The sequence below is a fragment of the Megascapheus bottae genome, chromosome X (assembly GCF_031878675.1).
Source record: "Megascapheus bottae isolate mThoBot1 chromosome X, mThoBot2.hap1, whole genome shotgun sequence".
Lineage (NCBI taxonomy): Eukaryota > Metazoa > Chordata > Mammalia > Rodentia > Geomyidae > Megascapheus > Megascapheus bottae.
The window spans coordinates 92,134,417-92,206,505 of record NC_143547.1 but is presented as its reverse complement, the minus strand read 5'-3'; the positions used below and the strand labels follow the sequence as shown (position 1 = coordinate 92,206,505).

Sequence of the window (72,089 nt, the reverse complement as noted above, 5' to 3'; positions counted from 1 at the left end):
ACCAGATATCCAGAAGTTCAGCTGTGGCTCAAGTGGTAGAGCACTAGCCATGAGCAAAATAGCTCAGGGACATTACCTAGGCCCTGAGTTCAAGCCATAGGACCAACTGCAAAGCCAGTCACATAGGAGTCGTAAGTCGATTCCAAATTTAAGGCTGGCTCTGGGTAAAAAGCATGAGCTCTTATCCCCAAAAATAACTAAAGTAAAAAGGGGATAGGAGCATGGCTCAAGTGATAAGGGTTTGAAAGTAAGACCAAGATCAAAACCCAGTACAACAATAACAACATACCTGAAATGGTTTTACGATAAGGAACCATTTTTGGTATTAAAAACTTAGTTACATGTGACCTAGCTTGAAATTCCTGAAACATGTTTTATTTCTTTAAAAAGTACTTTATATTTAAAAAGGGACAACTATTATTAATTTTGAAAGTCTTACCTGTTTGATTTGATAAAGACAGCAAGCAGATGTATGAGTAGGAAGTATATACAACTGGAATTAAAAACAGAAAAGTCAAACCAATCATCTTTTATCTCTCTCCTTTCTTCCACTGCCTCTTCTCCCTCTCTTACTTCCTTTCTTGTGTGTGCTAGTACTGGGTGTGGACTCAGGGTCTCCAAGTTTTATTTAGCTGTTGATATTTAAGCTTGGAGCTCTACCACTTGAGTATTTTACAACTCCATTTTTGGCTTTCTATTGATTCATTGGAGCTAAAAGACTCATGGAATTTGGCTTCAAACCTCGTTCCTCAAATCTAAGTCACTTCAGTAGCTAGAGTTAATAGTTATGAGCCATCAGTGCCAAGGCTAATGAATAATTTCTAAATACTAAATTAATTTCAAATTATGTAAAATGTTTACTGAGTGCCTCATGTATGTGACTGACAATTATCAGTTAAGGTCAAGGTTTAACCACAAATTCATCTGGAGACCGGAGATGTAGGTCAGAAATGACCATGGTCACGTCTGTGGTATTACAATAACTCAGGGTTTTATTTTCAGATCTGGAAAATAGCATAAATTACAGTTTTGTAGTTTGGGCATCTTTCTATCTTCCAACTCATCCAAAGCTCACTTTGAAAATCCAAATATTGTACTGAATTGATGTTCTGTTAATACTTGTATTTTCTTCCTTTGTGTTTGGATTATCAGATATACCGTAATAAGAAGCAATATGTTTTTACCAGACACATTTTATCTCACTCAGTTCTCACAATGTTACCACTTATGTAAGCACTGTTCCTATTTATTCTTCTTTTGAAGATTGGAAAACTGAGGTCCCACAGTTGGAATTGGCAGACTTGGGGCTCAAATGCTGGGAACAAAAGCTCTTCCACTGAATCTCTTTCCAACTGTTGGATATTCACACTGCTGCCATTTTTTGGTGGGCTTTTATAAGCAATATTGTGATAGTATCTTTTAAGCTGACCTTTGTATGCATCCTCAATTCACTTACATAAATTCATAAAGTTTATTGGTACAACCTACCAATTTGTTGCCTAGAGAGCTCACATAAATTTACTTTCTAGAACAGTTTGATAATATCAGTTTCTTGGTACCTTTTCAATATTAAGTACTAGTAATTGAAAAAAAAATTAAGCCAGCTACTGGTGGCTCATGCTTGTAATCCTAGCTACTCAGGAAGTGGAGATCTGAAGATTTTGGTTTGAAATCAGTTTGGGCAAGAAAGTCCATAGGACTCTTATCTCCGATTGGCCAGATAAAAAAGAAGGCAAGCTGTGTCTCAAGTAGTAGAGTGGCAGGCTTCAGTGACAAATCTAAGGACAGTGCCTGAGTTCAAGCCCCACAATCAGAACAAAAGAAATTAAATTTGAATGCTCAGTATTAAGGTATATCATAAAATATTAACTCCCAACAGGCAGAAAATATTATACAGCTTTGGATTTTTCCCCATTGTATTTCTTTATTAGTGCTGATAACTTAGAAGTACAATGATCTGTGCTAGGTCTGAAAAATGTGAACTTTCTTAAAAATGGTCAAATGGGTGTATGCATAGTGTCTGTGTATACTCCGTGTGTGTGTGTGTGTGTGTGTATGTGTGTGTGTGTGTGTGTACTCATCATTAAAAAGCAGTATTTATTAGGCCTGCAAGTATGGCTGCAAGTATGGCTCAACCTTGTAAGTATGATGCACTAAGTTCATAGCAGAGTATTCTAAAATAAGAAATTTCTGGGGCTGGGAGTTTGGCCCAGTGGTAGAATGCTTGCCTAGCATGCAAGAAGACTAACCAGTGCCTGGCTCTATACTATCACATTGGGCTCAAACTTGAGGTCTTCCTGCCTGGGTCAACTGAGTGCTAGAATTATATGTGCACACCAGCATGGTAGTCCCTTAAAAATTCTTCGTGTTACTATGATTAAAACTCAGTGTTTTCCACTTGATAGGCAGATAATCTACAACTTGAAGCTTTTTTTTTGCCAGTTCTGGGCTTGAGCTTAAGGCCTGAGCGCTGTCCTTGGACTTTCTCAAGGCTAGAGCTCTACCACTTGAGCCTCAGCACCACTTCCAGCTTTTTCTATGTATGTGGTACTGAGGAATTGAACCCGGGTCTCTGTGCATGCGAGGCAAGCACTCTACCAGTAGGCCAAACTCTCAGCCCTTGAAGCTTTTTTTAAATAGCTTTATATTTTTGCCTGGGGCTAGCTTCACATCATGACCCTTATATTCATGCCCACAGGTAGTTGGGTTTATAGGCATGTACCACCACATCTGGCTTTGTTGAGATGGGAACCTCTAATTTTTTTTTGCCTAAATTGTCCTTGAACTGCAACCCTTCAGATTTCTGCTTCACAAGTAGAGCTGTACCCCACCATATACAGCCATTAAACCTTTGTGTGTGTGGGGGGGTCATGGGGCTTGAAGTCTGGGCCTAGGTGTTATCCCTGAGCTTGTCAGCTCAAGGCTACCACCCTATCCCTGAACTACAGAGCCACTTATGTTTTTTTTTAGTGATTAATTGGAAATAAGAGTCATGTGATCTTTAATGCCCAGGCTGGCTTTGAACCTTGATCCTCCGATCTCACCCTCCTGAGTATCTAGGATTACAGGCGTGAGTCACTGCACCTGGCTAAACTTTTTTAATTGTGGTAAAATATACATCACATAAAACTTCCCATTGTCATTATTTTAAGTGTATAATTCAGTAGTGTTAAGTACATTTACAATGTAGTGCAAAAGAATCTTTAAAACGTTATTTCAAAACTGAAGCTATATACCAATTAAATGATACCTCCTTTCTATTACCCTTTCTCCCCAATCCTTAAAATCTACTATTCTACTTTCTGTCTCTGCATTTGACTACTCTAGGTAATTATAGTACCAATTGTAAGAAAAGTCAGTTATGGGAGAGAAGTCTTTAAAACATAGTTTATGTTATCACTCAACAATGCTTGCATTTTTTTTCAGGAAGAATGTTTCTAATGTAATGTGATATCTGTTACCTTGAAATTAAAATGCCACCATTGTTCATGCTCTGTGAAAAAAAAATTGTTTTTGTTTCTGTCCTGGGAATTGAACACAGGGCCTACGCACTTTCTCTGAATTTTTTAACTGAATGCTAGCACTCTATCATTTGAGTTACAACTCCCATTTCTGGCTTTTTAAGGATCTCATGTCCTTTCCTTCCTGGATTGGCTTTGAACCTTGTTCCTCAAATCTCAGCCTCCAGAGTAGATTCGATTTTGAGATAAGCTACTGATGTCTTCCTGTGAAATATCCTTGTATCCTTTTTTTTCTTGGCAGAGCTATTAAATATTATTTTGTCAGAGCTAAGGACCAAACTCAGGATCTTATACTTAACTCCAAAAAGAAATTTTTAAACTATTTTTGGCCCTTTCTTTCTTTTTTTTTTTTTTTTTGCCAGTCCTGGGCTTGAGCTCAGGGCCTGAGCACTGTCCTTGGGTTTTCTCAAGGCTAGAGCTCTACCACTTGAGCCTTAGCACCACTTCCAGCTTTTTTATATGTATGTGGTACCGAGGAATCGAACCCAGGTCTTCATGCATGCTAGGCAAGCACTTTAACCACTAGGCCAAACTCCCAGCCCTCTTTCTTTCTTTCTTTCTTTCTTTCTTTCTTTCTTTCTTTCTTTCTTTCTTTCTTTCTTTCTTTCTTTCTTTCTTTCCTTCTTTCTCTCTCTCTCTCTCTCTCTCTCTCTCTCTCTCTCTTTCTTTCTTTCTTTCTTTCTTCCTTTCTTTCTGGGTTATTGGAGATTGAACCCAGGACGCTGCACTTGCTAGGCAAGCACTTTGCCACTGAGCTATATCCCAGCCCTCAAAAAAAAAATTTTAAGTTATTTACTTAAATTAATTGGTCAAAATGGCTGTGAAAAATATTTCAAAAGTATAGAAATTCTCAAAGGAGAAGTAAAATTCTTACAATTTTACGTTCCCGAGAAAGTTATGAATAATTGATGGATACTGATCCTTCCTAATAGCTAACATCTATATATGTGACTATATATATATATATATATATATATATAATTCTTTTCATGGCATCTACAGATCCTGAACCATGGGGCTAGTTACTAAGGATAGAGGTTTGAGGCTGCTGAGGATAGAAAAGTAAAGAGAAGGAAGAAATCTATGTTTCTGATGTTATCACTGAGCCACTGAATTAACCAATGCTGAGTCTTCTCAGGACACCTTATTATCTAAGATCTTATTTGTTTAAGTCTCATCTAATTGGATTCTGTTGCTGTACTCTAAAGTATTCTGCTCCATTATGTCATATTCCTATCTAGGCTTTATGTAATTTGGCATGTCTACACTAAAGGCAAGTACATACTTACATAAAGTCTTACAATAATAATATTAATAAAATGTTATATTGACACAATATAGCATATTCCTAGTGTTGTTAAAGCAAGCTAGTCCAATAAACCTTGATCAAATAAGTTAAAATGACTTCAGTTTTGCCAAATATAGTCTGTTATATAGGATGGTTTATTTTAAATATGTATCATATTAAGCTGAACCTTATGAAAATTAAGACTCTAAAGTCCTTAAGAAATAGCATGTGATAAAAGACAGGATGCACACAGCCACTGTTTGTATATCCTATTAGTAATAAAAATAAGAAATATCTATTGGCCATTTAATATTGTGCCGAGTGCTTTTATTCTGATTAATGTAGTCACCAAAACAACTCTCTAAAGGTCTACATTACTACATGTTATAAATGAGGAAATTAAAGCACAGAAAGGGTAATTTGTTCTCAACTAATGGGGCTTACATATACAATGCCATTTATAGATTTTTGGTCCACCATTATTCTTTAACACAATCCAATCTGGCTTCATTACACCTACCCCTTTCTCCACTTAAATTGCTTTCAAATGAAATTTTGTCTCGCAGTCTCTTCATCTACGCTGGGTCATATTATTCATTCTCCTTGCTTTAAATAATGATTTACCCAGAACTCGGAAATACATATCTCTAGCTTAGTACTATATTCTGAGTTTTAAACTAGTAAACAAAATATTTCCACTTAGAGATTTCCAACAATCTCGGTGTAATAGGTCCAAGCTCAACTCCCCCCTCCTTTTTTTGGCCAGTCCTGGGGACTGAACTCAGGGTCGCAGTGCTGTCCTTGGGCTTTCTCAAGGCTAGCACTCTACCACTTGAGTAACAGCACAACTTTCAGCTTCTTTCTATGTATTTGTATTGAGGAATAGAACTCGGGTCTTTGTGCATGCTAGGCCAGCACTCTACAACTAGACCAAACTCCTGGCCCCTCAACTTCCTTTCTAACTCTACTTTATCCAGTGTTGCCTTCTTATTCTGTATACTACCATTGGATCAGTTGCTCAAGCCAGCCAGAGATATGAGTCATTTTTGCCTCCATTGTTTCCTACTCTTCATCCAATCTACCATCATTGACTCTACCTTTGGGATGTCTCAGGAACCTACTGCATTTTTCGCTTGGCACTACTGCTACAGTAGTTCAAGTTACCATCAACTCTTTGCCAGGGTCATTGCAGTAGCCTCCTATCTAATCTTCTTGTGTTCATTTTTGTCCTCTCAATCTACTTTCCAACCAGGGTAATCTTTCAAAATGCAAATTTATTCATGCCAACCACTGCGTATGAGGTGAAATGTAAAATCTTTAGCATGACTTAAAGGCCACAAGGTCATATACTAACCTATTACTTCATCCACATCTGTCACCCTCCACTTTATCTTCACTTCTGTTCTAACTATAATGTGCTTCTTTCAATTCTGTACAAACTCTGTTCTCTATAGCATATACTCTTTCCACTTCTAGCCTTTGATACAGGCTGGTTTGTGTGTGTGTGTTTGTGGGAGCCAGTCTTAAAGCTTGAGTGCAGGTCCTGGGCACTGCCTCTGTCTTGCTCAAGGGTCTGCCACTTGAGCCACCGTTTCACTTCCACCTTTTCCGTGATTGGTTGGAGAACAGAGTTTCATCGATTGCTTGGCCTGCCTTTTTTGGCCTGCCTTTAAACCAGGCGGCACTGACACCTGGCTTGCTGTTGTTTTTTATTTTAAAATCGGGAATAATGTCTGTGCTGTCACCAATACCTAAACTAGACTCTTACATATCAGGAAGATCTAAACTAAGATATTGCATCTTTAAAGTTCCCAACCTGGACTAGATCACTTTAGATCCTAAAATTTGTTGACTTGGGTGAGTAGAAAAGAGATCTAGATATATGGTATGGGCAGGTAGTGTTCAATATATATTAGTCAATGAATGCATATATGAGTATAAAGCAGAAAGATTTGTGTAATGAACAATTCTGATTTTTCCCACCCTAATAAGGTTAAATATAATTTCACAAGGGGGAATATGTTCAGTTTAAAATTCAGAGGTAATAGGGTTTTTTTTGCCAGTCCTGGAGACTGAACTCAGGGCCTGAGCACTGTCCTTGGACTTTCTCAAGGTTAGAGCTCTACCACTTGAGCCCACAGCACCATGTCTGGCTTTTTTTTTCTATGCATGTGGTACCAAGGAATCGAACCCAGGCCTTCATGCATGCTAGGCAAGCACTCTACCACTAGGTCAAATTCCCAGGCCCTAAGAGGTAATAGTTTTAAACCATGATGGCTCATTAAAATATGTTCTATAGATTAAGAAATTTAGATTAATGTAGAAATTAATAGGATAAAGACATAAATTATCTATGAATCAGTATATGAAAAAAATGAGATGACTGGCAAGAAATTGACAAATCCATAGAGACACAAAAATTACCAAACAGATTAAAGAAGAAATAGAAAAACTCATAGACCTATAACAACAGATAAAATCTGAAATTAAAGAAATACTCCTAAAAGGAAGCATGTAGGCCCACATAGCTACATTAGTGACTTTTACCACATGTAAAAGAAGAATCAGACAGAACTGGAGAGGTAGATCAAGTTATAGATTGCTAGCCTTGAGCAGGAAAAGCTAAGAAAGAGTGGGAGATTCTGAGGTCAAGTCTCACTAGAGCACACACACACACACACACACACACACACACACACACCCATACCCATACACAAACACCCATACACACCATGTCATACACACACACACACACACAGACACACACTTATATAAGCAACATCAGTCCTATTCAAACCCCTTCAAAATAGAAGAGTAGGGGCTCCAGGTGTAGCTTGGTAATTGAACACATGGTCATTTAATCTATGTAAGGCAATGGGGTCAATTGCCAGCACCAGAATTTTTTTTGCCAGTCCTGGGGCTTGAACTCAGGGCCTGAGCACTGTCCTTGAGCTTTCTCAAGGCTAGAACTCTACCACTTGAACCACAGCACCACTTCTGGCTTTTTTCTGTGTATATGGTACTGAGGAATTGAACCCAGGGCTTCATGTGTTCTAGGTAAGCACTTTACACTAGGCCACACTCCTAGCCCCAAGCACCAAGAAATTTTAAAAATTAGAAAATACAAGTACTTCTAATACAGTCTATGAGCCCAGCATTGGGCAGACATTAAAGTGAACAAAGACACCACAAGAAAATTGCTGATTAATATACCTTCTAAATAAGGCAAAATAATATTTCTTCCAGGAATGCAAGGGTGGTGCAATATAAAGAAATCTACGTAAAATATGTTACAGGAACAAAGGAGAGAAAGAAGTTGAAATGAATTCAATGACTTTGCACGATATTTCAAAAAAAGAAGCTCAGCACATAGGCATAGAAAGGACAGACTGAAAGCTTTCTTTGTAAGATTAGGATTAAGACAAGGATTTTTTTTAACTACAGAAAGGTTGTAGTTGAAACGCAGTAAATGTATTGAATGCTATTAATTTTATGGTTTAAAATAGTTGAATGTTCTGTGAATTTCACCTCAGTTAAAAATCCTTTACTAGAATGAATCGTGAATCACTTTGGCTTACTGATCTCCATATCTATTTTCTAATTCAGAGGAAAATCAGCCATAATTTAAAGATTGCATTATAACATCACGAATAGGAAGTTTTTATTTACAACTCAAGATAAAGTAAAATAAATGTTGAACTGTAAACGTGACAAGTGCTTTTAGAAGAGCCAGTGTGTTTTGCTCTCAGAGAATTTTCTTTAAAAGGTTGCAATCTTCACAAAACAAAACAAATCTGAATGTTTTAAAACCACATTGGGTTTAAAAGTCAATTTTGAAACTGTTTTAGAAAAATGACAACTGTTTTGCATGTGTTTATTTTTCCTCAGTCATTTTTAGAGTCATATTTCACAAAGTGAAAGCTTGTTAGAAATGTAACTTCTCAGCCAGGCACCAATGGTTCATTGTTGTAATCCTAACTGCTGAGTAGGCTGCAATCTACGTATGGCAGTTCAATGCCCGACTAGGCGGAAAAGTCCCTGTTTTAAGCACTTCATTTGCAGTTCCAATTTTGAGAATCACTGGTTAAGACTAATAAATACAATACCTAGACAGGAAGGTTTCGCAGAAGCATTTTCTTACAAGATCATGTTGCTTCAAAAGTACCGTGTTGTTTCTTCTGGTTCTGAAGTTATCACTAAGAAGAAAACACACTCATAAAATTTGTCACATTTTTTTTAAAAGAAATAGGATTTCAAATACACAAATCGCAATGCTGTTAATGTAAATAACCTCTTCATGAAGATTGATCTGTGTGTGTGTGTGTGTGTATCTGTCTGTCTTTGTCTCTCTCTCACTTACACACACACAAGCCCAGTCAGTTAACCCTAAGCAACTTTCCATGTAAGGTAAGGCATTTTCAAACGTCCCACTTCACGTCTAGTTGTGCTACAGAGAATAAGAATAATTTATTTTGACCTTGGAAATTACAAGGTTAACCTGTAACTGATTTGAATTAATGATTGGAGTTACAGTGTACACGTACAAATTTGTGGAGCACGTCACATCAGGGAAATTGAAACCTATGCTGTAAAAGGAGGCCTAACTCGTGGCCCAGTGCTCATTCCCTGGTCTTGGGACAGCACCTGGCTGAGATGGTGCATGCGGCCTGGTTGAAAGGTGGGGCTGTGGTTTGTGATGTAAAGTAAGGCCACCTCTGGAATAGGACCTGAACACTTCCATCAGCACATGATTCCCCTTCTTTACCTATAGTGAGAGTACCTCCCCTGCCCTGCCCACCTTTGTGCTGATAGGCTCCTGCATCCTACATTAGCTGAGTGGACTTCCTCAATAAACCAGCTCCTGCCTTGATGGGTCTCCCTGATTGTCCTCCAGCAAGGGAGGGCTGGGTGCGGGTGGTCAGTCTGCCCTTTCCTTTCTAGACTCCTGGACGGGGTGTGTTCTCCTCCCTCTCCCTCCTGTAGGTTGGGAGGGACCGAGGACTAAAAACCCTGACACCAATTCCCTTTCAACTTTTACACTGTTCATAGAGGAGTAACCAATAATACGGGTCAAAAGACCTGAGATCATAGATTTCTTTGTTTTGGTTTTTTTTTTAAAGAATGATTTCTTAATGAGTATACCTCAATTGTACAAGAGGAGTTTCCCTGTAATATTTTCATACATATACACAATGAATCCTGACTAAACTCAACCCTTCTACCACTATCTACGTCCCTCTTTTCTTCTAAAACAGTTTCAATAGGTTTCATTTTTCCAGTCTCATATACAAAAATAAACTATGTTGATCATATTCATCATCATCCACCCTCTTCACGAAAATGTCCAAATTCCTTGTGTTTACTAAGAGAATTCCATTCCATATTTCTAGCCTCTGTTGAAAATTAGCAGGAAAGATTTTACAATTTGGAGCCACATACCTATGTGGCAACAACAGATGGAAGTGACTATAGACTGTCTCAGCTTTCCCTGTTGTCCCTCAGAGAGCCCCAATACTATTTGAACTTATAACCCGGAAGAACTCATCTTTTCCTTTTATGATTCTTTTTTTTCCAGTCCTGGGGCTTTAACTAAGGGCCTGAGCACTGTCCTTGGGCTTTCTCAAGGCTAGTTCTCTACCACTTGAACCACAGCACCATTTCCAGTTTTTTCTATATATGTGATTCTGTGGAATCGAACCTAGGTCTTTGTGCATGCTAGGCAAGTAGTCTACCAATAGGCCAAACTCCCAGCCAGGATATATATATATATATATATATATATATATATATATATATATATATGTATATATAGTTGCAAAAACATAAAAACACAGATAGTTCCTACCTATCCTGCATCCAGGATTTTCCATGGAAAAGAAAAATTATCCATAATACTTTGCCTTTATGTCCCATCAGGTTTTAGTTTTTTAGGTTATTAACTCTCTACTGTCTTATATTCATCTTATTCTTTTCAGAGTCCACACCAAAACACAGTCCAAAGCATTTTTCCTTTCCCACAGATCGTACAATAGTCTCATTGGCCTTTTCACCTCTGTTCTTTCCCTCCTTCAAGCTATCTATTAAGACTGTCAGGGTCACCTTCATAATAGAACAGCTTGTTCCTCTGCTTATAACTTTCAGTAATTCTTACTTGTCTTCCAGATTCAGCTCCTTACCATGACATTCAGATGCCTCTCCAATTTGGCTCTAGACTTCTGGATTTCAATGGATAATAGAAATTCCAAACACAATCAAGGCACAAGCATACAGAAGACCAGCATGACTATAGCGCACAATAACCAACCGTGGATTTTAACTAGAAGAAGGGAACTCCAAATCTATAAACTCGAACTATTGATAAAGAGATGAAACTGGTAATTATCCTGATTTAATGGGTACACTCTGCATTCGCAAACTGAAATAGTACACTGAGCCTGACATGCCTGTGAAATGATATTAATCTAATTTTTTAAATTATGGAAATGGAAATGCTAACTACTTTGATTGTATCATTACACACTGTATATACAACTTTCAAATGGTCACATTATACCTCAGAAATATATACAATTAAAATAATAGTAACTTAAAAAATCCCACCATTGGCCAACACCAATAGTTCACTTGTTTTAGTTTATGGGTTTTTTTGTTTGTTGTTTCTTTTGTTGTTGTTTGTTGTTGTTGTTGTTGTTGTTGGGCTTGAACTCTGGGCATTTTCCCTGAGCTGTTCAGCTCAAAGCTGGCACTCTACCACTGGAGGCACAGTACCACTTCCCCAATAGTTCACTTGTAAAACAACATGTTGGTATGAAAAAAAGGTAAAGGATTAACAGTACTCTCCAGGAGCCGACAATTGGCAACTACATAACACATGTAAAATATTCTACACTTAGTTATTATTGTGCCAGTCCTGAGGCTTCAACTGAGGGCATCATGAGGTTTTCCTTACCACTCCCACGTCCCCCAACAACAGATGCTGCTCTACCACTTGACCCATGCTTCCACTTGTAGCCTTTTGATGGTTAATTGCAGAGAAGTTCCTCTCAGATTTGTTTGTCCAGGATGGCTTTGAACCAAGATCCTCGTATCTCAGCCCGCTGAGTAGCTAGGATTATAGGTATGAACCATGTTTAGCTGCTATATTTAATTTAAAATTTCAAAAAAGCATGGATTGATTAAAAAGCACTTAACTTGAATCAGCATTGGTCAGTAGATAAATATTTGGAATCAAGTACAGCAGGCAAAACTGATTAGCCAGCTCTCTGGAATATACCCATTTTTTCTGCCTCTAAGCCTGCTCAATAGTTGCAATGCTCTGCCAGCCAGCTAGACCTTCCCTTTTAGTATATTCATCTATTAGGGCCTACTTCATCTTCTCTCTGAACTTTTCCCTTATCTCTCAACAAATTCTCCTTCACTTTCTCAGTCACTTCTTTCAATTCTTATAGCACTTTCATCTCCCTCAACACACACACACACACACACACACACACACACACACACACACACACAAATATAAGATATATATATATATATATATATATATATATATATATATATATACCATATGCTGGTCTGAGATTTGTTTTAGATCCCAGGCAGGCCTCAAACTTTCTGCTCTCCTATATCAGCCTAGAAAGTGCTGAGAGTGCAGATGTGTGTCACCACACAAGCTCATAGATGGTGATTTGTATTGGATGAAAGGCAAGTTTGAAAGCCAGGAGACACAGGTTCCTAGTACTGGTTCTGCCAGTCATTTTGTATTATGTTGAACAGGAGAGTTCATCTGTTTTTTGTCATCTTGGTGTCTACTATGTCAATTAGTATAATGCCACAAGAAGAACGAAGCCAAGTTAAACTATATGTAGTGAATGCATTTTTTTGCTTTTATAATATTTAGAAAAAAAACTCATGATAATAGGATTTGAGATAATCTTATCTTCCCTCCCTCTTCTTTTCTCTCTCCTCTTTGTCCTCTCACCTCTCCTCACCTCCACTTGCTTTATTAATTTATTTTTCCATTGCTTCCTGAAAATAAAACCCAAACCTTCACACATGGTAGACAAAGGCAACACCTGAGCTAAATCCCCAGACCGCAAATCTTTTTAAAACCCTCTGAGGGGGTGAATATGAACAAACTTGATTATATGCTTGCATGAAAATATCCCAGTGAACACCATTTGTGCAATTAACATAAGGTAATAATTGTTTTAAACTTTCTTTAAGGAGTTGGGGGTATAGCTCAGTAACAGAGTGCTTGGTTAATATGAAGAAGGCACTGGGCTGAATTTCCAGCACCATAAAACAAATGTACAAAAATGTAAACATTAACACCTTAAAAAAGTAAACTTAAAGTAAACTTTAGCCAGGCACCAGTGGCTCATGCCTGTAATTTTACCTACTCAGGAGGCTGAGATGTAAGGATAGCAGTGCAAAGCCAGATTGGGCACAAAAATCCATAAGATGCTTATTTCCAATTAACCACCAGAAAACTGGAAGTGGCTCTGTGGCTCAAGTGGTAGAGCATTAGCCTTTAGCTGAAGAGTTCAGGGACAAACCCTAGGCCGAGAGTTCAAGCCCCATAACCAACAACAACAATTAAAAAATAAAAAAGTAAATTTTAGCAATGCCAGTTCTTCAGATGTGCAAGAAATAGTTTAAGTGCCATTGAAATGTCTTTTTTTCAAATTTCCCCCTTTTGCTCCTCTTGTACTAGAATGTAACACCACAGATCTATCTATCTATCTATCTATCTATCCATCCATCCATCCATCCATCCATCCATCTATCTATCTATCTATCTATCTATCTATCTATCTATCATTTATCTACCTATACCTACCTACCTATTACCTATCTGTCTATCCAGCATAGATTTATCCATCCTCAAAACAACTGTTTTCCACCTGGGAATCATATACTCATCAGTAATGTAAGTTTCTGTAGTACCTCAACTTTTAGTTGAAATTAAAAAAAATGAGATATATAAAAAGGCCAAGTTGTTTTTTTTTTTGTCAGTCGAGGAGCTTGAACTCTGGGAGTGGGCACTGTCCCTGAGCTCTTCAGCTCCTCAGGTACCACCCTACCTCTAGAGCTACAGTGCCACTTCCAGTTTTCTAGTGATTAATTGGACATAAGAGTCGCCTGGACTTTAGTGCCCGGGGTGGCTTTGAACTGCGATCCTCAGATCTCCTGAGTAGGTGGGATTACAGGCACGAGCCAAGGGGCCTGGCGGAAGTGGTTTTTTTTTTTTTTAACTTGGTAACCATTTCAATTTCCAGTGTTTGGGAAGTAAAGGTCAGAACAGAGGTAACAAGCCAGCTGAGAAAATGAAAAAAAAATTCATGAGAGACTTGGAGGCAGGAGTAGGGGAGTATTTCCTGTCTCCCTCCTTCCCTTCCCTTCCCTTCCCTTCCCTTCCCTTCCCTTCCCTTCCCTTCCCTTCCCTCCCCTCCCCTCCCTTCCCCTTCTTCTCCCCTCCCCTCCCCTCCTCCTCCCCTCCCTTTCTCTTTCCCTTTCCCTTCCCCTTTCCCCTCCCCTCCCTTCCCCTCCCCTCCCCTCTCCTTCCCTCCCCTTCCCTCCCCTTCCCTCCCTTTCCCTTCCCTTCCCTTCCCTTCCTATTTTGCTAGTCCTGGGATTGAAGCAGAGCCTACTGTCCCTGAGCTTCTTTTGCTCAAGTCTAGCACTCTACCAATTAAGCCGCAGTGTCACTTCTGGCTTTTTCTGTTTATGTGGAACTGAGGAATCAAACCTAGGGCTTCATGTATGCTAGACAAGCATTCTACCACTCTGATACATACTCAACCCTATTCAGTTGATCCAAAAGAGAAAGATGGGTTGAAATGTTTTCTAAAAAGGTATGCTCCATACCAGCTGTTTGCTGCTTTTGGCTTTGTATGTGTGTATGTGTCAAGCTCTCTCAATATCCCATTCCCTCTCTGACCACCAGGGTGAAGGTGAGATCTCTAGATACTAGGAACAAGAAAGGTACCATTACCAACTCTAATGGATGGGGATGTTAGCAGAAGTCATTTTTAAAAATTCCTCCCTCTTTCCTCTTGCTCACCCAAATCCATTGATCACAGGGACATTCTCAGATCTTGTCAAGATGCTCCCATCAGTGGGGATGAAGGTTGAAGTAATTTCTAAGTTGTCTTCCATTTTCTCCTGGGCTATGTCCATATCAAGGACAAAATCACAGATTAGTTTGAAATTCTCTACGTTTCTTGAACTCTGTTCACCTAACAGGAAGTTGTTTTGTTAGGGGAGACAACATACAGGAAATGGGGGGGAGATGGAAGGGATGAGAAGGATTTTAGATGAGTAAGCTTGTTCACTTTTTTTTTTGGTTGGCCAATCCTAGGCTTGAACTCGAGGCCTGAGCACTGTCCTTGGACTTGCTCAAGGCTAGAGCTCTACCACTTGAGCCTTACCACCACTTCTGGCCTTTTTCTATGTACCTGGAACTGAGAAATCAAACCAGGGTCTTCATGCATGCTAGGCAAGCACTCTACCACCAGGCCAAACTCCTGGCCTGCTTCTTCACTTTTGTAGTCCTGGCATACCTAATGCCACTGGGCACAAAGTTGGCCAGAGTGCTTGAAATCTATTCTCCATCATACTCTAGGTTCCCTAAAATTCAAGTCTATTAACCCCCTCCCAAATCTGCCATTAGCATAATTTCCTGCACTTTCTGAGGGGCAAAGCATGCGCAGTGCAGACACAATTTCCTGACCTCCTCATGCCCTGACTGTTGTTCTCGTGTCCTAGTGTACAGGTGCTGGCAGGTGTTTTTCATCTGTATCTATGATAAGCGAGGCAGAATTTTCTAGGCTTTCATCTAGTATGACTGAGACCAACAAACTTGTTGAATTTGCAAGGACAGCTTTTTTATTCCTTTATTCTTTTTTATTCTATTATCCATAGACACATTACATCTTAGTAGTAGTAGTAATAACCCTAGAGTGTGAAGAAGAATTGGAGGTGTGGCTCATGAGGTAGAGCACTAGTACTGACTGAGTGAAATAGAATGGAAGAGGCTCAGAGTAAAATCCCCATTAATCACACAAAAACAAATGTTGGTCCTCTGAGCTAAACTGTTAACAGCTTGGTGTCAGTGATTCATACTTGCAATCCTAATTATTCAAGAGTCAGAAATCTTCTGAGGATCATGGTTCAAACCTAGACCAGGAAGAAAAATCTAAGAGGTTTATCATCAATGAATCAGAATTTAAAAAATTTGGAGACATGGCTCAGGGATAGAATACCAACCTTGAGTGAAACTGAGCCCAATAACCTGAGGTCAAGCTCTACATCAATAAAGTCTGAACAGGAAGAAAAAAAATCACCTAAGTGCTAAGTTTCCTCCCCCACTCCCCATAATCATTGTAGCTATTTGTAGAGTAAATTTTTTTGTTCATGTCAGGACTGGTCCTGGAATTTAGGACCTCAAAGCATTTTTTTTAATCTCAAGGCTGGTGCTCTATCAATTAAACCAAGTCCCTACTTTTTTTATTCTCTTTTGTTTTTTTGCCTGTCCTGGGGCTTGAATTCACATTTATCCTTGGGCTTTCTCAAGGCTACAGTTCTACCACTTGAGCCTCAGCACCACTTGTGGCTTTTTTCTATGTATGTAGTACTGAGGAATCAAACCTGGGTCTTCATGAATGCTAGGCAAGCACTCTACCACTAGGCCAAACTCCTGGCGCCAAAATTCCCTACTTTTTGCTTGGACATAAACTTTCAGATTTGTCTGGCCAGGGCTGGCTTTGAACTGCAATCCTCAGATCTCAGCCTCCTGAGTAGGTAGGACTGCAAGCACGAGTCACCTGCACCTGGATACGGTATGCATTTTACAGTGTATAAAATCTAGCTCCCTATGCCTATCCATTTAAGAAAGTCCTCAGTGAATGTACAAAAATTTGAGTTAAGGCAATTAGGCATATTTTCTTCAAACAAATATTGCAGAATCCACCCAAATTGATGTTTCTGTTTCAGACCGTACTGACAGCTGTGCATTGCTTCTGGGGCTTGTAATATTTGAAGAACTGTTCTTTTATGATTTTTCACCACCAGTTAATGAGCCACAATTGGTACTGAAAGCAACTGCACCCAAATAATACTGTAAAACCACACACTTTTAAAAACTGAAAAATGAGGGCCGCGGTAATGATGTTTGACAAGATATGCACCCACCACCTTATGTATGTAACTGTAACACCTCTGTACATCACCTTGACAATAAAATTAAATGAAAAAAGAACCACAAACAGAACTGACAGTGAAGATAAATGAATCGAGTGAAATAGGAGTTATAAACTATAATAGTCGTATCATTGCAATAGCACTTTTCAGTTTATACAATGTTTTTGTGTATCTCAATTAGTACACTCACCAACTGCTCAGCTAATCAGTGTTCAGTTTAAAATAATTGAGTTGCCTTGACACAGTTCATGACAAGTGAAGCCATATAAGATCATAATAATTTGTTTTTCATTCATTCTGGGAACAGAATAAGAAAAGCTTGATTATATTAAGAGGAATTAGATTACCTAAATTACCAGACATGAAGATGATATGCCGTCTCCATTCCTGATGCAAGACAGGTTAATAATAGCTACCATTTATTGGGTACTTATGTGCTTGGCCCTGTTCTAATGACTTTCAATATGTGATCACATGTTATGCTTACAGTAATTCTGTGCGATAGAAACCATCACAATGCACATTTTTCAAAGAAGGAAACCAAAGCTCAGAGGACTTAGTCACATTATAACCACTAAATGGCAAAGCAACGATTCCTTTTCCCGCCTGTTTAAAAACACAGGTGAGGTGCCTTGAATATTTCCATGTAACTTATTTATGTATTTTTAAATTTTTTTGCCAGTCTTGAGCTTGAGCTCAGGGCCTGGACACTGTCCTTTTTCTCAAGGCTAGAGCTCTACCACTTGAGCCACAGCACCACTTCTGGCTTTTTTCTATGTATGTGGTATCGAGGAATCGAACCCAGGTGCATGCTAGGCCACACTCTATCACTAAGTCAAACTCCCAGCCTGTAAATGTTTAATAGTATTTATTGAAGTATTTTATGAACAAATGCAGGTTTAAGTAATTTGTCTCTCATAGCTGTCTTATAAAATAGATGAATGACTACCATTTTCCAATTCATATAAATTCAAAGAGATTAATGGTGCATAATTAGGCACTGGAAGAATCTAGGGTGCTGCCACCACCTGAAGTCACTGTTAAAAGCCTAGGGTATCTGTAAAACTTATAAAAGATAATTCTCAAAGTTGAGTAAAGTTAGAGTGAATAGAAAGGTAGTAGTTAAATACACAGAGTCAAAACCAAACTGAATGATAGAACAGTAGTCAATGAACAGGAGCTCTTTCTTACATTTTCCTGGTCACTTGGTTTCTCACAGTTTAATATACTTGGGAGGTAATAAAGTTCTGTGAATATATTTTGAATAAACAAAGTGTCAATATTCCCAAGCATTACTGATTATATATTATTATATAAATAAAACAATTTTAGATATGTGCAGATATAAATACAGCAATACTAAGAAAAATGGATATTATTAAACAAGAACAGTACAATTGAGTAATATGAAATGAGTAAATATATGAGATGGCAGTTGTTTCCAGCTATAACTTTGAAGAGCAGTTACAAATCAAGAACCCAAAACTTGTTGAAATGCAGAGACCTCTTACAGTATATACATAGGTTAGAATAGCAAAAGAAAAAATTACAACAAAATCATAAAGAACTCTATCTGCTTCAAAGGTATACAGATTTGAAAAAAATGATCTTTACTTCTCTACTATTTCTATCTACACATTATTATACTAGCCTGGCTGGTTTTTTTTCCATCCCATAACAGCAGGGCATGATCTCGAACTACTGGTTTCCATAGATCTAAATTTTAAAACTTATCCTACTTCTTGCTTTATCTCAGTTTGTTGTCTACTGAAGTCTAACCTATAAAAAAGTGTCCCATAAATATGTCATAATCTGTGCTTTCGTTTGCCAGATGTCATAGCAACTTAAAAGGTACATTTCAACCCTAAGTTGCCACAAGACCAAGTGAAATACAACTTGAATTTCAGGCAACAAATCACAAGCAATCCAAATCTGAAACAGTTACATGAAATATAAACAAAACTTAACCATGGAAAAATGGTGTGAATCAAAGCTAGAAATGGTGGCCAAAATGGTGGTGAAAATAATATCCTATTCTTGAATACTTGAGCTTCTCCTAAACTGTTAAGTTCCTGAAAGGAATTCATCTAAATTGACCTCTCAGCCTTTTTATTTTGCCAGTCCTGGGCTTGTGCTCAGGGCCTGAGCAGTGTCCTTGGGCTTTCTCAAGGCTAGAGCTCTACCACTTGATCCACAGAACCACTTCTGCCTTTCTTTTTTGTCATGTATTTTTATTGTAATTAATAGAAGGGTTACATTATATTCACCAGATAGAAGGTGCATTCATTCACATATATTGATACCCTTTCTCATGTCTTGGTCCCCATTTCCCTTCTGCCACCCCCACCCCTCACTTCTGCCTTTTTCTATGTATGTGGTACGGAGGAATTGAACCCGCGTCTTAGTGCATGCTAAGCAAATACTCTATCACTAGGCCAAACGCCCAGCCCCAGACCTCTCATTTTTAGCAGGTGTGCATGGCCAACAAATGATTATTTAGTACTATTGTGCACTAAAGAACTTACAGTTTTTTTTGAACAAAGGGAGTACATGTTGTTGAAATCTTGAGATAAAAAGAGATACACAAAAATTTCAAAACTACTGGATGAACACTGGAGATATGGCTCAAGAGATAGATTTCGAGCCATGAGCAAGCTGAACAAAGTAGGGCAAGATATAATGAGTGATTGTTGTCCTTAATGTACTATGTTATCTCTCATCTCTTTTGCTTTCCCTTGGTTATCTCATATTGTTACAGTATCTCACTTTGTTATCTGATATATTGGATATATGCATATTTGGTTATTTGAAATTGGATAGGAAAGGGGGAAAAGAAGATGAGGAGTGGGGGTGGGGGGGAGGGAAATGGGGACCAAGACATGAGAAAGAAAGGGTATCAATGTATGTGAAGTAATCCACCTTCCATCTGGTGAATGTAATGTAACCCTTCTATTAATTACAATAAAAATTATATGGAAAAAAAACCCCAAAACAAAGCAGGGCAAGACCTTGAGTTCAAGACCCTCAGTACCTGCAATACAAAAATGAAAACAAATGAAAAAACTCTATGAATTTACAGTTTAACGTAATAAATAGCAGGAGGTAAACATGTCCTGGGTGGGGGAGTGAGGTGAGGGAGAAGAATAGAAAGAGTATTATAATATTGAATATATATATATATTTATATATGAAAGTAGAATCAGGTCAATTTGTGGGAATGGGAGTGATGGGGGAGAATGATGGAAGTGGTAAGTAGGGGAGGGTGGGATTGTTTGGAGAATGATGACAGGGATGAGAATGTTCAAGATGCATTGTATTTATAAAATTACATAGTACATTAAAACTCCTTTATATAAGGAATTTTAAAATATTTTAAAAGTCCTAAAGTTGCTGTCTCTAATGTAGCTAGCATATTTAAGGAAATTATTCAATACTGCTTTAAAAACTCTCTTATAACCATAGGAATGTATATACATTGAAGAATATGACAGTTGGTGTGGTGATTTTAATATAGGACAACTGATTTGAAGAGGCAGGAAAACTTTTTAATATGTTTTGAAACCAGTTTTTTTCATATATTTTTATTGTAATTAATAGAAGGGTTACATGATATTTGCCAGATAGATGGTGCATTAATTCCCATACATTGATACCCTTTCACATGTCTTGGTTCCCTTTCCCTCACCCCCTACCCCCACCCTGAAAGCAGTTTTATAATTACTAAATTCCCCATACTTTCCAGTTATGTATAATTAAAACAATGTAATGGTCGTTCAGGACCTAAGACCTAGGCCTAGGACCTTTCAGCTGATGAGGATGAAATAGATTAGTAATTTTGCAGTTGTTAGAATAATGCCTAGCACTAGTAAGTGCTAGTAAGTAGGTGTAAAATGATTAATTTCAGCTCTCACATGTACTGAACCATGACTGGTAGGGTTAAGTCCCAGGAGGGAGAACATATATATATATATATATATATATATATATATATATTACATTATACAATATATATATATTTCATTACACATTATAGATATTACATTGCACACATACAAAGTCGACATTCAAATGTATTAGCTGAAGAAGAATTCCGCTTTTCCAGACAAACCAAATCCAGACATTAAGAAATAAGCAGAAATTACAATGATTAGTGTGTAAAAAATAGATATGCAATAATGTGCAAAGCCCATTCTCTCTAATTTCTTTAAATATTAGTCAAAGCTCCTTAAAGCTGATGCTACAGAGTCTCCAAACTATTGGCTCTTTTCGAAATAGGGCGCCAGGGTTTCCAGGCCAATGCTATTGAGGAAAGCATCGGAACCCCCCCTCCGTGGAAATGCTCCTCTCCGTTAAAGGAGGGCGGGACAAGACTACTACGCATGCTCTGTGCTCCTTGGCCCATTGGAGCCGCCGCTGGGCGCAAGCGCAGGGCACGGCGGGTGCCTGGACGCGGAACTGGCTCGCTGGAAGCTCCCGTTTCTGAGGCGTGGGTGGCGGAAAACACGAGAAATTGTAGAATTCGGTTTTGGTCATTACGGGGCCCCTCGTGCCATTAGGACGCGCGCGCGCGAGAGGAGGCATCGCGGCGGCGGCAGAGGGGCCGAACCCCCACCCCCAGTCCTCGAGGCGCAAGGGGGGCAGGGACCGCAGAAGCGCCGATCCCCTGGCTGAGGAGCCTTTCGGATCGTGCCTGGAGTATGGGGGGCTGGAGCAAGCCTCCGAACCTGGGGGCCTGGAGCTGCCAGTGCCTCGTGGCCCGGTCTTGCCCAACTGTCAAGTCCACGGTGCTAGTGCTCGGGCAGCTGTGGCAACTGTAGCTGCCCCCGGCTTGCGGTCTTCGGCGGGAAAGCCAGCAGCATGAGTTCTGTCACTGCGTAGTTTCTCTGTCACCTCTCCCTCTGTCTTTCTTCCTTTTTCCTTGTCCCCACTCCCCATCCTTCTTTCCTGTCCCTGTGTGGGCTCTTCTTGTCCAGAACTTCTGTTCTCCTTCCCTTCTATTACATCTTTCCTCTCTCGGCCTTTTATTTTTCCTCCTCTTATTCTTGTATTCCCTCTGCTCCTTTTCTCTATCTTCTTGTTTTCTCTATCGTCTTGTTCATTCTACCACCCTCCAACCCAAACTGTCCTTTTCCCCACCCACACATCAACCTCTCTCGTCAGCACCTTCCTTCCCTCCTCTTATTTGTCTCCGCCCCTCGGCCCCGCCCAAGTCTCCACCCCCTAGCCCCCACCCCCAGTCTCCAGTCCCTAGAAACTCACTCCAGCAGCGAGGCTTGGGAACCCATAGCTAACCACCAGGAGCTGAGCACAGCCCGCTGTGCCTGTCTACACGCAAGTCTCCGACATGGCTCAGGAGCAAATGGAGCTGGACTTTGAGCCTGACACATCTGATGGGGGCACCCTGAGGAAATCCACCAGTGCTCCCCTGATCCATGAGCTCAGGTGAGCGTGATTGGGAAGGATGAAATATGGGATTCAGAGGCTTCTTGACCCCCTATGAAATGACTTTTCCTTCCCCAAAGTGTTATTTCACTTTACACCCCAAATTGAGGGATTTGGGGATGTGTTTGCTTAACAGTGACTTGGGTTCCAAGATGGCATGGAAGTTTGACCTCAAACTCCATGTCTAAGAAATGGCCACCTACCCTCAACCTGGGGAGCCAAGTTGTCCCACTCTAAAAGACACTGCAGAAAGCTTCTGGCTCTTCTGACAGGTTGCTTGCTCCGACTACTTTTTACATCAGGGAATGTCAAACTGAAGCCCCTGGAACTAGACTTGCAACTTGATACCTGGCTTTAAGAGCTGCTATTTCTAAGCTGAGTTTGGGAACTTTGGCATTAACCTCGTTTGCTTTAACAAATCAGTGTATCTAAGAACTTGTCATTAAATGGTGTGTTCACTTCATAGTAAGTTATTTGAATTTGTCACCATGCTTTCAGATTGTAAAACTGTCCAAAATGCATTTCAGTGAATCATTTTTTAAAAGATGGTCTGTACCTTACTGGGGTCAGTTGAAAGTGCATGTTTGAGAAAAATTTTAGTGACAGGGTCTTGTGTGTATATCACACATCATAGGACCTATTTTAAAATAAAATCTTGTGACAGTGAAAGGTAAGTTGGCTCTCTTCTTACGCCTATTGCCTTTCCCTCTTATATGACAATGTATCTTAGGTAATTTGTGATCCCCAAAGAAACGGCATTAGCGTAAAAACTGGATGGGAATATAGTTAGCCCCAAACAGTTATCAATCCTTATGAACAACAAGAAAGATGTAATCCTTTTTAGTTGAACTGATCATAATGTCTGTTAATGTACATATTTTGAGGGAAAATGTTTACTTTTTCTTTCATTAAATATAAGTTTGAAAATGTCTTTGGCTCTACATTTTTTGGATACTTTAATAATCATTTACTCTGTTTTAACTTGTCTTTTAAAAAAAATCTAGTAAACAATCCATTTCTAGCGACTTGGGCAATCCTAGCAACCTGCATTCACACAGCTGTAGAAAAAAATCAATCTTGTGAATTACAATTTAAATAATTACTTGAAAGGTATGGTGACAGACAATGAGTAAAGAGACCAGGCCTAGTACCAGTGTTCATCAACTAGCAATGCTTATGAATGAGTCCTTGAACCTGGGTTTTCACACTGAAAAACTGAGAGTTGAAAAAACAGAGCTGAAAGAATCATGAATCTCAGTGGCTCTTTGGAGCCCAAGAATTACATTTAGCCCAGGAATTCACATTATTTTTAAAGGGTGGGGTAGGGAAGATCTCACTTTGTAACCCAGGCTGGTTTCAAACATGTGATCCTCCTTTTTTTAGTCTCCCAAGTGCTGAGATTAGAGATGTATCCCATCATTCCTATGTCAGTTCTGAAAAACCTTCTTGAGCTTTTATTAAGGGCACAGGCACTGCGGGGATATACAAAGATGAAGAAAGCACTTATGTACTAAGAGGCTTAAGACACGTGCAAAGTTTTTTTTCTCTTTATTTTCTCTTTGTTGCGGTGCTAGGCAGCACTTTTCTTTAATAAAAGGCAAAGTAAGGGCTGGAGGTTTAGCTTGGTGGTATAATATGTATTTAGCATGCATAAAGCTTTGGGTAGCTCAGGAGTAGAATACTTGCCTAACATATTTTAAGCCCTAGGTTCTATCCCTGCACTGCAAACGAAAAACATACAAAAAGACTGTTAGCCGTGTATGATGGTATATGCTTGAGTCTAGGACTTTGAGACCAGCCTGGGCAACATAGTAAGACCCTGTTTAAAGAAATTAGATGTTTAAAGAAACATCTTCTCCCACTGCATTCAAAGCAGAGACTGCATTAATTTTGTGTACTGAGAAAAGGTTTGTGCCAGGCATTCATGGAGGAATGGCTTTTGAGATAAGTGTGAAAGGAGAGCAAAAATTTTGACAGATGCTGGCAGGAGGGACAACCTGAACAAATAACTAAAACCCTCAAGTGTGTTTTATTCATTTGAATAGCAGGATTGGGAGGTAGAACAGGTGCTTGAGGCATTAATGGGAGATGTGCTGATGAGACCTCAGCCCTCTTCAGATGGTGACACACACAAAACTGAATACATGGTCTTCTAGGGTAAAACAGATGACCCACTTACATCTGATAGGAACTGGTTTGGGGATGTAGCTGTGACCTGAAGCAGCTGGAATAAACCAGTCTGGAGCTCCGCCCCACACCTCACAGAGTTGTCCCCCCAGCCACTAGAGTGCATTATTTCAGCACACCAGTCAGGTAGCTCTGCCATGAGCACGGTGAGGAATGTCTTTTCTATAGAAAATGAGGAATCATTGAGGGTTCCCTTGCTAACTCCAGAAGTGACACTAATATGGTCGAATGCTATCTTCCTTTAGAAAGACAGTGATCATATCATTTTTACTTTTCAGTGACCTTTCAGAGGTTTTCCAGCCTTGTACATTTAGAACTCGGAGGAACAGTACAACAATTATGACCCATCACAGTTTGGTAAGTATCAAAGTAAGTATCTGAAATGATTTTGATTTGGGAAAAATAATTCCAAATATAGTTCTTTCTGGAAATGATGTGCTATACCTGGTTGTTTTAAAAAGAGTTTTATTTCAACTGTCTTCTTTACTAATTTTGTGGTGGCCACTTTAGTTTCAGTTCAAAGAAAAGAGACTTTATTAAAAATTTGTGGGGCTTTACATTTTTTAAAGTTGTTCCTAATTTAGCACTGCCTGCATCACAGTTGTAAGGTAAGTAGGGATGAACTTTGATTTATAGCTGAGATCAGAGGACTTCACTTGACTTAGGATAGAAAACCCACTTAAATGTCTATAGAGTATTTCTGACATCTGTTATACAATAGTGATTTTCTAAAGTATAGACTCAATTTGTAATCTCAGAAGAGTAACTGGTTGTGACTCCAGTTTTCCATAGCTAGTGCTGTTATGGGTCACCTTGTTAGATATTATAAAGAAGTTTTGATATAGTAGCATATCATGTGGGGAACTCAGTCCTCCAGCAGCTTCGATGTTCAGGAAGACATCAGATGTATAAGCACAGAGACTTCTGAATGACAGGACTAGATTTCCGTAGTCATGCACAAAGGTTCATCAGATTGTTTATAGGACAGCCACTCTGACCTCTGAATCATCTAGAGTATATGCACAATTATAATACGCTTCCAAACCTGTAGTATTTAAGCAGCAGCAAATCTGAAGTTACATTGGATTAAAGGTATGCTAATTGTTGCTACTGCATTGTTGCTACAAGATTGGAGAGGAAAAACTGAAAAGCAGATAGATTTTAAAACAATTACTTCACGTCTTGGGAAAAAGACTAAAAGCCTATTGATAGTCCCCTAAGGATGTCACTGGTAAAGACCTATATAATAAGCATATAGTATTCTTGTTTTTTGCTTTGGTTAGGATTGAACTCAGCCTTGCTCTTGCTATGCAAGTACTCTACCATTTGAACCATGTCCCAAATTCAATAGGTAATAATGTTCTTAAGGATCCCTGAGTTCTTAACCTTTTTCTAAATTTCTACTAACAGCTACTAACATATGTGTAGTAGTTTACATGTTAACAAGTTACTTTCACTCATTTAATTCTTATAACCCTCTGATGCAAGGCAAAATTTTTTCCAATTAAAAGCAGCAGCAACTAAGATTCAAAGTTGTAAGTGACTTGCATTGCTTTTTAGATTCAAACAATAGTAACAAAACTGGGTTTCGAGTAAAGATCTTCCGGGGGTATTGTCTTTGGTATAATCTGAGAAAGGGTGAAATACAACACATTTTCAATTTCCACCTGAAGTGGCTAGAAATACTTATAAAGGGAAAATGTTAGCTATATAGCAATCTAGAGGGATGATTCGCTTCACTTCCTTCCCCGAGGATGCTTGGAAATAAAACTACTCTTTTTTGTTGGATATATGAAAAATGTTTTTACGTGTAATATAGCTGTGCTCCTGATAAGAGTATTATAGCTACACCTCACTTAACTCTTTTATAAGATGTGAAGATTCTCATTAGCTCTGGGCTAGGCTCATCTCTCACTATTCCTTGATAAACACCCTATGTTCTGGCTGTCCTAAAAGGGGTGGGTAGCACTTCACTATTCCTGATTGGTCCTTATACAATCTCTACCCCATCCTCCTTTTTTGCTTTCTCATCATTTGTAGCCCATTTTAATCCTGATATCTCCTTTTCACAGGCTTCTATGCCATCATATTAATTACACTGTATACAATGTACTCTGAAAAATCTCATGTGCTTATCTGTGTCCCATAATAATCTGTGAAGACTGAAACATTGGCCAATGGGATGGAAAGGAAGGGACGATAAAAGAGAAACAATTGGATATAGAAGTTTCATAATTTAACACCTGATTAGATATACAGCCTGGGAGGAGAAGCCTGTGTGACTAAAATTATGTTTCTTGGTGGCCAGAGGAATGATAGTTCCTTGATTAGAAATAAAAAAAATTGGGAGGATTGGTAGTTTGAGGGGGAAGAAGATAAATTCTTTTGAGGGACCAAAGATGCCACTGGCTGTATGCTGTTCAAAATCATCTTCTAATTTTTTTGGTTTTAGAGCGTGCCAGCTTCATGTCTTATTTCACCACTTTTCACTTCAAGCTGATGACCCTTTCTCACTCCACAGAGAAAATAGATCCGTATTTTGTATAATGTCAGCTTTCTTCCCCTTCCAATGTCATTGTCTTCACATATGCCTTTCCTCCCTTGTGATTCATACATTTTCTAACTCTCCTGTCATTTTGCGCAGATATTATCTCTCTGCCTTGTGCCTTTGCTCTCTACCTCTTTTCCTTCTACCTTCTCCCAAATCACAGGCATACTATGAAGAAAATGAACTGATTTCTTTTTCATATGTCTTTCTTTTCTTCTATTTCTATCCCTAACCTTTTTTATTGGCAGTACTGGGGATTGAACGCTTTCTAGATAGGCACTATACCACATGAGCCATGTTCCAGACCTTTGCCAACAATTTTTTTCTTTTTTTTTCCAGTCCTGGGGCTTGAACTCAGGGCCTGGGCACTGTCCTTGGCCACTTTTTTTTTTTCTCAAGGCTAATGCTCTGCCATTTGAGCCACGGTGTCACTTCTGGCTTTTCCTTCTGGCAATTCCTATGAAGGAATTGAACCCAAGGCCTTATGCATGTTAGGCGAGCACTGTACCACAAGGCTACACTCACAGGTCTTCCCAACTATTTCAAAAGCATAATTTAGATTCAGTTGCCTCTGGTAACTTGTTTCCTAATTCCTTGCCAATTTTTAATCTTGTTCTTCTACAACTGCATTGATAACTGTCCTTAGAAATGTCACCAATGCCTACTTAATTGCCATCATTAGGGGTTCATTTCTTATCTTGCTTGAGCTCTTTGTTTTACAGAACACTGTTGGCCGGTACCTCCTTAGACCACTCGGCTTTTAAAAATTCTTCTAATTTTAAATAATCTATTATTCCTCCCAGAGCAGATGAGATTAGACACATTCAGGGTGTTATGATAATGGGTCACTTAGATTTTCTGGTTCTAGATGCAGGTTTGCTATGCCAATTCTTTGTGAGCTACTTTGTAGTTTTCTCTAAATTTCTGAGTCTTCCCCAGTCAATGTATGGCCATTCTCACTTTGGCTTTCCTGACGATTTTGTTGTTTTGGGGCTTTTACTTCTCTGACTGACAAATATATACACTTTTCCTTTCTTTAGCCTAGGACTCTTTAGCCCTAGACTTTTCAGCCCATTAAAGGATTCCCTTGCCTTACGTGCTTTGCCTGTTAGCTTAGTGTTTCTTGATGTCTCCATTAATTGTTTATTACTAAATATGTATTGTTTTAATAATGGAAAGGACTTTACTTACAGACAGAAAAATGTAAAAGAAAAGGCTGGCTAGTAAAGGCATATGTATCATGTCAGAGATAACTTTTGAAAAATTTACCTGAATTATATTTTGCCTAAAAACTCCAGGTTCTACTGCCCACTACATAAGAGTTTATAAAGTTTAAAGACATGTCCCCTTAAATAGGATGTCCTATTTAGTTTTGCCCTATTGAAAGTTTATTATTATTTCTTTGGGAATAAAAATAAGTAGTTAACACTATAGCTGTAAAAACCCCAGTAAGATCTGTCGGTACCAATTGTAGCTTACATTTTAAAGCCAGACCATTTATTATTATTATTATTATTATTATTATTATTATTATTATTTGGCCAGATATCATTTTAATTTACTTTAAATTTTTTTACCAGTCTTGGGCTTGAGCTCAGGTCCTAAGCACTGTCCTTGAACTTTCTCAAGGCTAGAGCTCTACCAATTGAGCCTCAGCACCACTTCTGACTCTTTTCTATGTATGTGGTACCAAGGAATCGAATCTGGTCTTAATTCATGCTTGGCAAGCACTCTACCACTAGGCCAAACACGCGTCCCCAGATTATTATTTTAAAGGAGCATAATTCAGCCACCAAATCATTTCAGCTTCATGTTATTAAAAATTGATTCACTGATAGATACTCGGGAGACTGAGATCTGAGGATTGTGGTTTGAAGCCAGCCTAGTTAGAAAAGTCAATGAGACTCTTAACTCTTATTAAGCACCAAAAAGCCAGAAGGGTAGAGCACTAGCCTTGAACAAAAATAAGCTCCGGGACAGCACCTAGGCCCTGACTTCAGACCTCAGGTCCAGCACAAAAAAAGAGAGAATGATCTAATCAAGGGAGGAAGAAGACAGCAGTTATTTTAAAAAGTTATTACTTAATGTACTATGTGAAGTTATTTATTTTCTCTTTTTTTCCCCTTTATTGTTAATCTCATGTAGTTACTTTATCTGACTTTGTTACCTGGTATATTGTATATATTGTTTATTTGAAATAGGGAAGGGAAGGAGGAAAACAAGATGATTGGGAGGGGATTGGGGAGGGAAAGGGGAACAAAACATGAGAAGTGATATCAAGGTTTGAGAAGTAATGTATCCACTACTTGACGAATATAACTGTAACCCCTCTTACATTATCCCAACAATAAAATACAATAAAAATTATTAGCTTACATTAGTTATAAAGAAGGGGATAATAGTTGACTTTTAAATGCAGCTTGCCTTATCACATGGATTTTTTTTCCTTAGCTGGTAAGGTTTGTGGTGATAATATTAGTGATAAAATCTTAGAAATGACACAGAGTATAGGAAGAAAATATCCTTATTGTCATTTTAAGTTATTTTGAAGACTATCAATCAATCATAAACAAAATGTTATACTGGGCTTAATAGAATGTCTTTACCTTTTGGCATTATTAGAACTAAAAATTTGTAACATTGGTGTTTCTTTTTCCTTTCCTTTCTCATATAGTTACTAATTTTAGATAAGTGCGGAAGTGAATATTTCCAGTGCCCAAAATGCTTTACTCCCTAAATGTACACAGTTATGCATTCATTTAGAAGAAGTGCTTAGAGTCAGTGCCTATTTAGTGACAGATGGCGTTTTGAGGTTGAACACCTGGTGTACTTGCTAAAGAGTGAACAAACTCCCTCTCGTGCATTAATGTTCAGGGATTTGAAAAGCCAAATTTCTAAGAATGTAAAAGATTATTTAGGAAGAGATTACACCAGAACTGACAGCAGACTGCTATGTTGTGGTTGAGGAAGTGTAAATGTTTTGTTTTGTTATTTTTGTTGGTTGTGGGGCTTGAGGTCTGGGCCTGGGCATTGTCCCTGAGCCCTTCAGCTCAAAACTAGCACTCTACCCCTTGAACCACAGTACCACTTCCACTTTTCTAGTGGTTAATTGGAGATAAGAATCTCATGGACGTTAGTGCCCTGGATGGCTTTGAACTGTGATCCTCAGATCTTAGCCTCTTGCGTTGTGAGGATTACAGGGGTGAGCCACTCTGCCCAGCTTGTAAATGTTTACTTTGCCTTTTCAGTTGTTATCATCCTTACCTAATCATATTCTCAGTAGCAGACTTCAGAAACTCAAAAGAGGAAATATTTCCTTACTAGCTCAGATTTGATGGCTTTTTAAAAAAATTTTAAATTTTTATTTATGTTTGGAAGATTAAGATATTCCAAATGAGTCAGGATGCAGCTCTGGTTAGTTGCAGACATTACACTTCCAAGTGTGCAGCTAAAATATTGTTGTGACACAGTTGACATTCTTACAATGTGTGTTCTTCTCACTTCTGTGATTATGTCAGATGACACACAGAAGGCTTATGAATGAAAATTATGTCTTTACCCCATATGTTTGTTCTTGTAGGAAGAAGGCCTGGATATGATGAATAGAGACATTGAACATGAAAGGTTAGTGCAAGTTTAAGCCCATGACTATCTCTCTCTCTCACACCCCCCCATACAAGAAAGGTTAGTGCTTCACAAAGGCAGAGCCAGAGCCTAACCTAATAAATGTCACATTTGTACACACTAATGGCTTTTCCTCTCTCTCTTTTCTTTCTTTCTTTCTTTCTTTCTTTCTTTCTTTCTTTCTTTCTTTCTTTCTTTCTTTCTTTCTTTCTTTCTTTCTTTTTGTTTTAGGGAAATGCAAACATCAATGCAGATAAGCCAGTCATGGGATGAGAATTTGAGCCTGGTAAAGATTTCTTGTTTGTTTATGTTTTATTTTTCAGGAGTCCTTATATCAATCATTGACTTTTTTATTCTTTTGCTTATTTTTGTCTTTTTTGCTTCCAAATTGATTCTTGTTTTGATCTCTGCTTTTTCCCCAGCATATCAGAATCTGTTCATTGATACATTTAAAATGTAGATATTTAGTAACAGTATGTAACAGCGATGATGTGTTGCATTGTTATGAGCTGATTATGCTTTATATTTACAGGGTGATAGTGGTTTTGACAAGCAAGAGAAATTGTATTCTCCAAAGAGAATTGACTTCACTCCAGTTTCTCCAGCACCTTCGCCCACCAGAGGATTTGGAAAGGTAAGACTGTTGACACAAGATTGCTGTCTCATATATCAAGCCATTTATTCTCAAAAACATACATATACAGTCACCTCAGCTTTAAACCCTCCAATGACTTGAAGAACCACTAAAAATCTATGGAATTAATTTAGAAATATAGATATACATACATATGATACACATATTTGCCTAAGCAATTCTAAGGATGCTATTTTGTCATTTGAATACTGGAACAATAGAATTGCTTTAATATTAAATATGTTTTTTAGCAGTGTTTTTCACCATCCTTACAAATGTTTGTGAGTAGCAGTGGGTTGCCGCCAAATCCCATTGCTAATCCAAGACAATTTCCAAGGTAAGTGAATTTAAATTATTTTTTCTGTTTGATTCTGTTTTGAGTCAGAGTTCCTCTCTAGAGCCCAAGCTAATCTAAAACTTGAAATCTCCTGCCTCAGCCTCTTGAGGATAAATGCAATTTTTGGTCTAATTTTCCCTAATACTTCATTATGGGAATTTTCAAACATACAGAAAAATTGATAGAAACGTTATAGTGAACAATCATATGCCCATCACTTGTATTTTGTCATTACTGCTTTGCTAGATTTAGATGTTGAGACTTATTGCTCATTTACATTCAAAGAAGAGACATGCATGCACACTTACACACTGCACACATACCCGACAATGCACCCATTTTAAAGAATAAAAATTTAAGATTATAGAACAGTCAAGATCACACTAATCTTTAATAAAAGGCCTTTTTTATACTGTTGTAGGTTTTTTTTGTCTTATAGAATGATTTTTTATAATGGCTGAAAATTCCATGCTATTCTAGGTTTCTGTAGTTGTGGTCAAATCGTATATTGGCATTTCAGTTATTCCGCCTATGACAGGCATTTCTATTTCTGCTTATATTGCTATCAAGTTTATTGATTTGGTCGGCTATAGTGCTATTTCTTTTGAATCTTGGAAGTTAATGTCACATCATCTTGTTTATTTGTCAAAACAGGACAAGTCAGAGTCCAGTCAAGTGCATTAGGCCCAGTGTTCTTGGTCCTCTGAAAAGAAAAGGTATGTAGCAGCATAGAGACATTGAGAGTAGTATGCTATATGTTTCATATCTGATGACAGTAGATCTTAAATGTTCTCATCATACACTATAAAAGCTAAATAAAGGGCCGGGAGTTTGGCCTAGTGGTTAAAGTGCTTGCCTAACATGCGCAAAGACCCGGGTTCGATTCCTTGGTACCACATACATACAAAAAAGCTGGAAGTGGTGCTGAGGCTCAAGTGGTAGAGCTCTAGCCTTGAGAAAGTCCAAGGACAGTGCTCAGGCCCTGAGCTCAAGCCCAGGACTGGCAAAAAAAAGGTAAATAAAGTGAGGGGATAGATGTCAACTGATCTGATTATGATCACATATATACATATAGAAAATTTTCTATATACATATAGAAAATTATCACATTGTACAAATTAAATTATACTTTTGGTTGTTAATTATACCATAATAAAGTAGGGGAAGATAAGAATTGATGAATCATATGTAGTATTAAACCTAACCAAGTTTGAATTAAAAACTAGCATTCTTGTTTGAATAAATTGATAACATTACTTTCCTTCTGTGGGAGAACAAAGATGGGGCAGACAAATGAAGACAAGAGGCAGGGAGAATGCAGTCATAATATTCAGTGCATATCCCATGAACTTAAGAAAATTGAGGAGAGGGGTGGGTTGGGAGGGATGTAGGAGAATGATGAAAGGGATGATATTGATTAAGATACATTATGTACTTATAAACTTATTTGTTGAACAGTGATTCTTACAGAAAAACTTGAAGCTAATAAAATTAAAAAAATTTGAAGCCGGTACTAGTGGCTCATGCCTGTAATTTTAGCTACTTAAGAGGCTTACATCTGAGGATCATAATTCAGAGCCAACCCTGGAAGGAAAGTCTGTATGTCCAGTTAACCACCAAAAAGGCAGAAGTGAAAGGTGTGGCTCTCATGGTAGTGCACTAGCCTTGAATGAAAGAGTTGAGGGACAATGCCCAAGCCCCGAGTTCAAGTTACAGGACCGACACAAAACACAGTTGTAGAAAAACAACTTTTTGGTGTTATGCAGAATGACCATGTTTGAGAATAATTGCTGTGTGCTGTCAGAAAGAATGACATTGCCCCATTTGTAAGGAAATGGAAAGACTTAGAAAAAAATCATATTAAGTGAAGTAAGCCAGACTCAAAGGAACTTAGGCTCAATGGTTTCCCTCATTCGTCATAATCAGTAGAAACCTTGGGCTCTCGTAGCAGAGATTTACAATGGAACAAAACCTAGATACATAAGTGTATGTAGTATGACGCTAAATGAAAGGACTTCCAGGATATAGAAACAAAAGCCATATAATGAGAGATTGTTGTCCTTAATGCACTATGTTATCTCTCATCTCTTTTGCTGTCCCTTGGTTATCTCATATTGTTACAGTATTTCACCTGGTTATCTGATATATTGTATATATTTTTATTTGTTTATTTGAAATTGATAGGGAAGGGGGAAAAAACAAGATGAGGGGCGGGGATGGAGGGAGGGAAATGGGGACCAAGACATGAGAAAGGGTATCAATGTTTGTGAAGTATGCACCTTCTATCTGGTGAATATAATGTAACCTTTCTATTAATTACAATAAAAATATATAGGAAAAAACAGGGAGAAAATTTATAAAAAAAAAAAGAAAAGAATTGCCATGGCATCAAGAAGTTTGTTTATGGTAAATAAAATCATAAAATGAAAAAAAGGAAAAAGAAATTTGAATCAAAGAGTAAGACCCTAAATTTAAGCCTCAGTACCCACATCTAAATAAATAAATAAATAATGAAAGAAAGATTTTTCTCATGTGTACTGATTTTAAATTTTATAAATTATCTATCATATATTGTCCGTATTTTTCTACACCTCATATCTACATCTTTTATTTTTATGTTGTCAGTACATATTCCAAAAATAATTGCCTCTCAATGATCAGAATGTAAAAGAGATATATAGTTGATATGCTACAGAAATACGTGATGAGGTCATAGCAAATATACTTGTAACAGATAATTTGCTCAAATTTAAGGTAAGATTTAGATTCCATCACTGAAGATTTCTTCAGCAAAGCAAAAATTGTCACGTATTAGATTCTGTAGGCTTTGTGATATATCTAAGTGCTCTCTTTATGACATAATTTTGAACCACAAAGCACTAATGTGGCTTCAGTCACTCCTAGTGTTAGATGCTTCTAGGAGACACCTGATGGTCATCTGTGTGTGTGTGTGTGTGTGTGTGTGTGTGTGTGTGTGTGTGTGTGTGTGTGTATTTAATTTCCTTTAGATAGTTGTACAAAGCAGTTGCCATTCAACACAGAAGTATGAATAAAGTACCTCTTGATCAATCTCAGTCCTTTCAACATTCTCACCCACCCCTCCTACCTTACACGTTCCTTCATTCTTCTTAACTTTTAGGTTATGTATTGGATTTTTTTGCCATTTAACAAAGCAATTTATGTATACAAGGAGCTAGCTGGGTGCTAGTGGCTCACGCCTGCAATCCTAGCTACTCAGGAGACTGAGATTTGAGGATCACTGTTCAAAGCCAGCCTGGGCATGTAAATTAGTGAGGCTCATCTTCAGTTAAGTACCTTCATAAAACTGGAAGTGGCGCTGTGGCTGTACTGCGGCTTGAAATCAGGACCTGGACTCTATCCTTGAGCCTCTCTGTTCTCAAGGATAGTACTTAAGACACAGCGCCACTTCCAGCTTTTTTTCGGTGTATGTGGTACCAAGGAATCGAACACAGGTCTTTGCATGCTAGGTGAGCACTCTACTTCTATGCTACACTCCTGAAGTGAGCATATTTTTGTCTGTCATGGGGCTTGAAATCTGGCCTGGGCATGGCCCTTGAGCTTCCTCAAGGCTAGTGCTCTGTCACTTGAGCCGCAGCACCACTTCCGGTTTTCGGGTGGTTAATTGGAGATAGAGTCTCTCGGACGTTCATGCCCGGTCTGATTTTGAACCAATAGCTCCTGGCTTTTTTTTTTTTTTTGCCAGTCCTGGGTTTGAGCTCAGGGCCCGAGCACTGTCCTTGCACTTTCTCAAGGCTAGAGCTCTACCACTTGAGCCTCAGCACCACTTCTGGCTTTTTTCTATGTATGTGGTACCAAGGAATTGAACCCGGGTCTTCATGCATGCTAGGCAAGCACTCTACCACTAGGCCAAACTCCCGGTCCCAGTTCCTGGCTTTGGTAAGTTATTTTTTAGATAGAGTCTCAATCTTTGCTCAGGCTCAGCCTCAGACCATGATTCTCCTATATATGGCCTCCCAAGTTAGTATCACCACCCAAAGTTTTTTTTGTTTAATTGAGGTCTTGCTTTTTCTTGAGGCTGGCCTCAAATGACAGTGCATCCATTTCTGCCTCTCAAGTAGCTGAGATTGCAGGCATGGAATGACCAGGCCCAATTCAGATGTCCTTTTAATCAAGATTTTTAATGTTAGGCTTGGGGCTTGACCTCTGAATGTTTTTGCTCAATGCTAGTGCTCTGGTACCTAGGCCAGTTCTCCACGTCCATATTTTTGGTGCTAGATTGGAGATAAGAGTCTCATGCTCTCTAGTACAATTTGACTTTCTTCTTTTGTGTTGCTTAAGTTCTGATGGAGGTGCTCATGAGCCACACCAAGACCTAGACAATTCACACCACATGGTCTGTCTTAGCCTCCTTAGTAGCTAGGATTGCAGACTTGAGATACCAGCACCTGGCTTAATGATAACTTACGATTTTTAAATTTTTTTGCCAGTCCTTGGGCTTGAACTCAGGGCTTGAGCACTGTCCTTGGTGTTTTTCCTCAAGGCTGACGCTCTGTCACCGGAGCCACAGCACCACTCCTGGCTTTTCTATGTATGTGGGTACCAAGGAATCGAATCCAGGTCTTTGTGCATGCTAGGCAAGCAGTCCAACACTAAGCCAAACTCCTAGCAATTAATGATGACTTTTAAGAAGCAATTCATTCAGTGATTTCTTTGTGCAGATCACCTTCAGGGACAATAAATGAACCATAATCTCCTGTATTAGGAGAATGGAGACTTAAAGCTTTGGTGGACCCTTTCTGCTCACAGGCAACTTAAAATTAAAGATGATATGCTTTGAAAAATAGATCCTGATATGGTGGCAATATTTTTAGTGAGTAAAACTACTTTTCTTTGATCTTGCTTGATATTATTTACAGCCCTGGGAACATTTTGAATGGCTATCAAGTGGAACTATACTTGAAAACAAAACTATTGTTATTATTAACTTGAAATTTATTACAGAAACATAATGAAAGTAGTGTGATCTTTGGTTTCATCGCTATTCCAAAATATGCCAGTAGATGGAGGGATTTGCTAGTGATGTTTAGTTAAAAACCTAGCATATTTTTTAAGCTGCATATTAAAGAGTATTATTTTTTTATTCAAAGCAGCTGACACGATAGATTTTATTGTTTCTGTAATAGGTGAGGGACAAAGTAAAGATAAGACATAACACACTCAGACTCCTATCACAAATTAATCTGTTATAGATTTCAAGTGGTTCAACATATGAAAATGCAAAGTATATAAACAAACAACAGCAAGGAATATAAATATTCATATTTTTGTAATACAATGCAATGTCATTTGAAAAAAAGTTCAATTGTATAGGTAACTCTGTCAGTAATTGAAAATGCAAAAATCACATAAAAAGCATCCTTTTAAGCTGCATATTAAAGCACATAACTTTTTTCTGAATTTCAGTAATTTTCAGCCAAATGCCCATGTCTTAATCCTATAATCCTAGCTGTTCAGAACCCTGAGATCTAAGGATGTCAGTCCAAAATCAGCTTGGGCAAAGTCTATGAGCCTCTTTTTTTTCTTTTTAAACCAGTTGTGGGGTTGAACTCAGGGCCTAGATGCTGACCTTGATCTTTCTCAAGGTAAGCACTCTATCCTTGAGCCACAGCACCACTTAAGGCTTTTTCTATGTGTGTGCTGCCAAGGAAGGGAACCCAGGGCTTCTTTCATGCTATGCAAGTACTTTACACTAGGCCACACTCCCGGCCCTCCACTTATCTCTACTTATCGAGCAAAAAACCAGAAGTGGAACCATGGCTCAAATGGTAGAGTGTAAGCCTTGAGCAAAAAAGCTACAGATCAATAGTTTGTCCCTGAGTTCAAGCCAAGTACCAGCACAAAAAATAATACAGAATAACTCCAGAAGAAATGTAATGCAAATTAATTGATAATATGGAAAAACAAATGCTTTTTTGATGTTTTTTCCTATAAGAATTATTTTAATTTCAAAGTTCAAGTACTTCCTATTGAAGTACTGATTGGCTCTTGATTAAATTATCTTTAAAACATCATACTGAAGATCAGATTAAAAGCATACTCTCCAAACCAAGTAAGGTGCATGTTTTAAACAACATCTTCATCTGTCAAAGTTAGAGTTGGGGTAGACATTTTTCACTATTTGATAATAAGATGTAAATAATAATTTCCATTTGTGCCATGTTATCCTTTTATCAGTTCTGAGACAATTTATAGGATACAGTCAATTTAGTAAAATGCCAAATTCATGAATAATATATGGCTTCAATTGAAGGTGTGCCTTCAAACTTACACTTTTTTAATTGTTATTTTTCTTTTTGCCAGTCGTGGGGCTTGAACCCAGGGCCTGAGTACTGTCCTTGGGTTTTCTTAAGGCTAGAGATGTACCACTTGAGCCTCAGCACCACTTCCAGCTTTTTTCTATGTATGTGGTACTGAGAAATCAAACCCAGGTCTTCATCCATGCTAGGCAAGCACTCTACCACTAGGCTAAACTCCCGGCCCCTGCTATTTTTTTTATTGTTATTATAAAGTGATATACAGAGGGGTTCTCATTGCATGTCAAGTGATGGGTACATTTCTTTTGGACAATGTCTCACCCCTTCTCTTGCTTTCTCCTCTTCTCTTCCTCTCTCCCAGTTTTTCCCTCCCCAAACTTATAATCATTATTTTCAGTAGCCTAAAGCCACTTTTTGCTTTTATACTATGAGACAGACTGCTCTCCTTGTTAATTTGAGACAAAGTTATTTTTCTTTTTTAAAAAAATTATATTGTCAGGGTGATGTATACAGGGGTTACAGTTACACTCATAAGAGAATGAGTACATTATTTCTTGAACATTGTTACCCCTTCCCATGTTTTTCTCCCACTTTTCCTCCTCCACCTCCTCCCAAGTTGTAAAGTTCATTTTCAACATATAATCTTGTGAGTATCGCTGTTACACTGGTTCATCCTTTGTAATTTGTCTCATCTCATCACTTTGTTGTTCCTTTTCCCTTCCCTAATTCAAGTAAACATGTATACCAAAGTCAGAGACAGTAACAACAGGGGATAAACCATAGGGAGTAAAAGGGAAAAAAAGAAAAAAAAATAACTTCACAGAGTACATTAGAAGCAACAACCACAAAGATAAACCTCTTGTTTTCATATCCTGGAGTTCATTTCCCTTACCATCATTCTATACAGCCATATGTACATAGCTGTTGAGCTATTGTAATCCTCTGCTAGGAGAATCCTAGATGTGTACTAATTATTACAAATGACGGAAACCATGGAGCCTATGTTTCTTTGGGAATGGCTTACTTCACTTAATATGTTTTTTTTTTCCAAGAGACAGTTGTTTGTTTGTTTGTTTATTTGTTTTGTTACCCAGGTTAGCCCAGAAATTTGATCTTCCAGCTTCAGCCTTTCAAATCTGCTGGGATTGTAGATGTGTGCCACCAAACCCAGACAGGCAACACTTTTTATAAACCCATTTGATGTCACCTTAGGAAATGTTTGAGTATTAAAATATGTAAACGATATTTGAAAATTATCTAGCATAAAATATTCACTGTGAGCTTTCACTATTTTGAAATAATTTATACTGTTGATTATCTTTGATTCATTTTGCCTTATATAATCAGTGTTATCCTAATCTATTAAAGAATACGGGTGGCTCATGCCTGCAATCCTAGCTACTCTGGAAGCTCATATCTGAGGATTCATCCTCGGCAAGAAAGTCTATAAGGCTCTCAACTCCAGTTAACTAGCAGAAAAGCAGAATTAGAGCTGTGTCTCAAGTGGTAAAAGTACTAGCCTTGAGCAAAAAGGCTCAGATATAGTGACCAGTCCCTGAGTTTAAACCCCAAGGACTGGCCCAAAAAATGAATGTATATGCATCTATAACATGATATGTATAATAAACAAGTTGTTGTTAAGAATCCTGGTTATGGGGCCGGGAATTTGGCCTAGTGGTTAAAGTGCTTGCCTAGCATGCATGAAGACCCGGGTTCGGTTCCTCAGTACCACATACATAGAAAAAAGCCAGAAGTGGTGCTGAGGCTCAAGTGGTAGAGCTCTAGCCTTGAGAAAGTCCAAGGACAGTGCTCAGGCCCTGAGCTTAAGCCCAGGACTGGCAAAAAAAAGAATCCTGGTTATATGGAAATATGTGCTCTATATTAGTATATGCTCCATGGGAAAATAGATTTCCAGTTTGTTTATTTGAAATGGGATCTAGCTATGTGGCCCTAGCTGTCTTTGAATTCCTCCTTCTGTCTCACCCTTCCAACTGTTGGTGTTACATACTTACCCCACCACATCCAGCAGAAAATAGCTTTTAAATGGTGACATAAAGGTGGATTCTGTGCTTTGATTAAACAAAAATTACTCCATATGAGCTTCAATCCTATAATTGTGAAATTGCTTCAGAGTGGTATTATCCCTTTCCAAATTAGGTGAAATGGAGACAGAAAGCCAGCCGAAGAGATTCTTCCAAGGTACCACAAACATGCTATCTCCAGATGGTGAACAACTGTCGGATCTCAGTTCATGGTAAAAAAAAACTGGAAAAAATCAAAATGATATTAGGATATGATACATTTTTAAAAGACTCAATTGAAAGTATACTGGGATAACTAAAGATATATTCAACTTTCTATCCATGTTTCCAGAAGGGAAAATGTCCATGGTGGTATAGATAATATTGAATAAATCATTTGTAAATCATGAATATTTCCTTTGGAAGTATATTCATCCTTTTGTCATTTTTACTTTTGTACCTAGCTCCTATTAGGTCAGCTCCACTCAACAGATGGCATGGTATGGTAAAGTGTCATCATCTGACTGTTATGTGAGAGAATTTCTGGGTTGCTGTGGGTAATATACATTGGTGATGGCTGCTCTGCCTACATTTCATATTTCATTATTTTTTTGCCAATCCCAGAGCTTGAACTCAGGGCCTAAGCACCGTCGTTGGGCTTTCTCAAGGCTAGAGCTCTACCACTTGAGCCATAGCACTACTTTTAGCTTTTTCTATGTATGCAGTACTGAAGAATCAAACCTGTATCTTTCTGCATGCTAGGCAAGCACTCTATCACTAGGCCATACTTCCGGCCTGCAACATTTTCTTAACTGTATGTATTAGTCAGACTTTTTTCATTGTGACAAGATACCCAACAGAAACAAGTTAAAGGAGGAAGGATTTGTGTTGACTCATGACTTCAGAGGCTTTAGTCCATAGTTCTTGGCTCCATTGATTCTGATGCCATTATGAAGCAGAACATCTTGGTGCTAGGAGCTTATGATAGGAAGCAGAGGAGAGGAATGGATTGGGGATTAAGTTATTCAGACACACATTCCCTCCTACTTCTTCCACCTAGGGTCGCCTCTTAAAGCTTCCACCTCTTAGAATAGCACCTGTACCTGAGGACCAAGCTTTCTACATGCATGAGCCTGTGGGGTACATTTTATGTTTTAAAAATAGCATTTTGTTCCTGTCCCCTCAAACTCTCATAGCCATCTCATAAGTGCTTTTAATCTATCACCAAGAGTTTCTCAAACCTTAAAAGTTCCAACATTGTTCAGTGGTTGAGTGGTTGGTGTAGCATACATGAGTCCTTGGGTTTGATCCGCAGCAAAAAAAGAAATGAAAAGTGAAAAGTCTTGAAAATGATTTTTTCTTTTATACTTTTAAGGCTATAATGGTTGGGGTCTGGTCTATTTCTGAAATGCTCTCAAGACATAATTTCTATTATGCTAATCAAAGGTCCTTGATTTCTTTTTAATGGTGTTGATCTCTTCCAAAATCTTGTATTCCTTAATGCCAACCTTACACAGGATGTTCTGACTGAACTGCAACTTTTTCCTGCCTTTTACTCCTAATTCTGTCTGTAAACTTGACTCAAAACAGCTCTTAATACCTGTGCTACAGCCGATTGCTGGACTGTCTTAATTTCCTTCACCAGACTCATTTATTTATTTCCTTTAAAGTCTGTCTCTCACAAAGTCTCAGGACATGGACAAATGTAGTTAAGTTCTTTGCCAAAGTATACATAAATGGTTTCTAGTCCAGTTTCCAATAGAGTTCTTGTTTCTATATGAGACCCTATGAACACAGTCTTTATTGTCCACAGTTATCTTGGCATTATGGTATTCTGAGCTCTGATCTGAATCACCTGTTAAACTTAGCTTATAGTATTCTAGAACTTTTTTAGCCCATATCCCCAAACTTTTCCATATTCCTTTCACTGGCTAGTTCCAATAATCAGGTAGTTACAACAGCAATCAAATTTCTTCGGTACCAATTTTTAATATCAATTGGACTTTTCCATTACCCAATACTAGACATAGACAATATAGAGGGGAAAATATTTTTGTTTAAAGTTTCAGAGAATTCAGTCCAGCCTGACAGTAAAGGTATGGCAGAGCATAGTAACTAGTATCACGGCATCCAGGAAATAGAGCAAAGGACAGGGGAGTAGGTTTGACCTTCCAGGGACTAGGTTTCACCTTCAAGGGCATGTTCCTCTGACATACTTCCTCCAGGTAAGCCCCAATTTTTTCTCAGTCATGGTGCTTGAACTCTGGGCCTGGGCCCTGAGCTCTTGTCTACGAAGTGGAGCTATAGCACCACTTCCAGTTTTCTGGTGATTAATTTGAGATAAGAGTCTCAAGGATTTTTGTGCCTGGGCTGGCTGGCTTTGAATCTTGATCCTCAAATCTCAGCCTCCTAAGTAGCTAGAATTATAGGCATGAGCCACCAACTCCCAGTAAGGCCTTACTTTTAAAGTTCCCACCATCTCCCCAAATCGTGCCACCAGCTGGGAAATTCATGTTTAGCATATAAATCTTTAGGGGATATGTCTGTTCTCTAGATGGCATGATGATGCAATCTTTTGGAATCTTGAGTATTCCATCACAATGCTAAATGAAGTGTCATTTCTTTTTTCCTCTTCTCTTTTTGAGATGGAGTCTATGGGACACCAGCTGGCCTCAAACTCATGAACCTTCTGTCTTAGCCTCCTGTGTGTGCTCTACCATTCCTGACTTAAAGTTAGTTATTTTTTTGGGGGGGGTGCAGGTCCTAAGGCTTTAACTTGGGGCAAGGGTACTGCCCCTGAGTTTTTCACTCAAGGCTAGCTCTAACCATAGCTCTACCTCCAGCTTTTTTGGTGCTTAATAGGACCTAAGATTCTCATGGACTTCCTTCCTGAGCTGGCTTTGAACTTCAAATTTCAGCATTCTTAACAGCTAAGATAACAGGCATGAGCCACTGTGCCTGGCACCTTCATTGTTTTATGAGAAAGTTAACTAGTTGTTTCTTTTTTTTTAACCTGAGGTTAAATTGGATACTGATGTACATATGGTAGAAGAGGGGAAAGGATAATAGCAGTAACTCAGTAACTATGAAATCTTTTAGTATGTTCTAGTCAGCTTGCTTTGCACTCATATACTAGAAACTGCTATAATATTTTTCAGAACTTTTTTGTTATATAAATTTTAGCACTGTTATGAATGGAAGAAGTATATGAACCATTTTATAAAGTATATGGATTGAGGATTCCTTCTTCACAAATGACTTGCGGGTGATTTTGTATAAGATAGCCTGTGTGCCTACTTGATCAACAAGTACAGACTTATTTATGGTTATTAGGCTCAGTGACCAGTACTGCTGGAATGTTGAAGCAGATGCCTTGTTGATCGTTCCAGCTATTTTTCAGTCCCACACTCTGTTTTTGTCCCTCGTCTCTGCATGTCCTTAGTAACTCTGTGCTAATTTTGGTATACAGTGCTTTTCCAGGTATGTAGACCATTTCAAAGAGCAATGCCTGCAGTTCATCAAGAGGACGAGTAGGTGAAACTTTATACGTGGTGCAAACTACATATCATTTTAATGACAAAGTGTGTTTGACTATAGGCACATGGTTATAAATAGGTTTGCTTACCCAGTTACTGACCAAGTAACCAAGTTAAGTAAATGTTTATAATGCTTTGCCATGCTAAGGGTGTGAGGCTGGTGTGATCACTCTGTGATCGAGTATACTCTTAGCATGTAAAGGCCCTGAGTTACATTCCCAGGACCACAAAAATAATACACATTAACATTTATTTTTAGTGACTTCAAGATGCCATAAAACAAGGTCCAACAAATAAAAAAGGAAACGGAATGCATAGCATTAACCAAGGTTCCTCACTTCTGTGTAGGCATGCGTTCTGAAAAGTACCACCTTAGCTGTTCGTGGAAATGGCTACTGTGAGACTTCAGTTTTTCTTGCTACTACATTCATGCTCATTAGTAGATCTGGGAATGGCTGGGAGAGCCCAGCCATTGACATTGACATTAGTAATGAAGGAGACCTTTTAGTTGAGCCATTCCTGGGGCTTTCACTCAGGGTCTGGGTGCTGACCCTGAGCTTTTTTGATCAAGGGAAACACCCTACCACTGACCACAGCTCCATGTTTGGAGTTTTTGGTGCTAGATTGTAGATAATCTCATACTTTCCTGACTGGGCTGATTTTGAGCTATGATCCTCTGTTCTTTCAGAGTAGTTAGTTAGAATTACAAGCACAGTTACTGGCACCTAGAATGAGCCACTAGCACTCAGCAGAAGCTTTGACTCTTTAAATATGAAAAGCTGTTTCCTCGGGGCTGGAAATGTGGCTGAGTGGCAGCGTGTTTTCCCAGCATGCATAAAGCTTTGGGTTTGATTCCCCAGTACCACATAAACATAAAAAGCCAGAAGTAGTGTTGTGGCTCAAGTGGTAGAGTGCTAGCCTTGAACAAAAAGAGGATCAGGCACAGCACCCAGGCTCTGAGTTCAAGCCCCAGAATTGGCAGAAAAAAAAGTATTGGCTCACATAGAAGACATTTGCCTTATTCATGGCCAAGTCTTCTGTAATAAATTTACTTCTCAAAATTCACAAAAATTGTGTCCAAAAGAGTACTTGCCGGGCTGGCAGTATGGCCTCGTGGTAGAGTGCTTGCCTAGCATGCATGAAGATGAGTTCAATTCCTCTGTTTCACATACATAGAAAAAATCCAGAAGTGGTGCTATGGCTCAAGTCGTAGAGCTCTATAATTGAGAAAGCCCAGGCCCTGAGTTCAAGCCCTACGACTGCCAAAAATTTACTTGCCAGGTACTATGGTACATCATGTCTGTAGTGCACTTAGATGACTGAGGCAGAAGGATTCCCAGAACCCATTTTCAGGTTTAGCCTTGGCCGGTCTAGCAAGACCTCATCTCAAAAATGAAATGAAAATAAAAAGATAGTGAAGCAACCTTTTAAATAATATTTTAGTTGGTTTGTAGGATCTGTTATCCTGAGCTTATTAAAGCTTAAAATTATGCTAAGATTTTTGGGAGTATCTTGACACACATATAAATATATAGATAGATAGATAGATAGATAGATAGATAGATAGATAGATAGATATAGAAGAGATTTTCAGTACAAGTTAGTCTTTTAATGCAGAAAATTTGCATCTTCCTCTTAAGTGCACTTTCATTTATCAAAATCAAACTGGGACAGAGATAGGAACCAGCTATGTTTTGCCAAGATGGCAATATACTTGTTCACAAAAGTAAGGAAACCATTTTTATGCTACCTTTAAGAGAGCAGATAAAGGATCCAGTCATTAGTAGTTGCTATTTCATCATCCTAATCTTTATATTTATTCCCTGCCCCACATCACAAAGAAAAAGATAGGTTTTACAACCTTTAAAGTTTATGTACTAGATAATAATCTTGAAATCTGACATCTCTGAAGTATAAACTAAACTTGAAATATGAGTATGGATCCACTTGGAGTTTGCCAGTAGGAATAATTTTTATTTTCATTTTCTTTTACTAAATTAAAGATCTGAGATGATTGCCAATTAGATCTGAGGAATAAGCACAATACCGGGAGTTATGTCATTTTGCATTTTGTCCTTGTAAACATCAAGCGTTTGAGCATAACTCAGAAGTGCATCTTGTGTGGTTTTTTATTCTTTTTGCATGTCAAGGAACTCTATTCCTCATTCTGGGAATAGAACTGTGTATATCTGCAATATAATATAACAAATAAAGGGTTAAGTGATATGTTTGTTATACATAAAGGGAAAATTTCTTCTGTGAATTCTCTTGTCTCTTGTGGTCAGTGCTTGTGACTAAATCCCAAATATTGCAAAATAAACAGACAAATCAACATTAGAGGTTATTTTTAAAGATAATGCTTTGGCAAATTAGTAGAAATGAAGAGCCTTATATATCACTTCAACCCTTAATGAGGGGTGTGGGGATGCCCCACAGATGTACCTGATAGTAAAATCTGCCTTGAATTTGATAGGACTGGGTCTAGTTTATAGTACGTTTGCCTACCAGCCCTTAATCAGCTAAAACGCAGCTTATTCAATGAATAAGGTAAAACATGGCTCAGCCAGATGAGGTTATAGTATGAGTCACACTGGTTGTCTGAGTTTTGTTATTACTTTAAATGTCAGATTATACGTTCACCTTTAGTTTTTTCTTCTTATTTTGCTAGGATATTTATTTGTTTATATATTTTATTGATGGTGTGTTGTACAGAGGGGTTACAGTTACATTCATCAAGTAGTAGGTACATTACTTTTTTGTGTGGGGGGGGGGAATCATGGGGCTTGAACTTGTCCTGGGCACTGTCCCTGAGCTCTTCAGCTCAAGGCTATCACCCTACCCTTGAGCCAAGCCCCACTTCCCGTTTTCTAGAGGTTAATAGAAATAAGAGTCTCAGATCCTTTTGTGCCCGGCCTAGCTTTGAACCATGATCCTCAGAACTCAGCCTCCTGAGTAGCTATGATTACAGGCGTGAGCCACTGTGCATGGTGGTACACAACTTCTTGAACATTGTTACCCCCTGTCATGTGATTCTCCTACTTCCCTTCCCCCAACCCCTCCCATTCTTGTTTTTCCCTTGCCTCCCCTTTTTCAAATACCCAAGTAAATGCATATATAATATACCAAATACCTTTAGTTTTTCTAGACTGAGGACTCTTTTCAGTCATAATACATTGAACTGTGATGTTCCATTATTGCTTTAATGTATATATTCAGTGGCTTAAATGGAGTAGTTCACTTTTGATTCAGGTATTCTTTTTTTTGCCAGTCCTGGGCTTGAACTCAGGGCCTGAGCACTGTCCTTGAGCCTCTGCACCACTTCTGGCTTTTTTCTATGTATGTGGTACCGAGGAATCGAACCCGGGTCTTTGTGCATGCTAGGCAAGCTCTCAACCACTAGGCCAAACTCCCGGCCCAATGATTCAGGTATTCCTACATGTCGTGTGAATTGTTTAGGTCTTGGTATGGCTTATAAGTACCTCTGTCAGAACTTAAGCAACAAAAAAGAAGAAAGTGAAATTGTACTAGACTCCATTAGAGTATTATCTCCAAATAACCACCAAAAAGCCAAAAAATGGAGCTGTAGTGCTATCTGTGTGCTAGCTTTGGGCACAGAAGTTGAATGACAGAGTCCAAGCCCTGAGTTCAAGCATCAGGGCCAGATTAATTACAACAGAAACTAAATTTTAGTTTAGTACAAATACCTACTTATAATTTCCCCAAGTTCTGAATCTTTACTGGATACTAAATGAAAGCATACTCTATTTCTGTTATTGTAAAAATTATATACATCTGGGCCAGGAGTGTGTCCTACTGGTAGAGTGCTTGCCTAGCATATAAAAGCGCTGGGTTTGATTGCTCTGTACCACATATACAAAAAAAATCCGAAGTGGTGCTGTGGCTCAATGGCGGAGTGCTAGTCTTGAGTAAAAAGTGCTCAAGGACAGTACCCCAGCCCTGAGTTCAAGCCCCAAGACTGGCAAAAAAAACCCCATATATTTATACAGAATAACAAAAATTCTGAAATAAAATTTTCAAGTTCATTTTTATGTTACCAAACAGTCTTGTCAATTTTTGTTCCTCTTCAAGTACTCAACAGTCTTAGGAGGAAAAATTAACTCTACACATCATATGTCATATTTTAGAGTGAATATAGGATCCACCCAAGCAGATCTTGTTACAAATGGAGTTTTTCTACCCAGGCATCATCAGAAGTCTAATGGTTAGAAGGAATTCCTTATTTAAGTCAGATTATCTGCACGATAGCCAAATTTTAATCTAAGCCTGTTTTTTTTCCTTACTAAGTAACATAGAGAAGGTCCAACCAATATGTGCTTTAGAAAAGTAAATTCATCTTAATATTAGTCTAGGCGAAAGCTGCAGGAGGGAAAATCACATATGTTCCAAAGGTACATAGAAAATTTAAAATTTTTTTCCTAATGTCTTGGATTGTCTATGCAACTTTCGGTAGTTTGAATAAATCATATTTTAGACCCAATTTGCCATTTGGTTGAACAAATAACAGAGCCAGCTGAATTTTCCAAATTCAAAAATGGTCTTATTCATGATGCCTTTGACAGCAAGCAGTGTACATAGTGAAGGAGAAGTGTGGAATATAACTTTTTCAAAGCCTATTTGTAGTGTGCCTTTACCTAAAAACAATGTACAATCAATAGAAAGAAATGATAAAGTTCTTACCTAGTGTGTGTGAGATCCTGAGTTCTATACCTTGAATTGCAGAAAAAAGAAAGAATTGATATTTAAAGGAAAAGAAAAGAGCACAGAAGCAGAAGTGGGGAAGTTGTAATTCATGAGGATAGTGTAACATGCAGAAATTTCTAAATGTATCCTGAGTTATTTAACATTGGGATACATTAACTTGGAAACTAAAATAACAAGAGTCCACATTTAGATTCAGAACATAATAGATCAGGATGGGTTTTTGCAAAGGCGCTCAAGACCAAACTTAAGCTAGGACCCATACTTACGGATTCCTAATTTCTTCACCAATTTTATGAAAAGTGTGTCTGTGTAAATTCTTAAACTGCCTGACTACTTTGTCTCTCACTGTGTTTTACCTCCCTGTGCTACACATTTGCCTGCTTTTGATTCCTTAAACTACCCTTGCTTCCTCACTAACCTAGTGTAGGCCTACCCATTCTGATCAGCATAAATCCCATTTCCTGGGAACCTTTTTTTTTTTTTTTTGGTTACCCACACGTTAGACTCTCATAGCCTCTTTTTTTCTTTTCTTTTTGACTTGGATCACAAATTGTAATTATATATTTATTAGCATTATTATTCCAATGTTTTGTCTCCTCCATGTCCTGTAAATTTCCTCAGGACAGGGACTAACTATATCTATCCTTCATACTGTTGTCCTTTTAGTCTCAGCAGACTTCCTAAACTTGGCAGGAATTTAGTAAATATTAGAATAAGCGAATGAGGAAATTCAGGCCAACTGTAGAACATAGATCATATATGTTAGATCACTGGGAATCAAAACCAGAAAGGCGACTTGATGCCAATTTGCACAGGCCTTGAGTTTCATGCCTTAAGTGTGAAAGCAGATTTATGAGGCAGGCTAGCTCGATTGTTGGGAGCACTGAGTGCCTGGGCTGAATGGACATGGTATTCCTGGGCTTGGTTATAGAGGCACTTTATGCCCAGGTCAGTTTTAGTGGAAAGATGGGAACAGAAGTCAGTTGTTGAGATTAAAGAGGCCATTGACATGAGGGTATTAGGACCATGGGTAAAGAGAATTCATTTCAGAAACTTGAGTGGGTAAATGGAAGGGGTGTAAGAAAAGAAGTCTTTTAGAGATAGTAGGGAGACCTCTTGGATTTGAAAACGGTGAGAAAGGCAACAGTGTTAGGAATTCATAAAATGAGAAGAATGTAAAAGGCATGTAATTAGAGGGGCAACTCAGAAAAAAATTGAATTGCAGGCCTCTTGGGATGGGCAAGTAGTCGACTGTTGGGCAATTGAAAGACTTTGTTCCGGAGAATAGGAATTATGAAGTGATGTGCTTGAGCTAGCCAGAGAATGGAGACCTGAGTAAGTAACCAAGCTGATGGGAAAATAAGATGACAAATAGGATAGAAATCACTTGAGCATAAGATTAAGAAGCTACCTCACAAAAACCTATGGCAATATCAAGAGAAATGCTTGTTGGACAGTCTGGTGTCTCCAGGAGACACAAATAATACAGGACTTTGAGAGTCTTCCTTTGGGTTTCTGAGACTATTCTTTCCCAGGTATTTCAATATAATCCATCGCGTGTTCATTGCTATTGCTTTTATGCTTTTTTTCCTTATTATTTACAAATGCTCTACCAACGTGTGAGTCCTGGAAACCATGTCATTGCATGTTATGTTTACCCTTAATGGATGCATTTGCTTATCATTCTTTTTACTTTGTCTTCAGTTCAGATATTTTGGATGGCAGTAGTAGCAGCAGTGGCTTATCCTCAGACTCACTGGCTTCAGTCAGCGCTCCCGCAGAGTCTTCAGTAGCATGCTGTAATCCATGCTCCTCGCCCATCTTCATGGATGATCTCTCACCCAAGTGACCTAACTATTTCTCATTCAGTGTTTTAACTGCTGTTTCCCACTTAAAACAGTCAGTGAGGAACACAGAGAACTTTGATCCGTAATGAGGATTGAAGTTTGCCACATTTCAACCATTGCGATGCTATTATTATTATTATTATTATTATTATTATTATTATTATTATTGGCATCTCTCTCCTGTAAAGTTTAATTTTGCAAGCGTAGTGATTTTACTGATGTCTACTTTTGGCTGATCTTGTTTCTTATTTGATGACTATATGTCAAGTATTCACTTTTGATGTTTGTAGAGGATTTTTTTCCTTTGTGCCTCAAAGAGCACCTATTTTTTAGTCTATATATTCAAGGGAGGCACAAATGTGTATTATCTAAACAACAGCAGCAACAACAACAACAACAACAGCTCTTTCTCCAGCAGTGATGCGATAGAGTTGATATCAGAAATTATCTTGCTTGAGAGATTTGTTTTTGTTCTCTGTTGACTACATACTTTCCAGTCTCTTTTATTTCATGGTGATATACAAACTGCTTTTGATTATATTAAATTTTAGTTTTTCTGCATCAGCTTAAAGTACATTATTTTGTTTCCCTTTCCTGTCTGACCTGCTTACTTGCCATTTCTCACAGAGGGAAAGAAATACATAACTGTTTCCATCACTACCCTTATTTGCTTTCTTTGCTTGAAGATTGGCTTTAGTGTTGAGAATGTAGTTGAACTTACAAGATGCCTGCATTATTCTTCCTGAAGTTCTTAGGATCTTGCTTCCACAGTTGCTGTTTCTCTCCCCAAATCTATTGCTCTAAGGAATATATAAAATATTGTTGATATTTCTAGGTGGTGTTATCAAGGAGAAGAAATCCCTGCCTTGACCAGATGTGTGGAGCATCTACAAATGAACGAATAATGTTATTTACACCCCAAACCACTGTGTACAAAAGTGAGCAACCTTGGAGCTGTCAGTGTCTTGGGTGGTGTTATGGTGGTGTAGGTGTCTGTGGTTCACTGTTGTGCTCTAAGGGATGTCTGTTATAAGGTAGTGTGGAAAAGGAGGCTTTCTGTATATGATTGCCACATCCTATTTTGCTTGCAGCTTTTTCTCTGATTCCTTTTTGTCATTGGGTTTGTTTTGTCATGTGGTGATTTGATTATTGTGTTGCTGCCAGAGTCAGAACCCAGTTCTTATTCTTCTGTCTTATAGAGAGTAGTTTATTATCTGCAAGGAAGCTTGTAGGAGCCAAACAAGATGTCATTCTGCATCCTGCTTTTAAGAAGCTGTGTGAGCTGTAGTGTTTATGCTACAAGTATGAGGTACCATGTGTTCTTTTGTTTTCCCAGAGGAAACTCCTAAGTTATTTAAGAAATCTGTGAGTGATCTGTTGTTATGCTATTTATTATTTACTACCCTGTGCAAAACATCTGTTGCAATAGATTTACTCTTCAGACATGATGCACACTTACCCACTAGGATTGTAATATTCCATTTTTAAGTGAATGTAAGAAAAGGAAACCAACTGCATTTGTGTCTTTTGAAGGCAAAGATCCTTAGATTTTAAAGGAAGAGGATGTGATTTGAAGGCACACACAGACTAGTGATTGTGTACAGCTTGAATGGAAACCTCTCTTTCAATAATTAGAGAGTAGTACTTAGGGTGCAGTAGTTCTGTTGCACTCAGATGTGTTATTTACATTGTAATCACCACCATAACAGCCATTAGGTTTCATGTTGTTTTCCTCTGTGCAAAGCTCATAATCCTTCACATGTAACATATATGTATCTATTAGGAAATCTGTCCTCTCGTGTTATTTTGAAGACAAACCTCTTTGATGGTATTCAGTACATTTATTCTGTTTGTAAAAACAAAACTATTTTCAGATGTTTTTGTCTCTGTGACAATAATAGATGGTTTTGTCTTTCAGGAGATTTTTCCACCTTAATTCTACTGTCTTCTTTGCCTTAAAGGGACACTTTTGAGTTCTAATTTAAGACTGCTAAGAAATAATCTATGAAACATGATGAATTTTTAATTTATTTTCAGGATTCACTGGTAGAGAAAACTGGGGCAGGAAATTGAAATGGTTCCAGTGGTATGAGAACTTAGAAGCAGGATGATTCACTTTATTGTTTCACCAAGGGTCATTTTTATTTTTATTGTTTAAATGATCTAGAAAGTGAAGTTTGTACAGGGATTTCTTTGAAATAAATCCACATAGATATACTAACCCACATATAAACTTTGTTGACACTATCCTTTATTTTTATATAGAGACTAATATTTGAATAGTGGTTATAAAGTCAACTTCTCTCTTATTTTAATATTGTGTTATTTCAAGCTCTATTTAAAATAAGTATTAAGAAATGATATCAAGCTCCTATAGGTAATGTTTTTCCTTGAAACTTATATAATCACTGTTTTATGATAAGTGCTTTTGGAATAATAGAAAGTTTTGTGAAATCAGCCTTATGTGTAACCCTAGAGTGAAAATTTAATAAAGTATACATACACAAAGTATTAGTGTTTTGAAAGTCTCTATTATTCTAACCAATGATTATTTTCTGTCTCCATTCTTTGTCTAATGCCAGGTCAAGTTTTGAGTAAAGGGTATCAAGCACAGAAAAGAGCTTAGTGCTGTTGCCTGGCCATATAGTCTATACAATTTTCAAGAGTATGTTGTACCATTTCACAATCTTCCTGGTCTCGGAATACCTAGGTCCATCAATCAGTTCTTTCCAAGGTTTCCCATATGAACCATTGCAGCTCTCTTCTTCTTCTGTTTTTAAAGTTTAAATAAACCAGCTTCATATCCCCTTTTGATGCAGTGTTATACTATTTCCAGACAAAACTTGTTAAGTATATTATACACTTGTACTTGAAAATTGCTACAAGTTTATGAGAGTTTGAGTTTTGCCACGGTCATCACATATTTCTTACCACTTGAGCCACACATGCAGTTCTCTATTTTATTTTGATTTTTTTTACATATTTATGAAGCCTCTATAACTTAGTTTTCGAACAAGATGGGGGTGAATAAGCAAAAATAAAGCCTTATATTCATGACTTAATTTATAAACAATCACTCATTTTTTTCTGTTTTTTTCTTTTGCCAGTCCTGGGGCTTAAACTCAGGGCCTGAGCACTGTCCTTGGCCTTTCTCAAGGCTAGAGCTCTACCACTTGAGACTCAGCACCACTTCCGGTTTTTTCTAAGTAGGTGGTACCGAGGAATCGAACCTGGGTCTTTGTGCATTCAAGGCAAACACTCTACCTCTAGGCCAAACTCCTGGCCTCTGGTTTTTTTTTTAATTGACTGGTTTTCTCTAAAAACAGCTTCTTTTCTGAAATAATTTCATCCTTGCAAATAGTTGCAATAGTCCAAAGAACTCCTATGTGTTCTTCGCTCAGTGTCTCTAATTGTTACCATTTAATTATACTTTTTCTTATTCTTCTGTGTGTGCCTCTGTGTGTCTTTGTGCCAACTGAGAGTAAGTCCTGAGCCATCTTAAAATAACTTGCACATGTGATATTCCATTCTCCTGAAATACTTCAGTGTACATTTCCTAAAGAAAAGGACATTCTATAGAACACATTACAACTATCAAAATTAGGAAATTGATAATGCTACAAAACTGCTATTTGATATGCCTTTCCAATTTTGCCTGTAGCCAATCATTTTTTAGCATTTTTCCAGACTCCTGTGTTTCACTTACTCTTCCATCTGTTTTCTTTTCCTCGCCTTTTGTGATTTTCACATAAAGTATCAGCTAGTCATTGTCTATCATTTTTTTTAAATTTTAATTACCTTCTTTTACTGGTACTGAGGAGCAATGTAGGGCTTTGGCATTTGCTAGATTGTACATGTCTCCAATTTCAGCTATTTTGTAAAATCCTCTTAGATCAGAGTTACCTGATATTTTCTCCTCATTAAATTCAGGTTATGCATTTGGAATAGAAAAAAAAAACAGAATTGATGCTATGTTTTCAGTGAACAATTTCAAGAATTTGATGGTGTCCTTCTCATTAGTGATGATAACCTCAGTCCTGTGTTTAAGATGGTATGTGCCATATTTCTCCACTGTTCAATTAGCCTTTCTTCTATAAGAATTAGTAAAATATTTTATGCAGCTGCTTTGGGACTATACAGTATATATCTGGTTTCCTCATTTTTTTGCATACAACTTTTAGTATCCATTCGTGTTTCTTGCCTTACAGTATTGTGATGATCACCTAATGGTGACTAATTCCATCGCTGTATATTTATTAATCATTATTCAACTGTAAATAACATATCCACCATTTATTTTCATCTGCATGGACCCATCAGCCCTTGTTTTAGTTTGTGGGTTTTAAGCTATTGCCATAATTGTTTTATTATAATAGCCTAAAATCATTAGATCTTTCATTAATTATTTGATTACCTATTTTATTTGGGGACATTATTGGGGTTTGGACTTGGGCCCTTTCACTAACCAGTCAAGCAGTCCACCACTCAAGCCACGGTCCAGCCTTACCATGATTGTTTTGGTATTCCTTCTGATATATCCTTATTATTTTTTTATTTCTTTCTTTTTTGTTTTTGTCAGTTGTGGGGATTGTCAGTTGGGTCTGGACACTGTCTCTGAGCTCTTCAGCTCAAGGCTACCATCCTACCCCTTGGAACTCTTTATCCTCAATGTAATTATTCCTTTCTCATATATAACTAGTTTCCTATTTGTCTAACCACCACCTGAGCTGACTCCTCAGCCCTAACCACTTCTTTGGTCTGAAAGCATGAGCTTTATAGTCAGAAGAGAAAGGGAAGAGATTATCAATTACTTATTTGAAATATTCCTGGTCCATCCTGCTACCTCGAAGCCTCTTTTCTTCTGTTTACAGCTCAGGAATTTCTTTTTCTTTTTGAAATAGGGTCTTACTCTAGCTTAGGACATCTCCAGGACTTGTAATCTCCCTGCTTCTGCTTCCAAAGTGCTGGTATTACAGGTATGCTTTTTCATAACCTAGCTAGGAATGTGTTGTATTTGTCACATGTTTATTGAGCTCAGTTCTGGAAACAATAAATGCACATTAAGTCTGTGTGTTCTGGGAGATAAGCATAGTGGAGTCAACAAAATATACTGACCATTAGAAGCACTGACTAGGTAGGACCTAAAATCCTAATCCTCAGGAGGCTGAAGCAGAAGGATTCGGAGTTTGAGGGCAGTCTGGGCTACAGGGATGATCCTATCAATTTTTTTATTTTTTGTGGGTCATGGGGCTTGAAATAGTCCTGGGCACTGTCCTTGAGCTCTCCAGCTCAAGGCTATCGCCCTACCGTTGAGCCAAGCCCCACTTCCCGTTTTCTAGTGGGTAATTGGAGAAAGGAATCTCGGGTCCTTTTGTGCCAGGGCTGGCTTTGAACGTTGCTCCTCAGATCTCAGCCTCCTGAATAGCTAGGATTACAGGCATGAGCCACCACACTCAGCTAGATCCTATCTTAAAGCATCACAAAAAATCTGTGGTGTGGCTCAAGTAATAGAGTGCTTATTTAACAGGTGTGATAAAGGCTCAATCTCAACATCACAAAATATTAGAAAGAAAAAAAGCCCACAAAACACAAAAAGAAGCAATAATTGGAACGTGTTGGGAGCACAAAGGGAAAGCCAGTTCCATGGCCCTGGAATGCTCCTCAGAAGATGCACAGGTCTTATTGTTGAATAAAAACTTGGGGTAGATGGAGGAATCAGGGGGAACTAAGACATAGACCAGAAGACACCAAAGTACTGTTACCGAAATACAAGTTGCTCACAAATATGACACATGAGGGTGGAGAGGGAAACAGTCTTCTGTCAGTGGGAGCTATGCTTGTGGCTTTAATCAGGGATGCTGTGAGGAGAAGGTGGGGGAAAGGTCCTGACAAATACCAAGATTCAGGGGTCAAGCTGAAGAAAGGTAGGATGATGAGAGAAGTAAGAGAGAAACTGAAAAATAAATGTAGCCGTGCCAGTAAAGCTAAGGAAGAAATGTTGTACAGATCCATTGAGATGAATGAAAATATTTCCTTTTAGATCTAATAATTAGCAAGTCTCTGCAACACTTTTGTTTATAAGAGCACTTACACTGAGGTGAAAGGAAGAAAAATTAAATTGTAATGGCTAGTATAAACAGGGCTTTTCAAAAATAGAGACCTGGGTTCGATTCCTTGGTACCACATATATCGAAAAAGCCGGAAGTGGTACTGAAGCTCAAGTGGTAGAGTTCTAGCCTTGAGAAAGTCCAAGGACAGTGCTCAGGCCCTGAGCTCAAGCCCAGGACTGGCAAAAAAATAGAGACTATTACCATATATAGTTTATGTCTAATTCCTTTAAACTTCCTCTTTCATCTTCTTTCCCAGCTGTTGCTCAATTACTATATAATCCCCCCCCCCCCCGCTATTTTTCACCTAGATCCCAGCAGCTAGCCTTGTATGGGAAAAAGAATAGTCACTCAATAAAATGTCATTGACAAGAACTCCATACACTAACCTATAGAGGGAGCTGAAAGAATATCACTCTAACCTATAGGAGGAGCTGACAGAAAATCACAGGGAAATGTCAACCCCTATAGGAGAAGCTGGAAGAAAATCTGGGAAGTATAAACCCTTCGTTCTAACTTGTAGGAGGAACATCAAGCCTTGTCTTCCAGACATTTTTGAGGAAAACTTGCATGAGAAGTCTTTGACAAAGAGTTCTCCCCATAGGTAATATTTCTTCATATATATCTCCTCTCTAATATTTACTTTCTGTCTGCGACATGTGATACTGTTTTTTTCATTTATGCTAGTGAGATGAAGTTTTTCCATTAAAATAAATTCAGTTAATCATATTTTAAAATCCATACATTAAAAATAAATATATCAAAGAAAAAACTGAGATAATGGAAAGCAACCTGTTAGGAAAACTAGAGGATGAGTGATACTTAGCTATGGCCAAAATCTTAGAAGTAAAATATATACTAAGAAGTTCAAAGCAGAAAAATATTGGGTGAATCACATTGGTCTGGGGAACTGTTGTGAAGTTAAAAGCCGTTTACTCTGTGTGGAACATCCTTTGGGGTTGTGTTTGGATTCTTCTCTTGTGATATTCTACTTTCTTCTTCCTATGATGTGAGATAAGAGACTTTCTTTTAGCTTCTGAGAAGACACTGCCTCATGTCATCAAAGACAAGAGTAAACTTTGGTAAGGCTCAGGGAAAAGGGGCCTAAGATGCTGCATGGCTTACTTAACTCCCTGAAGTGCAGCTAAGGACAGAATAAACCCATCAAAAAAAGAAGAGGTCTAGTCTAACTCATTAAGGCCTGCAGGTTTGGGCTAAAGACATTTTTTTAGTTTAACAACAGAGAGAACCCTCCCTACTGAGGCATACATTTGTTTGAATCTATCCTTCTAAGACATTTACAATCTCCTTCCTAGATTTGTGCACTGCAGGGAGACCAGGAAACTGGTTTGACCATGAAGGGTGAAGAATTCTAGGATTTGTGCCCCAGTGATGGTGCAGATATGCTAATCTCAGCACTTGGGAGGCTGAGACAGAAGGATTATGAGTTCAAGGCCAGCCTAAACTATATAGCAAGACACAGTTTCGAAATTCTTTATTTTTCAATCATCAGGGAGAAGCTCATGATTAAAAGCCTAAACCTTATAAATATTCAAATATTAATAATAATAAAAAACTGAGCCAGGAGTTTGGCCTAATGGTAGAGTACTTGCCTAGCATGCATGAAAGCCTAGGTTTGATTCCTCAGTATCACATACAGAGAAAAAAAGGAGTACATTGAGGGGCCCGGGAGTTTGACCCAGTGATAGAGTACTTGCCTAGCATGAACAAAGACCCAGGTTCGATTTCTTGTTACCGCATACACAGAAAAGCTATAAGTGGTGCTGTGGCTGAAGTGGTAGGTCATTAGCCTTGCAAAAGCCCAAGGACAATTCCCAGGCCCAATGTTCAAGGCCCAGAAATGGCAAAAAAAACCCAAACAAAAAACAACAAAAAACCCACCTCATCTATTATGTCTTCCATAATATAGTTTGTGTACGTAATTTTCTCTACAAATAACTAGCACATTTGTGGTAGTTCTTTATAAGCATTTTAAACCATTTTTGAGATAGGGTATTGCTAAGTAATATTAGCTAGCCACAAACATTACATAGGCAAGACTGGTCTTGATCCCAGGGATTGTCCTGTTTCAGCCTTCCAGATGCTGGGGTTATGGGCCTGTGCCACCACACCTGGCTGAAAACATTTTGAAAGTGGAACATACATAGGAAATACACAGTTTGAATTACTAGAAATTACATGTTATATGGAATGTTTTGTGTGAGTTGGTTGACAGTTATTAGGGTATATTCAATTTGTGAAAATTGCTAGAGAATGACGTTTTGAGAGTTCTGGAATGTTCTATGTGACCTGGGATGTGATTAGTTTTTTGATTTTTTTTCCCCCTAATTTGTGGTTGCTCCTAGAGAGGTGAATGACTAGAAATGGGCATTAGGGGGCGCTTAAAGAGTTCTGGAATTTTCTGGGTAACTTAAATGATTGTATTCAGTTTGTTTTACTATTAAAGAGTCAATAGCTTGGAACCAACCCAGATGCCCCTCAGTAGATGAATGGATCAAGAAGATGTGGTATATATACACAATGAAGTTCTATGCTTCTATCCGAAAGAAGAACATTGTCCCATTCATAAGGAAATGGAAACACTTGGAAAAATTAAGCCAGACTCAAAGTAAGGCAGACCCAAAGAAACATAGGTCACATGGTTTTCCTCATTTGTTTTAACAATATTGTGCCAATAAATCTACAAGTAAATACACTGGATGGTAAAAAAACAAAAAAAAATACACTTGGATGTGATAAATCACATAGGACTTTAAACATCATCAGATCTTTCCTTAGAAGCACCTCGTGTTGTTAGCTTCTGACAGGTTCTTATAGGGATAGTCTGTGCAATGCCCATGCTTTTAACTGTGTGTGTGTGTGCCACTGCCAGTCCTGGAGCTTGAACTCAGGGGCTGGGCACTGTTCCTGAGCTTTGTTCTCTACCACTTTAGCCACAGCTCCTTCCAGGTTTATGGTACTTAATTAGAGATAACAGTCTCATGGAATTTCCTGCCCAGTCTGACTTTGAACGTGAGTTGCTAAGATTACAGGCACAAGTGAACAGTGTGCCACAGCATTTGAATATTGTATGTGAATGTGTGTTGTATGTGTGCGAGTGAGTGTGTTTGCCACTCCTGGGGCTTACACATTCAAGGCCTGGTGCCGTTTTTTTTAGCTTTTTTTTTTGTTTTTACTCAAAGCTAGCATTCTATTACTTGAACCATAGCTTGTTTGGATGCTTAATATGAGTTAAGAGTCTCACACACTTTCTTGACTGAGGTGGCTTCGAAACACAATCATCATATCTCAGTTTCCTGAGTATCCAGGATTATAGGCATGAAGGTAAAACTGTAGTCCACCAAAATTATACCAATGTATAATCTCATTGATGGTATGGGTTTCCATTTTCCCCTAGAGATGATTCAAAGACTCTGGGAAAGACTAGAGTAGAAAAAACGTTAATTTTCATTCATTTATTTATTCATTGAAAATACATCCCCAATTCAAAATTCAAAAGATATAAAAGTTTCCTTCCCTAGGGGGAAATCAAGATGAGCGGGGAGAGGGTAGGAGGGAAATGGGGAACATGTCATGAGAAAGGGTATCAATGTTTGTGAAGTTATGCACCTTCTATCTAGTGAATGTAATGTAACCCTTCTATTAATCACAATAAAAAATAACAATACAAAAAAGGTTTCCTTCCCAGTTTCATCAACAAGCCCCAACAACTGTAGTTCCTCTCTCTAAACAAGTTTATTTTCATTTCATTGTGCAGTCTTACAAAGTTTGCATGCATACAAAAATACATCTGTATATTTTCCCCAAAGATGATTCAAAGTTGCAACATATAAGTTATTGCAGTATAGCCTGCTCTCCTTTTACCAAGGAAAACTTAACGGACTTCAAATTACAATGTTTCATTTTCCTTATGTATGGTTGTATAAGCTTAATGTGGTAAGCTCCATGAATCACACTAATCAGGTTCATCTGAACTTAGCCAGCCAGATAATAAGTCAGCTTGGGATTGGTTGGTGTATAATAGCTTCAGGGTCTACCTTACAGGGTCTGTCAGCCTGTAGCAATTTAGTCAGAACTTGGTCTTATTGTGACACCAGAGTTCCACAAGAACAGTGGCACACAAGGTCTCTGGTTGCCTGGGGTCAGGCTTCATACAATGTAACAACTGTCCTATTCCATTGACCAAAGTGAGGCATATTCCTCTCGGAATGTGAGCAGCTGTACATCCACAATGCAACGTTTCTGGGTTGAAAGGGGAAGAAATGGGCCATCTTGTCCAACAAACACAAAACTTGATCTGTACCTTTAAAAAAATTTTATGTAACAGTAGATCTTGTAAATGGTTTCATATAGGTACACACACACACACACACACACACACACACACACACACACCTCCTTTTTGTAATCTCATATTATGCAGATAATTTTTTTTTCTTTTTGCTGGTCCTGGGGCTTGAACTCAGGGTCTGGGATCTGTAGTCAAGGCTAGCGTTCTACAACTTGAGCCCCAGAGTGACTATTGGCTTTTTCTGTTTATGTCATACTAAGGAATTGAATCCAGGGCTTCATGCATGCTAGGAAAGCACTCTACCACTAGGCCACATTCCCAGCCCTGCAGGTAAATTCTTTTTTTCATATATTTTTATTGTAATTAATAGAAGGGTTATATTATATTCAACAGATAGAAGGTGCATTACTTCACATACATTTTTACCCTTTCTCAGGTCTTGGTCCCCATTTCCCTCCCCCCAGCCCCACCCCTCATCTTGTTTTCCCTCCTTCCCTATCCGATTTCAAATAACCAAACACACATATCCAATATATAAGATAACAAGGTGAAATACTGTAACAGTATGAGATAACCAAGGGACAGCAAAAGAGAGATAACATAGTACATTAAGGACCACAATCACTCATTATATGGCCTTAGTTTCTATATCCTGGAGGTCCTTTTGTTTAGCATCATACTATATGGCCTTATGTATCTAGGTTTTGTTCTATCGTAAATCTCCCCGAAGGTAAATTCTTAATGAAGGAAATTTCTATTGCTCCCAATATTTTTATGTTGTATGATGCTATAATGTCTACTATGTAAACATGGACTATCATAGATAAATTCTCAAAAATGAAATCATTAGGTCAGAGGTATGTAGATACCTCTCATAGATACACGCTTGTCTAAGTGTAATATAAATTGTTTTAAACTTTTAGTTAAAAAAAACTGTCAACCCTACAGCACAGTTTAAAGAATAGTACAAATAAACACCTATACACAATCCAACAACATGAAACACTTGTTAATATTTTGCTACATTTGTTCTCTTCATGTATGTATGATATATATCATATACACGTATTTTATGAGCCCTTTCAAATTAAGTTACAGACTAAGACAGTTGAAATTAAAGCCATTTTTCAGACTGTATCACCTGAAAACAAAGGTATTCGTTTATGTAATCACAATTTTATTATGTAATCACATTCACATTCCCCCAAATTTTGATTTGACCGAGTAATATTGTTTCACTCACAGATTATGCTCAAACTTTCCAAATTGTGTCAGCAGTTTTGTCTCGAGCTTTTGTTTATGTTTTGCTCCTTTTTCCTTTATGGCATATGACACTGAAACAAGGTACTCCCAAATAACTAGGCAAATGCTTTACCATTTGAGCTATGCCCCAATACCTAGAGCTGTGTTTTACCAACTGGGAATCCAAAATATAAGATCAAATATTATTTAAATGCACTTACCTTTCAAGTTTCTAGCGTTTTTGCCAGTCCTAGGGCTTGAACTCAAGATGTGGGTGCTGTCCTGGAGCAATTTTACTCAAGGCTAGCACTCCACCACTTGAGCCACTGTACCACCTCCAGCCTTTTCAGTTTATATGGTATTGAGGCATCATACTCAGGGCTTCATGCATGCTAGGCAAGCACTTTACCATGAAGCCACATTCCTAGCCCTCTAGCTTTTTTTAAATTTATAAATATAAAAGTTTCCTGCTTCTTTGGTGGAACTGGGGTTTGAATTTAGGCCTTTGAGCTTGCCATGAAGGCACTTTACATGTGTCCCATATCTCCAGCCCATTTTGTTTTCCTTAGTTTTTGAATATTGTCTTGCTTTTTCCCCCAGGCAGACCTGTTAACCTCAATTCTCCTATATATACTTCTATATTTGGAATGCCTGGCGTGTGCCATCACATCTAGATATTTACTGACTGTAGAAGAGTCTCATGAACTCTTTGCCTGACTTTGGACTGACCTCGAATCATGATTCTCCTCATCTCTGTCTCTTGAATAGCTCAGGTTACAGACATGAGCTATCACATCCATCTCAGTTTTTTTTAAAAGATAAGACCATTTTATCTCTTTCATGAAATATTAATTTCAGAGCATCCAGGCCAGTTGTTTTGTGTTCCATCCATAATTGGTATTGCTCACATTATTTCTTCATGACCAGGTTCAAGTTAACCATTTTTGGCAAGAGTATCAAATAGGTAATTCCAATTGCATTGCACCAGAAGGTTCACAATGTTCTTTTGTTCCACTAGAGATACCAGGATTGAACACTTGGTTAAGGTAATGCTCTGTGTATTTCTACATTGAAGATGTAACCATTCCTCTTTATAGATAATATAGAAAAAGTAAATATGATGGTCTAAAACTTCTGCTCCTCAACAACATTCTTTTATCCAGTAGTTTTAGCATTTATTATAACCCTACTTGAATCCAGGTTTTTTTTTTGGGGGGGGCGGGGGAGCAGGCCCTGGGTCTTGAACTCAGGGCTTAGACATTTTCCCTGAGCTTCCTTTGATTAGGGTAGTACACTATCACTTGAACCACAGCTCCACTTCAAGCTATTTTGGTAGTTTATTGGAGGTAAGAGTCTTATAGACTTTCCTGTCAGGGCTTTGAATCATGATCATCAGATCTCAGCATTAGGAGTAGCTAGAATTATAGGTGTTAGCCACAGGCACCTGGCTCTGACTTCATTTTTTTTTGCTAGTCCTGGGGCTTCAACTGAAGGCCTGAGCACTGTCCTTGGGCTTTCTTAAGGCTCGAGCCCTACCATTTGAGCCACAGCACCATTTCTGGCTTTTTTTTCTATGTATGTGATACCAAGGAATCGAATACAGGTCTTCGTGCATGGTAGGCAAGCACTCTGCCACTAGGCCAAACTCTCGGCCCTGACTTCATTTTTTAACAAGGTGACTGAAAAATTTGATTTCCTAATTGTATCATTCCTTCCACATTTATTGAGTAGGATTTTATACTAATGGAACTGACTTCCACTTCCATATGAATAGCACCTGAATTTGAAAAGATTATTGAAGCAGGTCACTGGTGACTCACATCTGTAGGCTTAGCTATTCGTTAAGGAGGTGGGGAATTGAGAATCCTAGTTCCACTCCAAATTTGGCAGGGAAATCTGTGAACTCATCTCCAATTAACCATCAAAAATATAGATGCAGAGCTGTAGTTCAACTCTATCAGTTGACTGAAAAAGCAAAGGGAAAGTGCCTAGGCCCTGAGTTCAAGCCCCAGTAATGGCACCCCCTTGAAAAAGAGATTGTTCAGAGGGTTTACTTGTTTCCATTATTATACTGGTGCATAAGCAGGTAGAATAATGGAACAAAGTGCAAAGTCCAGATATAGACCCAAGTATATATGGAAATTTAGTGTGTAATAAATATGATACACTCAAATTACCGAGGCAAAATGGGCTTTTTAATAAATTTCGTTGGGGTAGCTGAGTGGCCATTAAGATAATTCAGTCCCATACTTCACAGTGTATTCTGGAATAAACTCCAAATAGATCCAAATGTAACTATTAAAATTATACAAATACTTAGAGAAAAAGTAGACTAGCTTCTTTATATTCTAGGTGAGGGAATAGCCTTCCCAAGTACTTATAGCTTCAAATCCAAATGCAACAAAAAGATAGACAATTTTAAAATATATAAAAATCAAATAGGGCCTGGAGTTTGGCCTAGTGGTAGAGTGCTTGCCTAGCATGCACGAAGGCCCAGGTTCGATTCCTTGGTACCACATACATAGAAAAAAGCTGGAAGTGATGCTGTGGCTCAAGTGGTAGAGCTCTAACCTTGAGAAAAGTCCGAGGACAGTGCTTAGGCACTGAGTTCAAGCCCCATGACTGGCCAAAAAAATCAAATAGTAGCTCACGCCTGTAATCCTAGCTACTTAGGAGGCTGAGATCTGAGGATTGTGGTTCAAAGCTAACCCAGGTACAGAAGTGGGTAAGACTCTTTTTTTTGCCAGTCCTGGGCTTGAACACAGGGCCTGAGCACTGTCCTTGGACTTTCTCAAGGTTACCACTCTACCACTTGAGTCACAGCACCACTTCTGGCTTTTTTCTATATATGTGGTATTGAAGAATCGAACCCAGGTCTTCATGTATGCTAGGCAAGCACTCTATCACTAGGCCAAACTCCCGGCCCATGTAAGACTCTTATCTCCAATTAATCATCAGAAAACTGGAAGTGGTACTGTGGCTCAAGTGGTAGAGCACTAGTTTTGAGCTAAAGAACTCAGTGCCCAGGCCCAGAGTTCATACCCCACGAAAAATCAAATAGTGGTGCCTAGCAAGCATAAAGCCCTGAGTTCAAATGTCATTATTGCTAAGAAATAAACAACTTTTCGCGTGGCAAAAAATATCACATATGGCCAGCTGGTAAGAGTGCTTGCCTAGCATGCACAAAGCCCTGGGTTCAAGTTCTTGATACCACATTCACAGAAAAAGCTGGAAGTGGTGCTGTGGCTCAAGTGGTAGAGCACTATCCCTGAACAAAGAAAGTCAGAGACAGTGCCCAGGCCCTGAGTTCAAGCCCCAGGACTGGCAAAACAATAAAAATCATATAAGCAAAGTCAAAAAAGGAACATTTGTGTGTTCTAATCAAAAGGCTAATGTCTTAAGTATATAAAGAACTCTTAAGTCTACACAAATATTCCTTGCTTTAGCTACAATATTGATGCTCAATATTTGTTCAGCTATGAAATTATTTGATCCTTAGACTTGCCTCTTAATTGCTGAATAAATGAATAAACATGGAGGCAAGGAATTGAATCTAAACCCAGATGTCCTTTAATTCCTTCTCTCCCTTTCAATTCTTGCCTAATTTCTGTGGCAAAAAAACCTCTCTCCTTTCTTTCCCCAATTTCTTTGTCTTCACTTGTTTACTGAAGAAAAACCTTCAGTAGTGCTCATATGCATAACATTCATACCTTGATTAAAATCAAGACAGCTTCTGAGTTTTTAAGAGACATTAAATGTTAGAGTGTAAAATGCTTGAACATGTCTTGCTTTCTTATCTTTCTATAATTATCTTCCCATGCACCCAAACTAGAACACTGAGAAATAATTAATGTTAAAATCATTCCAACATGTTTTATCTTATTGCTCAAACTGCTTCCTGAAATCTCATTGCAAACCTACAATATGTTTACTTTGTGGATTAACTTGGAACTCTAACCATGATTTAAAAAACTGCATGCAATTTTTTTAAAAAAACAGTTGCTTCACCTACATTTTTCTCTAATACAAGAAAGGTTATGTTTTAACCCAACTTCCCTGCTTTTTATCATTTCTAATCTGAAGTTATGGTTCTCTTTTTTGTTTCTGTATGTAAATATATTTTAAGCACCACAACTTTAATATATCAATGAATGTTTGAAATGGAAAGATTTGTAAATCAAGAGACTGTCTATTTATGACTGTCTCTTGATGGAATTTATTACTGAACCCTTAAAGAATTTCCTTTTCTGATCTTTTTTCCTTTTCCTTTTTATCTCCCTTCCCTTCCCTTTCCTTTCCTTTTCTTTCTTCCTTTTCCTTCCTTTCTTTCTCTTTTTCTCTATTTCTATCCTCCCCATCCATCCATCCATCCATCCATCCATCCATCCATCCATCCCTTTCTCCTTTCTTTCCTTTCTTCCTCTGTTTTTACAGACAGGATCTCCCTATGTCAGTATGGCTCGCCTAGAGTACATTGTATAGTTCATTAGAGGCATATACTACTATACCTAGCTGTCCTTGTTTTTCTACCACTAGAAATCATTGATATATTTTTCTGTTACAACTAGTTTTAAACATGCATGATAATGCCTTCCATATATGTTGATTTTTGCCTCCGAAAGTGAGTGAGTCACTTGATTTCATAAGCCCAGAGAAATAGGCTTTTCCCCAGATACTATTTTCTCTAGCACAGTAATTATAAGATGACCCAATAAATATTACTTTGAAATTTTATTCAGTTGAAAGGCATTATAGAAAAATCCCTACATGTATTAGCAGAATGAATCTGCTGCATATTTAGTTTATTTCTACCTTTGGAGTTTTGATTAATCATATAAATAAACATGCTTATTTATTAGAATAAAATTGTTTTGGGCAGGATTTTAAAAGGCTTTAGAGAATATGAATGCACATAGAATTGGGACATTCAAAGTATGGGAGTGAAATATAGGCAGCAATTTTTCAATAAGTTCCTGTGTTTACCTTGGAGAATATATAAAAAGTCATGGAAAAGTATTTAAAGTGAAAATAAAATCCCAATAATTACATCAGGCAGAGACGGCCATGTATTTGTAGAGTTTTCTGCTTAATTGACCTCAGACTCCATTATAGAACATTATAGCCTATGAACACACTTCAGCATTGGGAGTATTTTTTGGATAAATATATTGCCATATAAGCCATTTAATTTTTATATAGTTTAGCAACCTACTGTGATGAATGATCTGAGAACCCTGAGTCTAGAAATCAAATCACAGAAGCCTTACTTCAATTACCTGCAGAGGTCAGTGTGGATCTGAGTGTGATTCAACAGTTTGTTCCAGGGTATGGCAGGACAGTTCAGTTATGACCCAGTTGCTTGTTAAACAAAAGCCATTTCCATTTGGATGAGAAATATGAGCTGCCAGAGCCTTATGTGTTTGCAATTTCTTTTGACGAAATTTAAATAAGCATGGATGTACTCTCTAATTACACAGTTCATAGAAGATTATGTCCTCTTGTTCCTACCCCTGACTGACCAGCGTTTCTGTGATTAGTTACAGTGCTAAAGAAACAGAGTTGGTGCCTTTAGGATTTCTTAAATTTGACTTCAACCCAGATGGTTGACTCTGAGGGTTACATATGAGCCGGGTTAGTTTACTTACTATGATTATCACATATTTGAACACTAACTTGTGCAAACTGATGATTTCAACTCCAAAAGAGCATTATCTTTACCCCTACATAATTTTTGCTCTTACATTCAACTTTTCAACATAAAAAGTCAGAGCATTTATTAGGCTAGGAAACTGTCAGAGAGACTTATATTTGCTCATTATGTCTAAACACCATTCGTTCTTGGGCCATGACACAAATCGGCCATCTGTTTCATAAGCTCACAAGCTTCCTCTCAACTGTAATTTGCTATATATATTGGTACATAAATTGTTGGTAGCTTATGTTTACCTAGCAACAGAATCGGTTTGGCTGAAGGCTGTGGGAAAGGATGGCTTGTGCAGGGGAACTGTTTTTTTTTTTCTTTCATTTTCTTTTTCTTTCTTAGTTTTATTTATTTATTTAAAGCTGTTTCTTCAACTACAAAGTTGCTCCAACACAAAAAGGCTCTATTCTGGTCCAAACTATGGCACTTTTATGTAATCTTAATCTAAATCGCCTATGAAAAAAAATCACTTTAGGATTTTTCATTTTGCTACTTTGATTATCTTGCATATAACTAAATGCCCTCTAACATTTGTTTTTCTTTTATAATCAAACTTCACGTAGATCACTGTGGGAAACTATCTTGACCTTGTAGCTGTAAAAGATTATAGTTTTGGGACATCTCAAAAATGTCCAATGTAAAATGTATCCCATTTTGCTAGTGTTACTTTTATTTTTCTTTTTGAGACAGATTCTCACTGTAGCTACATCTGGCCTTGAGCTTGTGAGCTTCCTGCTTCAACTTCCCAAATGCTGGAATTACAGACAATGCTCCACCACATCTGGCAACTTGTGGGTTTCAATGTTGATTTTACATTTCAAGGACATTGATCAGTGCTTAGTGACCTTCAATTAACTAACAAAATCAAGCATCCTACACTGTGTTATCAGCATTAGTTTAATTTTGCTGTAGTGGAATGAGCTATTTTGACTCGTCTCTCTTCTCAGCTTTCTAATCAGTAGGGCAATGTGTGCTGAAAGAAAAAAAAAACCTAAGGTAGAAAAATGTTCTGACTTCAGGTTACAGGAATCCTGCACTATCAAAGCACGCTGTGTACTTTCTGCATTCATTTTGACAAAGAAGTGTAATCCTGTTCACTTTCTTCATGTAACACTAAAGTGTACATGCTATGTGGTTATTGTGTGATACTGCCTTTATGAAAGGGACTAGTTTTCCTATTATGGTCTACAGCTATTGTGTAGTCACTGAGAAAAGGCAATGCAGAGGTTAGTAACAAATCCTCCCCTTCCAAAAAGAAAGAAAAGATCTTAAGAAAGAAAGAAAAAAGAAAGAAAGAAAGAAAAGAGGAGGAGGAGGAGGAAGAAGAGGAAGGAAGAAAGGAAGAAAGGAAGGAAGGAAGGAAAGAAGGACGAAAGGAAAAAGAAAAAAAGAATGAAAGGATTGAAGAAAGTAAGGAAGTAAGGAAGGGAGAAAAGAAGAAAGGGAGAGCAAAGGAAAGGAAAAGGGCACTCAACAACAACAAAAGGGCCTCTATTAAACAAAAGCCATTTATTTGTGTGTGTGTGTGTGTGTGTGTGTGTGTGTGTGTGTGTGTGTGTGTGTGTGTGTCGTGGGACTTGAACTTGGCCTGAGCACTGTCCTTGAGCTCTTCAGCTCAAGGCTACCGCCCTACCCTTGAGCCAAGCCCTACTTCCCATTTTCTAGAGGTTAATTGGAGATAAGAGTCTCATGTCCTTTTGTGCTGGGCTGGCTTTGAACCTTGATACTCAGATCCCAGCCTCCAGAGTAGCTAGGAATACAGGTGTGAGCCACCGCAGCACCCAGCAACAAAAGCCATTTCTACTTGTTTTGTTTTTGGGGGGCTTTAACTCTGGGTCTGGGCACTGTCCTTGGGATCCTTTTGCTCAAAGGTAGTGCTTTACTACTTGCAACACAGTGACATTTCCAGCTACTTCCACTTGGATGAGAATGTGAGCCAAATTTCTGCTAAGCCAAATGGGTATATGCAAACCTAAGAAACCAGTCATAGAAAAGACTAGGGCAAAGCCAGGTGCTGGTGTTTCATGTCTATATTCTTAGCTACTCAGGAATCTGAGACCTGAGGATCATAGTTTGAAGCCTGAACAGCAAAGTTAATGATAGTCTTATACCTTTATCTTCAATTAGCCAGCAAAAGGCTGGAAGAAAATGCATGGCTCAAATGGTAGAGCATCAGCCATGAGCAAAATAGCTATGAGACAGTGGCCAGGCCCTGAGTTCAAACCCCACGAGTGTGTGTGTGTATGTGTGTGTGTGTGTGTGTGTGTGTGTGTGTGTGTGTGCTCATGTGCACATGTCTTTGATTGCTTCATTTCTATAAGGAAGGTATAAATCCCCAAAAAACTCAGAAAGGAATGCAGTACATATTCTTAAAGTTTAGTGCTATTCTAGAAATGTTTCTAGATGGGTAGGCCAGTTCCTTGTGGAGTGTTTATTGCTTTCACTGTTGATGGTGAAGATCGAGCAGCCCACCACATAAGGAAGACATCAGGTGACAGCTGTGCTGTCTAGTAGAGCTTTCTGTGATGAAATACTGTTCTACATTGGTGACATCCAATTTACTAGGCTACCAGTCACCTCGGCCTGTCGAAAACTTAAGATGTAGCTAGTACAATTAAGAAAATGAACCTGTCTGTTTATCAATTCAGTTGTCTTCTATTTCAAAAGTCTAATAACGAGCATATAGGATAGCACGAGTCTATACCAAGAGGATAAATATGGGAGTAAGAAAATGAGACAGGAGTATAGATGCATCAAACTCAAATGCTGTATCAGCTGTGAATGTGGTTATAAGGGAGATTAAACCCTCTCTCTCAAAAATGAGTCATATGGATGGGATGGAAAAAACTTGAGTAACATATCTAAGACCAGTTTTTGACTCTTACTGACTGAAGAATCTTGACCCTAGTTACATTGTCTCGAAAATGAAAGAAGGTAGTACCTGCTGAAGTGCTTCTTACTTTAGATAGGAAATCATACTGAATAATTTCCTCTGTGTGTGTGTGTGTGTGTGTGTGTGTGTGTGTGTGTGTGTGTGTTGGTACTGTGGCTTGAACTCAGGGTCTCACACTCTAGCTTAGCTTATTCACTCAAGGCTTCATGCTATACCACTTGAGCCACAACTGTACTTCTGATATTTTACTGGTTAGTTAGAGATGAGTCTCTCATATTTGTCTACCAAGGCTGGCTTTGAACCATGATCTTCAAATCTCAGTCTCCTTTATAGCTAAGATTACAGGTGAAAGCCACAGATGCCTGAGCTGCTGTGTGTGTGTGTGTGTGTGTGTGTGTGTGTGTGTGTGTGTGTGTGTATGTGTGTTGTCAGTCATGATACTTGAACTCAAGGGCCTGGCTACTGCCCTGAACTCTTTTGCTCAAAGCTAGTGCTCTAAAGCCGCTTCTGGTTTCCTGGTGGTTCTTTGGAGATAAAACTTTCATGTCCACGCTGGCTTTGAACCATGATTCTCAGATCTCAGCCTCCTGAGTAGCCAGGATCACAGATGGAAGCCACTAGCACCTGAATTTTCTTTCTTTTTTTTCTTTTTTTGTTGGTCAAGGGGCTTGAACTCTGGGCCTGGGCACTGTTCCTGAGTTCTTCATTTCAAAGCTACCACCCTACCTATTGAGCCATAGTGATAATTCCAGTTTTCTAGTGATTAATTGGAGATAAGAGTCTCACAGATTTTAGTTCCCGGGCTGGCTTTGAACTGCAATTCTCAGATCTCAGCCTCCTGAGTAACCAGGATTACAAGTGTGAGCCACCACACCCGGCTTTTTAAGTTTGTTTTTAAAGGAAAGATCTTGCTATGTAATCTAGGGTGTCTTGAAGTCCTCGTATCTTCAGACTCCCAGGTGTTGAGATAATACGTTTATAGGCATACACTACCATTCCTTGGTCCATACTGGATAATTTCCTGTGATTTTATGTCAGTAATGAGAATGTGCTTGGAAAAGGATGAAGCCACATGAAATGTAACATTTGTGTCATTATCATCATTAGAAAGGCCAATATTCTTTCTACTATATCTGCTAATGAGCCCACCCTGTAGCAAGTTGCCTTCACTTTCTGGCCAAGGTTCACATCGTGACCCTATAATGTCTCTTTTAAAAATTAATAAGCTGAGTGAGCAGCAGAGAATTTCCCAAGGAGGTTCCTAATGTCTCCCCCACTCATATGGACTCTCTTGGCAGAGTACAAACTACACTACAGGCCACCAAGCACAGTAATGTTTTCTTTTAAAATCATTAGGTTCAGTGACCAGGCAATTCAAAATACAGCAGGGTGGGCAGATCACCAGTGTCCCCACCCCTGTGCTTATCTTCCCTTCCCCAATGGACTGCATAGTGACCTGTCATCCAGGAGCTGATAGTATTTTGTCTTTCTGAACAAGACAAGGAGGCTTTGTTTACTTGGGTATGGTCGTTGTTTGCTTGTGTATGGTCGGTGATGCTCTACCCCACCACTCCCTAGTATGCCATTGTCCCGAATGAAAAGGTTCCAAGACAAAGCTTAGGGGATG

At 38.3% G+C, this 72,089-nt stretch overlaps 1 protein-coding gene across 4 annotated transcripts; it reads left to right on the top strand.

The window, feature by feature from the left end:
- The first annotated feature begins 21,456 nt into the window (after window positions 1-21,456).
- Pabir2 (PABIR family member 2) lies at window positions 21,457-52,695 on the top strand. Of its 4 annotated transcripts, none has more exons than XM_090325704.1 (9): window positions 21,457-22,455; window positions 24,921-24,999; window positions 30,771-30,814; window positions 31,046-31,100; window positions 31,347-31,448; window positions 31,703-31,785; window positions 32,440-32,501; window positions 40,239-40,335; window positions 51,043-52,695. In XM_090325704.1, the coding sequence occupies exons 1-9, from the start codon at window positions 22,358-22,360 to the stop codon at window positions 51,110-51,112; spliced, it is 690 nt and encodes a 229-aa protein (XP_090181830.1). In that variant the 5' UTR covers window positions 21,457-22,357; the 3' UTR covers window positions 51,113-52,695. The 4 variants fall into 4 exon arrangements, with proteins under 4 accessions (XP_090181830.1, XP_090181828.1, XP_090181829.1 ...); XM_090325702.1 differs by having other exon boundaries at window positions 50,065-52,695; XM_090325703.1 differs by having other exon boundaries at window positions 31,700-31,785.
- The last annotated feature ends 19,394 nt before the right edge of the window (window positions 52,696-72,089 follow it).

Coding starts and splice junctions, on each gene's coding strand:
- Pabir2 (XM_090325701.1), top strand. CDS start 22,358: ATGGCTCAGGAGCAAATGGAGCTGGACTTTGAGCCTGACACATCTGAT. Junction 25,000..30,770: donor TTATGACCCATCACAGTTTG/GTAAGTATCAAA, acceptor TTGTTCTTGTAG/GAAGAAGGCCTGGATATGAT. Junction 30,815..31,045: donor AGAGACATTGAACATGAAAG/GTTAGTGCAAGT, acceptor TTTTTGTTTTAG/GGAAATGCAAACATCAATGC.